The sequence below is a fragment of the Furipterus horrens genome, unplaced genomic scaffold, assembly GCF_987537825.1.
Source record: "Furipterus horrens unplaced genomic scaffold, mFurHor1.1.pri manual_scaffold_12, whole genome shotgun sequence".
NCBI lineage: Eukaryota > Metazoa > Chordata > Mammalia > Chiroptera > Furipteridae > Furipterus > Furipterus horrens.
The window spans coordinates 96,868,740-96,929,687 of record NW_028327182.1 but is presented as its reverse complement, the minus strand read 5'-3'; the positions used below and the strand labels follow the sequence as shown (position 1 = coordinate 96,929,687).

The 60,948-nt window shown below is 53.3% G+C and overlaps 5 protein-coding genes and 2 long non-coding RNA genes across 11 annotated transcripts; 1 reads left to right on the top strand and 6 right to left on the bottom strand.

The window, feature by feature from the left end:
• Positions 1-6,379: 6,379 nt before the first annotated feature.
• LOC149996642 (defensin alpha 5-like) lies at positions 6,380-22,692 on the bottom strand. Of its 4 annotated transcripts, none has more exons than XM_090258465.1 (2): positions 22,340-22,637; positions 6,380-6,635 (listed from the first exon to the last, which is right to left on the bottom strand). In XM_090258465.1, the coding sequence occupies exons 1-2, from the start codon at positions 22,575-22,577 to the stop codon at positions 6,499-6,501; spliced, it is 375 nt and encodes a 124-aa protein (XP_090114591.1). In that variant the 5' UTR covers positions 22,578-22,637; the 3' UTR covers positions 6,380-6,498. The 4 variants fall into 4 exon arrangements, 3 of the variants coding, with proteins under 3 accessions (XP_090114591.1, XP_090114590.1, XP_090114592.1); XM_090258464.1 differs by lacking the exon at positions 22,340-22,637 and adding an exon at positions 6,970-7,300; XM_090258466.1 differs by lacking the exon at positions 22,340-22,637 and adding an exon at positions 7,021-7,299.
• Positions 22,693-25,732: 3,040 nt separating this feature from the next.
• Positions 25,733-26,621, bottom strand: LOC149996641 (alpha-defensin 1-like). Its single transcript, XM_090258436.1, has 2 exons — positions 26,371-26,621; positions 25,733-25,980 (listed from the first exon to the last, which is right to left on the bottom strand). Exons 1-2 carry the CDS (start codon positions 26,564-26,566, stop codon positions 25,835-25,837), a joined length of 342 nt encoding a protein of 113 aa, XP_090114562.1. The 5' UTR covers positions 26,567-26,621; the 3' UTR covers positions 25,733-25,834.
• Positions 26,622-30,548: 3,927 nt separating this feature from the next.
• Positions 30,549-31,442, bottom strand: LOC149996640 (uncharacterized). The gene is made up of 2 exons (XR_016507426.1): positions 31,174-31,442; positions 30,549-30,786 (listed from the first exon to the last, which is right to left on the bottom strand). It is a non-coding gene; the product is annotated as an uncharacterized LOC149996640 (long non-coding RNA).
• Positions 31,443-33,372: 1,930 nt separating this feature from the next.
• LOC149996639 (alpha-defensin 1-like) lies at positions 33,373-34,249 on the bottom strand. Its single transcript, XM_090258435.1, has 2 exons — positions 33,994-34,249; positions 33,373-33,603 (listed from the first exon to the last, which is right to left on the bottom strand). Exons 1-2 carry the CDS (start codon positions 34,187-34,189, stop codon positions 33,488-33,490), a joined length of 312 nt encoding a protein of 103 aa, XP_090114561.1. The 5' UTR covers positions 34,190-34,249; the 3' UTR covers positions 33,373-33,487.
• A 3,028-nt stretch (positions 34,250-37,277) lies between these two features.
• On the bottom strand, positions 37,278-38,169 carry LOC149996638 (alpha-defensin 1-like). Its single transcript, XM_090258450.1, has 2 exons — positions 37,896-38,169; positions 37,278-37,505 (listed from the first exon to the last, which is right to left on the bottom strand). The coding sequence occupies exons 1-2, from the start codon at positions 38,113-38,115 to the stop codon at positions 37,393-37,395; spliced, it is 333 nt and encodes a 110-aa protein (XP_090114576.1). The 5' UTR covers positions 38,116-38,169; the 3' UTR covers positions 37,278-37,392.
• Positions 38,170-41,216: 3,047 nt separating this feature from the next.
• Positions 41,217-42,087, bottom strand: LOC149996637 (alpha-defensin 1-like). The gene is made up of 2 exons (XM_090258425.1): positions 41,836-42,087; positions 41,217-41,444 (listed from the first exon to the last, which is right to left on the bottom strand). The coding sequence occupies exons 1-2, from the start codon at positions 42,029-42,031 to the stop codon at positions 41,332-41,334; spliced, it is 309 nt and encodes a 102-aa protein (XP_090114551.1). The 5' UTR covers positions 42,032-42,087; the 3' UTR covers positions 41,217-41,331.
• A 10,883-nt stretch (positions 42,088-52,970) lies between these two features.
• On the top strand, positions 52,971-55,099 carry LOC149996636 (uncharacterized). Of its 2 annotated transcripts, none has more exons than XR_016507442.1 (3): positions 52,971-53,004; positions 53,492-53,583; positions 54,922-55,099. It is a non-coding gene; the product is annotated as an uncharacterized LOC149996636 (long non-coding RNA). The 2 variants fall into 2 exon arrangements; XR_016507441.1 differs by having other exon boundaries at positions 52,971-53,018.
• The last annotated feature ends 5,849 nt before the right edge of the window (positions 55,100-60,948 follow it).

The following is a 60,948-nucleotide window of genomic DNA, read 5'->3' as shown; positions in this document are numbered from 1 at the left end:
CTGGGCATGAACACAGGACTGCAGAATTGAAAACTTGAAGTCCCCAGGCCAGTCACAGTAAGAACAGAATCACTTCCTCGTCCTGAACCTCCATGGTGCTGATAATTGCAGCAGCTGGGTTTCGTGTGTCCGTGTTGCAGACTCCCTATCTTCCCCTTCCTCCTCCCCCTTTCATCAGGACTTTTCTTTCAGGAAATAGCGCAGATCAAACAAAACACTTTGAAGTCTCTCATTGCCGAGAGGGCAGCGCCTTTCCTGGGTCCGTCCCTTCCCCGGGACGGGGCATGTGGGTTAGAGACACACATGCCATCATCGATGGGTCTGATAACGAGCTCAGTGTCTGTGCTAACCCTTCAGCTGAAGCATTAGGAAACAACCAGGCTCGGTCCTGAGGATTGGTCAGGTCACGTAAACAGTCGTCTCTCGGTGACGCAGGTGGCCCCCAGAGTCAGGCCTTGGGTGTTTCGTAAGAGGCCTCTGTCTCTCTGGAAACAAAAGAGACACAGTGGTTAATGACTGGAGCAGACTATAGTCCCGTTCCTGAGTTCTGCAGCCAGGCAGGCAAAGAAAGTTCTAGATGCCCGGCTCATAGCGCCCTCTGGAGCAGGGACGGCAGCCGGGGCGCTGCGGTGGGTCCCCTGGTGTGCCCTCGGAGTGCCTCCGTTTTCCCTGCAGCGGGGCCTGGAGATCGTCCATGGATGAGTCACGCTGCGGCTTCTCTGAAGTTTCCAACAAGCCGTCCCACGTTAGCTTGTACAGCTTTGGAAAAAGGCCGTTTAGTTCTCTGCGACTGCAGGTCCCAGGACGGAGTGAAACGGGAAACGTCGCTTTGGAGGGTCATCGTCAGACCCTGGGGGGAAATTAGGAGAATCCAGGACCCGGTCCAGGTCAGGCAGGAGCAAAACCCCCAGGAGACAATGAAGAGCCCTAGAATCTACCACGCACACAGGTGCACTCATCTCACTGAAGCGTAACTTTCCTCTCTAAGAGAACTCTCACGTTTCACAAAAAATAGCCCAAGGAAGCCTGATTTGCAGAGGAAGTCTAGTTTCAATAAATGGGCATGGGACTCACACAGGAGCAGCGAGAACAGTGAGAACCCAGCCAGGCTCTCTCACGTCCACTTTGTTCGAATTGTTCGCAAGGAATCTCCGGACTAAACTTTCCAAAGGCCTCCCGAGGCCAGAAAAACCAAGGCCAGGACTCGCCGCAGACCTGGCCGGCAACAGTCACTCCGTGTGGTTTTGGCTGAGTTCCTCTTTTTCTGAGGGGCCGCTTTGCATCGGGTTGTCAGGGTCCGGCAACTCTTCGGTAAACGCTCAGCATCTTGTACACAGCTCTCCGCTCCTCCGGGAGCGCCACCTTCCCACGAGGGTCTGCTCTTGAAACACCTCAGGCCTCCACCAGAAAGGCTCTCAGGGGCATCCGGGTAGCAGGAGCTCTTAGCCTGAAGGCCGTGGGGAAATGTACTATAGAATTAGAGGAAAGCCAGAGATAGTGAGTAGTCCTCTGTGCTTTGTACCTGGCTGCCATCCTGGGGACCTTAAGAGGGCAAAGAGCCCGTGTCAATGATAAATGGCCCTGAAGGCTGCCACAGCCAGACAAAAAGACAAAGAGGCCTTCGTTCTGCAGAAGCCCCAGGAAGTGCGTTTAAATCGGTGCCGCGCTGATGAAATCCACAGCTCACCTTGTGGGGGGCCGGGGGGGACCACAGGTTTGTAGAATTCATGTCTGTGTCAATAGGTTCTAAGTTGTCCATAAATGTGAGTGTAAATTTTGGCAGTTAAACTGGGGTCTCACCCCAGGGAGCACTGGGGACACAGGGACGGGCCAGCGGCTTGGGTGGTCGGCACATCAGTGGACTGGAAGTCGCTCCTGCAGGGGAACATTTATTTTGAGTTTTGGCCAGAGCAGGAAGTATCACCATTTTAGCAGCCCGTGGCCAAGACAGGATCTTCCAGGGGGCAGAAAATGCTCTTTACGCCAAAGGGAAGACCTCGGAGGTTTCAGAAGGGCGGGTGGAGGTGACTTCTCTCGATTCGCGTTCATTCTTTACCTCATCGAGCACCTTTCTGTTCTGGCTGCAGAAACTCGCTGATCACAGGAACCTTAGGGCGCACAGCAGGGGAGACGGCTGCCCCGCAGTCTCCCCACCGTGAACGTGAGAAGCCGCGTTCTGGGCTGGCACAGAGCGGCCAGTGACGCCCGCAAAGCCCTTCCTGCGGGAACCCCGCTGTGCCTGCCCTCTGGGAGGTTCCGAGTTGTTACTGAGTGCGTCCTGCTGGGACAGCGCTTGACAAACCAGCGTCCGAGACTCCTTGCCGAGGACGTTGGCTCTCACTTCTCACGCTGAGTTAGCGTGGTGGTTTTCAGCTGGGGTCTACGGGGCCTCCCAGGGGACACGTGGCCAGTTCTGGGGACATAGTGGTCACAACTTCCGGGGGTGTTCCCGGCAGCCCGTGCCTAGAGGCCAGGTCTCAGCACTGCTGAGCCCAGACCGGCCCCCGTGACAAAGGACCACCGGGCCCGAGGTCTCCACAGTGCTGAGGCGGAGAAGCCCTGGGCGAGAATATCTTTTCTGGTGAGAATCACATCATTTCCGTTCCCGTGCGCTGGGCTGGTTCTCATCGGGGTGACGGGGGTGGGGGGCCGCTGTGCGTGGACTGCTTTCCTCTGGCTCATTCGGCAAACAGTCACCGAGCCCTCGCGTGCGCCGGGCTGCGCTGCGGCTGGGCGTCCTGCCCTGGGACGGCTGGTACCTGCAGGGGGGGGCGGGGGCGGTGCACGCGGTCTGCCTGCCGCCGAGTAAGATACGGGCCCAGGGGGGTGAGGTGCACAATGTTCCCTGTAAGTTCAACTTCACAGCCAGGTGACATACCAGCCCCACAGCGAGTAACGTGGAGGGAGGCGGTCCGTGCCACTAGGGCCCCGTGTGGCTTTTCCATTTCAGCCAACATGCACTATGTGACTCTTAAAGGGTCAGATGCAACGTTCCATTATTGGGAAGCATGTTCTTTCAACTGGCTGTGCGGGGCCCCTGCGCCACCGGCCCGAGCCGGACTTTGTCATTGTGGGGAGCCCGTGTGGGGTCTGGGAAGCCGTAGTGATGTGGGGGCCCGGACTCTGGGGAGACCGGGAGGGTTCTATGATCTGGGCTGAGTCATGCAAGGCACACTGCTTCAGCCCCTCCCCCCCCGTTCCAGTCCAGCCCAGTGACGCCCAATATTTGATGGTCCTTGTTCCAGGGTCCATGTTCGGGGACCCATGTTTGATGGTCCATGTTCCGTGGTCCATGTTTAGGGACTCATGTTTGATGCCTGGGTTTAATGATCCATGTTCAGGGACCCATGTTTGACGCCTGGGTTTAATGGTCCATGTTTGGGGACCCATGTTCAATGCCTGGGTTCAATGGTCCATGTTCAGGGACTCATGTTTGATGGTCCATGTTCCGTGGTCCATGTTCGGGGACCCATGTTTTTGGCGTGGGGCCAGGCATTCAATATACTCAAGATGTGGTGGTGCGTCTCCTGCCTCATACTCCCGGGCCCACAAGCCTGAGGGCAGTTGGAAAGTTCAGCTCAGCAGAGACAGTGTCTGCTGGATGGCAGAAAAGTGAAATGAGATTATGGTTCAAAGTTTTCTTGTCATAGAAGGAAAAAGACCAGGCAGCCGGCCTGGGAAACTTCCAAGAAAGCGTGTTTAATGAAGAAATAGCCTCGAGTTCTGGAATCATGTACACAGTGTATGTGGTTCTTACCTCAGACCCATCAGAGAAAAGCGCGGACTTGACACTGCTTTTCGGAGTGAATAGAGCTGTATTTTAAGAATTAAGCCACCTTGTGTCTTAGCGGAGACTGTCAGGGCGCCCCTTTTCAGCTCTTCGAGATGTAAGTAATGTTGTTCTCTCTGAAGTGGCAGAAACCTGTTTGTCCTTCCCACCGGAAGGACACGTCACCTGCCCTGTAGGACCATTCGCCCCGTCCCGCTGGTGGCGCGGCTATGAAAGCCTTCCGCGGGCCGCTTGTTTTCATGATCCCAGGATCTTAATGATGACCGCGAATCGCCGCTGGTGACCGCCTGTGAATGACAGAGGCCAGCGACGGGGAGGGTCTGCCTAAAGCCTTCGGTCCACACCCGCTTGACTTTCCCGTGGCTTGTGAAACAGATCTGGTCACCATGTTGGAAAACGTCTGATGGGCCGGCCAGAGTGGCTCATTTTCCTGGGGTGGACGGCGGGTTGAGTGACAGTAAGACTCTCAGGCAGAAAGTCATGAGAACAAAGGGCGAAAGGAAAGCTAAATGCTCAGAACAGAGTTGTCCGGGATGAGCTGCACGTGGTCGCAAAGCCGTCTCTGCGCAGCCCGGGATGGAGGGACAGCCTTTGGGTTTTAAGTTCCTTCAGGTCAGATCTGTGCATCGGAAATGCAGGTCCAGAGTCGAAGGCTTTCATGGAAAGGGAATTAAAAAAAAATAGGTTTCAGTTTATTTTTTAAAAAAAGATCTTGTTTATTTTTAGAGAGAGGGGAAGGGAGGGAGAAAGAGAAGGAGAGAACCATCCATGTGTGGTTGCCTCTCATGCCCCAACCGGGGACCTGGCCTGCAATCCAGGCCTGCGCCCTGACTGGGAATCGAACCGGCGGCCTTTCGGTTTGCGGGCCGGTGCTCAGTCCACTGAGCCACACCAGCCGGGGCTGGAAGGGGAACGTGAACTGCTGTGTCACTTGTGGTGGGGCCGGAGGAAGGGCTGAAGGCAAAACCTAAACGTACAGACTCAGTTTGTCCCTTGGCGTGAGAGCTGCTGGGTTTGCTGACAGGCTTGCTCGCTTCCCACACTTTCCCCCGTCAGCCCTGGAGACCGTCCTGCACGTGCTGTGGAGACAAAGCCCAAAGGCAGTCTGGACGTGGGGTTCCCCCGTCTGCGGCACCCCCCTCCATCCAGTTTACACCCACTAACCAGCAGAAAGAAGACGCTCCCTCTGGAGGGAGATGGTGGCCAGTCCAGGCCAGTCCCAGGCCTTAATTCCGGCTAACACCTTCTGTGGACCCCAACTGAGGGAGGACAGAGACCCCAAACAGGACAGCGAGCGGGGGGCTGACTGTGTCCGATGCCTGCAAACATGCCTCCCAGGGACCTCGAGGGCGGAGATTCCCTTCCTTGTCTTCTGTGTTATGTTTGTGGAAATGTTATGTTTGTTGAAGCTAATAAAACTAAGACAAATTATTTATATGCCTTTAAAAAACAATGGACGGGCTCGCCCGTGCGTGTACACACACACACTCGCACATTAAATGTTTCTCACCAGGGAGCGCTCAGGGAGCATTGCCATGAAGGATGTGGCTGTCACCGGAGGGTGGTGGGCTGAGATGGGGTCCTGTTGCCAAGGAGATGGGAGAGTGCTGCCCGGTCCATGTGGTAGCACCTTTGGGCTCCGGTTTTCCTAAGGACTTGCAGTCCCTCGTTTTCTCTTTAGTGGGGTCGGAGGTCAAAAGCCCAGAACCCCTGGCATGGTGTGTGGAAGGGACAAGTTCCCCAGCAAGCCAGCTGTCACCAACCAGACGGGGCCTGGGCGCAGGCTGAGACCCGCTCTCGCCCTCTGGTGGCGGGACAGAGACCGCCCGCCCTCGTCCACCAGCCGGCTGGACTGGGTGGCCTTGTTTTCCGGACCTGAAGACCTCCAGTGCCTTTACTGACACGAAAACCCACGACGTGGCGGAGTGCCGGCTCCTCTCCCAGGGCTGATGGTCCGACTCAGCCTCCAGCAATACAGGGCGAGGTGGGGACGATGCCCAACACACAGGACGCTCGGAGCCTCCGGTCAGACTGACGGCTGTAGGGGGCACCCAGGCCCCAGTCGACCCGAGACTGCGCTTGGGAGTCCGACGAAATGTCACAGAAAGGCCAGCCGTTGCTTGGGGGCCGTGACCAATGAGGGCGCCGCTGGCCCAGGCACCGGGCGCGCGTGAGGGCGCAGACTTGGGTCCAGGCCGAGCTACAACATGGAGGAAGCAGAGCACGTACGGGGTGTGCCGTGTGAGCTTTTGACTCGCGCTGAGGCTGAGTGCAGGGTCATGCCTTGCAACGGTCACATGTGGGAGTCTGTGTTTTGAGGTCAGACTTGGGTTGTTACTTTGGCATCAGAAGAGTCCTAACACGTCAAACATCAGAGGAGCTCCAGTGCGGAGAACTGGCATTTGGGACGTAAAAGGAAACAGGACAAGGTACAAGAATCAAGGGTGCCTTTCCCTGGGCCTTCGGGGGGAAATGAACGCTTTTCTGTGTCCTTGACCTTCCACGGCTACAGGGTGCAGGACAGAACTCTCTAGACAAGGGGACCACTCAGATACGAAAACGCGAAGGGAAAAAGAGCCAGACGCTGAGTTTAATGCTTGTGGTTTATTGTGGGGAGAGAAGGAAGGAAAGGCTCAGGCCCAGAGACTGAAGGCTTCTCCGGGCCTTCGGTGGAACCTGCCAGCACGCTGGGCCTCGGTCCCCAGAGCTCAGCGGCAGCACAGCTTGTACCGACGGCCATAGACCTTACACCTCCCAGAGGGACGCTCAAAAACCTTGCTGAAGATGGTAAGTCTGCACTTGACTCGGCAGTAGCAGGCCTCTCTCGTAGTTCCTCCCTGAGGGCCTGCGGAGGGAAGCACAGGCTCAGCCTCAGGGGGCAGGGGACAGGGAAGAGGCGCAGCCACGGAGACCTTCTGAGAGGGGACGTGTCTACTCACCACAGACAGCACCTGCCTGGCCAAGGTGAAGGGATTCAGGGTCTGTCACAGATCACAGGGAAGCTCACTGGCTCTGTGTGGTCATGCAGGATCGGGACTTTTCTCTCATTCGGGGCTACCACATACTGGGTTGTACCTGTCACCTGCCCTACGATCCTGCTGTTCAACTTGGGGCACCTTCTCCTCACACCACCTATCCACACCTGCAGTTCTCAGCCCAGACTCTGCATCCCCTCCTACCGGCCCCTGTAATGTGCTTCTGACCCAACAGCACGTTGGCTGGTGTCCCACCTGCAACCCCTCGAGCGAGGCGTCCCTCTCTTGTGAAGGTGATGGCCACATCCTGGACCTCGTCCCCGGGCTCGTCCTGGTCCTCGTCCCCGGGCTCGTCCTGGTCCTCGGCCGCAGGCACGTCCTGGGCGGGCACCTGGCCCGCCGTCCCCTGCAGGGCCTGAGCGCGGACCTGGAAGGCCAGGAGCAGAAGGGCAGCGAGGAGAGCGAGGGTCCGCATGGCTGAGGTCGCCGAGGGTCAGCATGGGCCGGAGGCAGACGCAGTGAGGGGAGGGCAGGGGCAGCCGCACTTATAGGTCGGGGGGGAGGGGGGGGAGGCGCAGGGACTCAGGGCCCGTGGGAGGGAGGCTGTGCCTTAGGCTGGCGCGGGGCCACGGCCGGCGGCCCTCAAAGCCCCTTTGATGCCCCTGTCCTGCCCCTCGTCACAGCACGTGTGTGTGCTGAGCGCCGTCCCTGCTGTCAGGCCGATGGTGACGATAAGGGCCTGGCGTGGTGTCTGCTTCCCACCTGCTCCGTGTTTACCTCTGAGGGTCACAGGGGACAGGGACCAGCTCTCAGTGAGCACGTCGGGGACAAAGGCCTCCTGGTGCTGACGCTGTGAGCCCTGCTCCACTGCGGGCCCGGCCCTGGGACCTGACCTTCCCTGGAGTGAGGCCCACCCGGAGGTTTGGGGCCATCACTGCCCCGTGAGGCAGCTTTTCAGGTCCTGGGTGGTGGCTCCTGGGGGGAGGGACCGTGACCTGGGCTCAGGTGAAGTGGGACAGAGGGAAGGAGCCGGTCAGATCCAGCGAAGGGCAGACTCATTTCAGGACGTGCGTGTGACATGCACGTCACACACAGCGCTCACCGGGGACCTGTGTCCTTTTGGACAAACAGCGAACACGGAAGTCCCTGCAGCGCCTTCTTAAACTTCTCATCTCTAAAAGAAAGAAATTAATTCATGCCCAGAGGAAAAATTCAAAATGTAGAAGAGAGAAGAGTGAAGATAACAGTCTCCTCGTTACCGCAAGCCCCACCCTCTCAGCAGGAGCCATGTCGGTCCCTGTGTCCCGTGTTTGGTCACTCGGCCCGGGGATCACCTCTAACACTGTCACCCCAAGAGCTGCAAAGTGCTTCCCTGTTTTTGTGAACCAGGGCTTTACTTGTCTTCATTTAACTAATATTTATTGCTCATTATTTTTGTTACCATTTATTTTTTCTAAACATTTGCAGTTAAAAGCATAATGTCAATGAATATTTTTTAGCTACGTCATGTTGCTTATATCTGAGTGTTTTTTTAGATAAATTTCTAGAAGTAGATTATGCAGATGAAGAACACATCTTACCCGCTAGCAGACATTAGTTATTGTCCACTGCAGAGGCTGACCCCACATCACTCACCAAAACACGTGAGCCCCGCGGCTGCCCCCGCACAGTGGAAGGTGGTTAAAAGGCTCTGATCCCCCAATTCCTCACCCCTTCTTCCTCCTTAGAATCCAGGCAGCAATTAACTTTATTCTGGTAACATGTGCTGTCCCAGACTCCCTTGCAGCTGAGAGTGGCCAATAAAAGGAGTTCGGATAGAACCTCAGAGGGCATCATATTTAAATAATTATATCAGTCACTGCTATTGGGTCACATCTGCCCTCTGCTATTGTGTTACATTGTTCTCGCTATTTCTGCTCGAAAGGCACTGCTGTGTGTTGACCGTGAGGAGGACAGTGACTTGATGTGGACGGTGGGGCAGGAAGGTGCAGATGCCCGTCCCTGAGGTCCAGGCTGAGCCACGTCCCCCTCCTCCCGGCTGCCCGCGTCCAGAGTGTTGGGACGTGGGAAAACCACGTTCCCCACTTTCTACAGCCACTGGTGGCTGGGGCCCTGGGGTCCTGGTGGTGGCTGACAGCATCTGTCCCCAGACTGTGAGGAGTGGCTCTTCCTCACCTGACAGGTGACACCTGCAGCCCCGGGGGAGTCCTGCCTGTGTTTCCCTCATGAGCCGGGGACACCGTGTCTTCATCGCTAGGACGTGCTTCCATTTATTCTCTCTGGGTGACCTTTCTATTTGGCGTTTGTTTGGGGAGTGAAAGAGCTGGCTGATTTATCTCCATTGATTAATTAGTAAGTTTAATTTTGAATTCATGAAATGAGCTCCTTGTCCCAAGTGCTGCAAATCAATTCTAGAGTTGGTAGTTTCTCTCTCTCTCTCTTTTTTTTTTTTCTCTTGTCTGCTTTGAATCTCTGGAGCCTTATGTAAATTTTAAAACTTTTCTGGTAATTTCTGGGTAGTGTGTCTGTCCCACTGAAGTTTGTAAGGCTCCGTCTTCCATGTGTTACGGCTTTTGTGTCCTGGGTGGTGCAGCGGAGTGGGGCCCAAGGAGAACGGTGGGAAAGGGTAAGTGAAACTGCTTCTCACTCTCAGCCTGTTCAGGGTGAAACGTTCTCGACAGGGGGGTGGCCACAGGGGAACATAAATTCAAAGGCACTCTCAGTCCAGCACAGTCTCAGGGCAGCACGCAGGGTCGTGGCCGTAAGGATGTCGGTGGCCACTTTGGACGTGGGACAGGGAGGGCAGAGAGATGCTTGTCTTCTGGACATAAGGCTCCTGTGCATCTCATGATTCCCAGAAGCCCACCTTTGAGCTCAGGATGAAGGGCCTCTTGTTGCTGTTATTAAAACATTTTCCTTAGTAGAATATTATTAAAGTTAGTATGGGTTTCCTATAATGAGTAGACTCAAGTTCTTTAAAGAGAAACTTGAGACCAAATCTTTCACTGGACATGGGTGGTATCTCCCTTTGGGGTTGAAAGGGGGACCTCTTATTGCGCTGGTCACTGGGCATGACCACCTACATGACCAGCTTCTGGACTCCCCTTTCCTCTGGTCATGATTTGAGACCACTGGTCAGTGTGTTCTGTGTTGGATGTGGTTCTTCCTTTTCTCTGTTGGTGACACAGTGAAGCATTAGTTCACACTATCTTGTCGATACGGCCAGGAAACCTATGTATGTGACGAAACCCCCACTCATCATGACAAAATATCCACACACAGGAATGCCCACCCATATCTTAAAATCAAAGAACAAGGAACATAGTTCATTGGATCCACCATTCTTGCTAGCAGCGAACATGTGGACACCCCATAGAAACTTACCTCTCCTGAGCTTTATTATGAACAGGTTGGACTTTGCAGGTGGAAATCGTCTTAGTGAAGAATTACGGTCACTTCTGCTGGCTGGTTGCTGCCGTGCGATGTTCACACTGAGCGTCCCTGAGAGGCAAAGCCGGTCACCCTAGTGGAGACCGTTCGGGACACAGTTCCCTATGCAGCAAACCACACAAGGGAGCCCTAGGGAATGGGGGAAGAAACCAAACGCCGCGTTCAATGCTTGAGGTTTATTTTGGAACAGAAAGAACAAAAGGAACGAGTACAAACTATCACTGCTTTCCGGGTCCTCCGTGGAGTCTCGCAGGTCCTCAGGCTCAGCGGCAGCAAAGCTTGTACCGGCGGCTGAAGAGCTTGCAGACCCCGGAGGCGCTCTCGAGCACCTTGTTGACCGCGTTGCGGGGGCAGCTGCGTTTGCGGCGGCAGTGGCATCGCTTTATTACGGCCACGGCCACCTGACCTACTGCGGAGGGAAGCGCAGGCACGGGCTCAGGGGGGACAGGGACAGGTAGAGGGACAGGAAGAGGCGCAGCGGCCTCAAGACTCAAGAGACCTTCTGAGAGGCAATGTGTCCACTCACCACGGACGACACCTGCCTGGTTAGCGTGCGGGGACCCAGGGTCTGTCATAGATCACAGGGAACCCAGCTGGCTCTGTGCGCTCACGTGAGACCGTGCCTTTCTCTGACCCTCGTCTAGGACACACGTTTATACCCTGTGCCTTGTCCCACATAGGCTCCTGAATTTGGGGTCGATTTCTTCAGCCCGCCTCACCTCACCCTCCATTTGGAGCCCAGACTCCACGTCCCTCTAACAAGCCCCTGTAATGGGCCCCAGACCACAATAGCACAGTGGCTGGTGTCTCACCTGTAATCCCTCGAGCGAGGCGTCCCTCTCCTGTGAAGGTGATGGCCACGTCCTGGTCCTCGTCCCCGGGCTCATCCTGGTCCTCAATTCCGGGTTGGTCCTCGGCCGCAGGCAGGTCCTGGTCCTCGGCCGCAGGCACGTCCTGGGCGGGCACCTGGCCAGCCGTCCCCTGCAGGGCCTGAGCGCGGACCTGGAAGGCCAAGAGCAGAAGGGCAGCGAGGAGAGCGAGGGTCCGCATGGCTGAGGTCGCCGGGGGTCAGCGTGGGCGGCAGGCAGACGCAGTGAGGGGAGGGCAGAGGCAGCCGCACTTATAGGTCGGGGGGGGGGGGTAGGCGCAGGGACTCAGGGCCCGTGAGAGGGAGGCTGTGCCTTAGGCTGGCGCGGGGCCACGGCCGGCGGCCCTCAAAGCCCCTTTGATGTCCCTGTCCTGCCCCTCGTCACAGCACGTGTGCGTGCCCTGAGCGCCGTCCCTGCTGTCAGGCCGATGGTGATGATAAGGGCCTGGCGTGGTGTCTGCTCCCCACCTGCTCTGTGTTTACCTCTGAGGGTCACAGGGGACAGGGACCAGCTCTCAGTGAGCACGTCAGGGACAAAGGCCTCCTGGTGCTGACGCTGTGAGCCCTGCTCACCTGCGGGCCCGGCCCTGGGACCTGACCTTCCCTGGAGTGAGGCCCACCCTGAGGTTTGGGGCCATCACTGCCCCGTGAGGCAGCTTTTCAGGTCCTGGGTGGTGGCTCCTGGGGGGCAGGGGCCGTGACCTGGGCTCCGGTGAAGTGGGACAGATGGAAGGAGCCAGTCAGATCCAGCGAAGGGCAGACTCATTTCAGGACGTGCGTGTGACGTGTGCACACCATACACAGCGCTCACCAGGGACCTGTGTCCTTTTGGAGAAACAGCGAACACGAAGTCCCTGCAGCACCTCCTGAGACTTCTCATCTTTTAAATAAAGAAATTAATTTATGCACCAAAGAAAACATTCAAAATGTAGAAGAGAGAAGAGTGACAGTAACGGTCTTCCTTCTGCCCTGCCCCCACCCTCTCAGCAGGAGCCACGTCGGTCCCGTGTCCCGTGTTCGCCTTGCTCGGCCCGGGCTCCAGCCTGAGCGTGATCACACCAACACATACAAAGTGCTTCCCTGTCTTTATAGTGTCTCCTATCCCAGTGCTTTTTATGTCCTCATTTAACTAATTTTTATTTCTCATTAAGTTTTTACAGTTTTTTTTCTGAATGTTTGCAGTTGAGAGCATAATGGCAGTGAGTACCCTTTCACCTACCCCGTCTTGCTTATCTGAGTGTTTTTCAGATAAATGTCTAGAAGCAGATTCCGGTGTTGAAGACAATGCCTTACCCGCTAGCAGACATTAGTTATTGTCCACTGCAGAGGCTGTCCCCACATCACTCACCAAAACACGTGAGCCCCGCGGCTGCCCACGCACAGTGGAAGGTGGTTAACAGGCTCTGATCCCCCAATTTCGTCGTCCTTTCTTCCTGTGTGGGACCGGGGCAGCAATGTGCTTTGTTAAAGAGAACGAAGATAAAACTTGACCTCTGATACTCTCTTTCAGCTGAGAGCGGCAATTAAAGAGAGTTCTGAGCAATCCTATGTACGCCCAGGGAAGGACCCAATATTAGGTAATAGAATGCATCAGTGTTAGGGCTTCACGTCTGCGCTCTGCTATTGTTCCATATTGTTCCCCTATTTCTGCCCGGAGGACGGGACTAGGTGGCAACGTGGCTTGTTGTGTTTTGACCGTGAGGAGGACAGTGACTTGGTGTGGACGGTGGGGCAGGCAGGTGCAGATGCCCGTCCCTGAGGTCCAGGCTGAGCCACGTCCCCCTCCTCCCGGCTGCCCGCGTCCAGAGAGTTGTCACATGGGAAAACCACGTTCCCCACTTTCTACAGCCACTGGTGGCCGGGGCCCTGGGGTCCTGGTGGTGGCTGACAGCATCTGTCCCCAGACTGTGAGGTGTGGCTCTTTCCCACCTGACAGGTGACAGCTGCAGCCGCAGGGGAGTCCTGCCTGTGTTTCCCTCATGAGCCAGGGACACCGTGTCTTCATTGCTAAGATGTTCCTGTTAAATTTATAAATTCAGGAAGTTAGCTTTTGTCCCATGTAGTGCAAACTATTTGAAGACTCTGTCACTTTTTTTGACTTTTTCTCTTACCTACGCTGAAACTTTGAAGTTTTATGTAGCTTTTAAACCTTTTTTTGGCAATTTCTGCATTTGCGCCTTTCCCACTCAAGTTTGTAAGGTTCCGTCTTCCATGTGTTACGGCTTTTGTGTCCTGGGTGGCGCAGCGGAGTGGGGCCCAAGGAGAACGGTGGGAAAGGGTAAGTGAAAGTCCTTCTCACTCACAGCCTGTTCAGGGTGAAACGTTCTCGAGAGAGAGGTGACCAAGGGGAACATAAATTCAAAGGCACTTTCGGAACGGCAGAGTCTCAGGGCAGCACGCAGGGTCGTGGCCGTAAGGATCCTATGGCCACCGTGGACGTGGGGCAGGGAGGGCAGAGAGATGCTTGTCTCCGGAAGTGAGGCGCCTGCCCATCTCATGGTTCCCAGCCGCCCACTCGTGAGCTCAGGGTGCCGGGCCTCTCGTTGGCATTATTAATTAGATTGTGTTTTAAAAATGTATGTAAAAATTTTATTTATTTCCATCATCATTTATCCCCTTATCCCCTCCCCCACAGTCACCACACATTGTCCACGTCCCTGAGTCCTTCTTCCCTTCTGCTCCATCCCCGCCCCCGCAGCCCCCTCCAGAGCTGCCATCCTGCCTGTCTGTGAGTCTGTCTCTCTTTTGTGTGTTAGCTCGCTTTGTCCATTAGATTCCACACGTGAGTGAGATCACATGGCATTTGTCCTTCTCCGACTGACGTATTTCACCGAGCACAGTGTTCTCCGTGGCCATCCATGCTGTTGCCGAGGCCAAAATCTTTCTTCTTTACGGCCAAGTACTGTTCCGTTGTGTAAACGTCCCCGAGCTGTTTTATCCGCCCCTGTATTGACGGACGCTCGGGCTGCTTCCAGGTATTGGTGACCATAACTAATGCTGCAGTGAACAGAGGGGGGCTTATGTTCTTTCGAATTACTGTTTGGAGTGTCTTTGGATATATTCCCAGAAGTGGAGTGGCTGGGTCAAAAGGCAGGTCCATATTTAATTTTTTGAGGTATCTCCACACTGCTTCCCACAGCGGCTGCCCCAGTCTGCCTTCCCACCAGCAGGGCACTAGGGTCCCCTCTCTCCGCATCCTCGCCAGCACGTGTTGTTTGTTCATTTATTGATGATGGCCATTCTGACAGGTGTGAGGTGGTACCTCATTGTGGTTTTAATTTGCATCTCACTGCTGATTAGTGATGTGGAGCATCTTTTCATATGTGTGTTGGCCCTCTGCATGTCCTCTTTGGAGAACTGACTATTCAGATCCTTTTCCCATTTTAACTGGATTTTTTTTTTTTTTTTTTGGTGTTGAGCTTTATAAGTTCTTTATAAATTTTGGATACTAACCTCTTATCGGGTGTTATCAGTAAATATGTTCTCCCATTCAGTGGGTTGTCTTTGTATTTTGCTGATGGTCTCCTTTACTGTGCAAAACATTTCTATTATGATGTAGTCCCGTTTGTTTATTTTTTCTTTTGTTTCCTTTGCCTGAGGAGATGTACCAGAAAAAAATACCACTATGAGAAGCGCCCAAGACTTTATGCCTATGTTTTCTTCTACGATTTTTAAGGTTTCAAGTTTAAATTTTAAGGCTTTACTCCATTTAAGAATGAGGTCTAGTTTCTTTTTTTTGCACACATCTGTCCAATTTCCCCCAAACCATTATTGAATAGACTATCTTCAGCTCATTGTGTGTTTTTGCCTCCTTCTGCAAATATTAATTGACTGTAAAGGTGTGGGTTTATTCACTCCATTGGTCTGCATGTCTGTTTCTATGCCAGGACTATGCTGTTTTGATTACTATGGTCTGTAGTATAGTTTGATATTTAGTAGTGTGATTCCTCCAACTTTATTCTTCTTTCTCACGATTGCTGTTGCTATTCAGGGCCTTTTCTGATTCCATATAAATTTAAGGAATATTTATTCTAGTTTTGTGAGCTATGCCCTTGGTATCTTGACAGGAATTGCATTGAGTCTGTAGGTTGCTCTGAGCTGTATGGCCATTCTAATGACGTTCATGCTTTCTGTCTATGAGGGTGGTATGTGCGTCCACTTATGTGCATCTTGTTCAGTTTCCTTCTTCAGTGTCTTAAATATAAACAAGATTCACAACCTTTAGCCAGACTCATCAAGGTAAGAAGCGAGAGGATCCAGATAAATAAAATCAGAAGTGAAAAAGCCCCGGCTGGTGTGGCTCAGGGAACTAAGTGCCACCTGTGAACTGGAAGGTCGCTGGTGGGATTCCCGGCCAGGGCACAGGCCTGGGTTGTGGGTAGGTCCCCAGCAGGGGCGCGTGAGAGGCAACCAGCGAATGTATCTCTCGCACACCAACGTTTCTTTCCTTTTCTCCCTTCCTTCCCATTCTCGAAAAATCAATAAATAAAATAATTTAAAAAATCAGAAGTGAAAAAGGAGAAGTAACAACTGATACCAAAGACATACAAAGGATTGTAAGAAACTATTATCAACAACTATATACGCCAACAGACGGGGCAATCTGGACAAAATGGTACATCCCTAGAAACGTACAATCTTCCAAAACTAAATCAGGAAGAATCAGAGAATCTGAATAGGCAGATTATAGCTAGTGAAATCGAAGCAGTAATCAAAAAACTCTCAACAAACAAAAGCCCTGGACCAGACAGCTTCACAGGTGAATTTTACCAAATATTCAGAGAAGAACTAACAGCCATCCTTCTCAAATTCTTCCCGAGAAGTCAAGAGGAGGGAAGACTCCCAAGCTCATTTTATGAGGCCAGCATTATCCTAATTCCAAAAGCAGATAGGGACACTACAAAAAAAAAAAAAAAAAAAAGAAAAAAAAGAAAGAAATTATAGGCCAAGATCTGTGATGAACATAGATGCTAAAATCCTGAACAAAATATAAAAAAATAATATCCAGCAATACATTAAAAAGATCATACACCATGATCAAATGGGATTTATTCCAAGGATGCAAAGTTGATACAATATCTGCAAAACAACATACTTGGTACATACACCACATAAGCCAAATGACACACAAAACCACATGGTCATGTCAATAGATGTAGAAAAAGCACTTGGTAAAATCCAGCACCCATTCATGATAAAAACTCTCAGCAGAGTGGGAATAGCAGGGACACACCTCCATGTAATAAGGGCCAGATATGACAAGCCACAGCCAACATCATACTAAACAAACAAAAACTACAAGCGTTCCCCATAAGATCAGGAATAAGGCAGGGATGTCTGCTTTCCCCTCTCTTATTCAGCATAGACTGGAAGTCCTAGCCACAGCAATCAGACACGGAGAAAGTGATAAAATGCATCCAATTAAGAAAGGAAGCAGTAAAACTGTCATTATTTGCAGATGACCTGATACTGTAAGTAGAGAACCCTAAAGATTCCACCCCAAAACTACTAGAACTGATATATGAACTGAGTAAGGCGTAAGATACAAAATAAATATCCAGAAACCACCAGTTGCACTTTAATACGCCGATAAAGAACTGTCTAAAAGGCAAACTAAGAAAACAATCCCATTCACAATTGCTTCAACAATAATAAGATACCTAGGAATAAATTTAACCAAGGATGTAAAAGACCTGTACAGTACTAGGCAAAACATTATTTATTGATAGAATTTTATTAAAATTCGTAGTGGTTTATTATAACTAGTAGAGTCAACCTTTTTAAAGTGAGAGGAAGAGTTGAGAACAACTTGTTTTTGTTGGACACTGGACTAATCAATCTTTTGGGGTCCAAATGGGGACCCTATTATTACTGGTCACTGGGCATGACCCCCTACACTAAACAGCTTCTGGACTGCCTTTTGCTCTAGTCATTATTTGAGACCACCGGTGCTGGACAGAATACAGCCGTCCCTCTCTATGTTGCGGTTCATTTATCGCGGCCTCACTGTGTTGTGGGATTTTTAAAAATATTCTATTTAATTATTTATCGCGGATTTTTCACTATATCGCAGGATTTTGTGGTGCTGTGTACGTATGTTGTTAAAGTTACGTAGGTTAAGAGTGTAGAATATGTTTAAGAACATCAGTAGTGTTTATAAAAGTGTGGAAAAGGTTAATAAGGGGGGAAAGGTTAATAAGGGACCGGGAACAGTTTATAAGTGCATGGGAAGGGTTTGTAAAGCCTTAAATATATATAAACACTAAAATAAATGTAAGGTTCCTACTTCACGGATTTTCACGTATCGCAGGGGGTCTAGAACGTAACACCCGCGATAAGCGAGGGGATCCCGTATGCCGTGTTGATGGTGCAGAGAAGCATTAGTTTACTTTATCCTTGTGATACAGCGAGGAGAATATATAACGCTGCTTATCATGAGAAAATAGCCATGTATATCAATGTCCACTCATATCTTAAAATCGAAGAGCAGGTAACAGACCATTGGGTTACATCTTCCCAACTATCAACGAAACATTCTGGACCCTCCATAGACACTGTTCTCTTTGGGGTTTCATTGCGAAGGGATTGATTTTGTAGGTTAAAATTGTCTTATGTAAGAATCACGCTCATTTTTGCTGGTCTGCTGTCGCCGCGTGACGCCCAAGGCGTGTGAAGTTGATGTGATTTTCAGCACTGACATCTCCATAACGGTGATCCAGACAAATAAGCCTGGTGACACGAAAGGAAAACATGCCAACGATGAGCTTGAAGCCTAGTGTTTATTAGGAGAGAGAAAGAAGGAAAGGCCCAGGCGCCCGGCCGCGGCCCTCGGGCTCAGCGGCAGCAGCGGCTGTAGACGCGGCCGTTGACCTTGCACTTGCCCGCCGGGCGCTCCAGGAACCTGCAGTAGAAGCCACGCCCACACCGGCAGCGGCCGGTCCTCTGCGGTCCTGAAGGCGGAGAGGACAGTCAGCCCCAGGGCGGAGGGGACAGCGGAGGGGCACCGCGGCCTCACGGAGACCTTCTGAGAGCGGACGGGTCTGCTCAGCCCGGACCACACCTGCCCGGCCAGGGTGAAGGGACTCGGGGTCTGCCATGAGTCGTCAGACACCGCACTGGCTCTGAGTGGCCATGCAGGAGCGTGACTGTCTGTGACCCTCGTCTAGGACACGCGTGCTTATACCCTGTGCCTTGCCCCAAACCTAATCTGAACTTGGGGCGCTTTCCTCTCAGCCCACCTCACCTCACCCTCCATTTTGAGCCCCAACTCCATGTCCTCTCTAACGAGCCCCTGTACATGTGCTTCTGACCCGATAGCACGTTGGCTGGGGTCTCACCTGCAGCCTCTCGGGCGAAGCGTCTCTGTCCTGAGAAGAGGATGGCCACGTCCTGGTCCTCGTCCCTGGGCTCGTCCTGGTCCTCGTCCCCAGGCAGGTCCTGGTCCTCGTCCCCAGGCAGGGCCTGGGCGGGCACCTGGCCAGCCGTCCCCTGCAGGGCCTGAGCGCGGACCTGGAAGGCCAAGAGCAGAAGGGCAGCGAGGAGAGCGAGGGTCCGCATGGCTGAGGTCGCCGGGGGTCAGCGTGGGCGGGAGGCAGACGCAGTGAGGGGAGGGCAGAGGCAGCTGCACTTATAGGTCGGGGGGTGGGAGGGAGGCACAGGGACTCAGGGCCCGTGGGAGGGAGGCTGTGCCTTAGGCTGGCGCGGGGCCACGGCTGTTGTCACTCTGTGCATCTAGCTCCTCGTGTCCTGCCCCTTCGTCCCAGCACTTGTATGTGGTCTCAGCGTCCTCGCTTGTTTCAGGTTGATGGTGATGATAAGGAGCCGGGTATGTTTTCTTTTTCCCCAGTGTTCAGGTATTTACCATTTAATATTCATAAAATCAATGAACCAAGCTCCCAGTGAGCACATCAGGGGACAAAGCCCTCTTGGGGCTGCGGGCCCGGCCCTGGGACCTGACCTTCCCTGAGTGAGGCCCACCCTGAGGTTCGGGGGCATCATTGCCCCGTGAGGCAGCTTTTCAGGTCCCTGGTGGTGGCTCCTGGGGGGCAGGGGCCGTGACCTGGGCTCTGGTGAAGTGGGACAGAGGGAAGGAGCCGGTCAGATCCAGCGAAGGGCAGACTCATTTCAGGACGTGCGTGTGACGTGTGCACATCACGCACAGCGCTCACCAGGGACCTGTGTCCTTTTGGAGAAACAACGAACACAGAAGTTTCTTCAGCGCCTTCTGAGACTTCTCATCTCTAAGAAAAGGTCATGCCCAGAGGCTTGAATTCAAATGTTGAAGAGTGAAAAATAACTGCCTCCCCTCTCAGCAGGAGCCACGTCGGTCCCCGTGTCCCGTGTTTGGTCACTCGGCCCAGGGATCAGCTCCAACACTGTCACCCCAACAGCTACAAAGTGCTTCCCTGTCTTACAGTTTCTACCATCCCAGGGCTTTACTTGTCTTTACTTAACCACTTGTTATTGCTCACCGAGTTCTTCAAATTTGGTTATTTCTAAGTGCTTATAGCTACCGCAGAAAGGCAATGCTTAGCCTATTACATCATCTCAATGATTTGGGACTTTCATTCACATAAATTTCTAGATGTAGATTTTGGGGACAAAGAACACGTCCTATACATTTAACTGACATTAATTTGTTGACCTCTGTAGAGGTTGTTCCCACATCACTCACGAAAATGTATGAGCCCAGCTCATCTTACGCGCGGTGGAAGGTGTTTAAGACTCGATGGTTTTCTAAGTTTGTCATCGTTCCTTCCTGCCTGGGATCTGGGCAGCCGTGTGCTTGGTCAAGAACACACGTGCTCTCTCTGACTCTCTTGCAGCTGCGAGAGGCAAATAAGCCGAGTTCCAATACCATGGAGCCCCTGGGAAGGGCACCGTATTTAAATAATTATATCAGTCACTGCTATTGGGTCACATCTGCCCTCTGCTATTGTGTTACATTGTTCTCGCTATTTCTGCTTGGAGGACGGGAGCAGCTGAAAGGCGCTGCTGTGTTTTGGCTGTGACTCGGTGTGGACGGTGGGGCAGGCAGGTGCAGATGCCCGTCCCTGAGGTCCAGGCTGAGCCAAGTCCCCCTCCTCCCGGCTGCCCGCGTCCAGAGTGTTGGGACGTGGGAAAACCACGTTCCCCACTTTCTACAGCCACTGGTGTCTGGGGCCCTGGGGTCCTGGTGGTGGCTGACAGCATCTGTCCCCAGACTGTGAGGTGTGGCTCTTGCCCACCTGACAGGTGACAGCTGCAGCCCCGGGGGAGTCCTGCCTGTTTCCCTCATGAGCCAGGACACCGTGTCTTCACCGCTAGGACGTGCTTCCATTTATTCTCTCTGGGTGACCTTTCCGTTTGTCGTTTGTTTGGGGAATGAAAGAGCTGGCTGATTTATTTCTACTGATTAGTAAGATTAATTTTAAATTCAGGAAGTTAGCTTCTTGTGCCAAGTGCTGCAAATTATTTCCAGATTTTGTCATCTCTCTTTTAACTTGCCCTTTTCTTTACCCAGGTACTTTGGATTTTTATGTAATTAACTTTTTTTTTTTTTTCTAATTTCTGAGTTTTGTGTCTTTTCCCCGGAAGTTTGTGGAAGTTCCTGCCTCAGTACCTTGGTGGCGGAAGCCGAGACTCTCAGGGGGACTGACAGTTAGCGTCACATGAAACTGTTTCTCACCCTCAGTCTCGTCAGGGAAAAGTGTCTCAAAATAAAGGTGGCCACAGGGGAAGTGAAATTTCACGAGTGCTGTCGATACGATACAGATTCAGGGTAGAGTACAAGGAATGGCTGCGAGGGTGTCGGTGGCCACCTTGGACAGAGGACGGGGGGCAGAGAGAGGCTCGTCTCCGGAAGTAAGGCTCCCGTGCGTCTCACGGTTCCCAGCCGCCGACCCGTGAGCTCGGGGTGCAGGGCCTCGCACTGGCATTGTTATAAACATGCTGTTTCTGGCGAGAATGGTAATAAGTGAGTGTGGCTTTATTGGAACTGTAATAGTAAGCTCCGTTTCTTTAAAGACAGATGTTTAGACCAAATCTTTCCTTGGTCATTAGAGTAATCTACTTTTAGGGTCCGAAGGGGGCCATTGACTTCACTTTGGGCATGACTACCCAGAGCGGCCGGCTTCTGGCCTCCCCTTTCTGGGGCCGTTGTTTGAGACCACTGGTGCTAAACAGAATATCTTGTTTTGGGACTAGTTCTTCCTCTCCTGCTGGTAGCACACTGAAGCTTTAGTTCTCTCTAAGTTTTCCACGCAGCCAGGAAAGGTACGTGTGTGACTAAAATGGCTGGTTTTTCATGAGAAAATATCTAAACACATCAAGGCCCTTCTACTGAAAATTCAATAGATGTACCCTAGTCCATGGGACCCTCCTTTCCTGGTGTCACCAACACATTTTGGATACTGCAGGGAAACCTCTCTCTGTTGAGTTTCATTGTGAACGGATTACACTTCGTAGGTTGAAGTTCTCTTGAAAAGAGTGACGTTCATGTCTGCTGGTTTGCTGTCGCCGTGTGATGCTCAAATGTTGCATCACTGAGACGCCAAGTCTGGTCACCACAGTGCAGACCCTTCAGGGCAGAGCTCTTTGCACGGGCGAACCACACCAATAAGCCTGATGGAAAAAGTAAAGTTACGCAGGGAGTTTCTTGCTCGAAGTTTATTGCGGAGTGAGAGAGAAGAAAAGGTCTGGGTCCAGAGACGATAGCTCCTCCGGGCCTCCAGTGGAATCTGGCAGAGTCTGGGTCTCGGTCCCCAGAACTCAGTGACAGCAGAGCTTGTACCGACGGCCGGAGGTGCTGCAGCTCCCAGAGGGACGCTCAAGAAAATGGCAGAAAGAGGCAGGACGACACCTGCAGTTTTTTATTCTCTGAGGGCCTGGGAGGGGGGAGCGCAGTGTCAGGCTCAGCGGGCAGGGGACAGGAAGGGGCACAGCCAGCCCCAAGGAGACCTTCTGAGAGGGGACGTGTCTACTCACTGTAGACAACACCTGCCTGGTTAGGGTGAAGGGATTCAGTGCCTGTCACGGGTCACAAGACATCGTCCTGGCTGTGTGGTCATGCAGGATCATGACTTTCTCTGAATCTAGTCTATCATTAACTGGGTTACTTCCGGTGCCAAGCCCTGTGACCCCCCGCCCCCTTCACTGAGGGTCCATCCTTCTCAGGCCGCCTCACCTCACCCTCCATTTGGAGCCCGGACTCCACGCCCTCTAACAAGCCGCTGTAATGGGCCCCAGACCCCAATAGGACGTTGGCTGGTGTCCCACCTGCAACCCCTCGAGCGAGGCGTCCCTCTCCTGTGAAGGTGATGGCCACGTCCTGGTCCTCGTCCCCGGGCTCATCCTGGTCCTCAGTCCCGGGTTGGTCCTCGTCCCCAGGCAGGTCCTGGTCCTCGGCCGCAGGCACGTCCTGGGCGGGCACCTGGTCCGCCGTCCCCTGCAGGGCCTGAGCGCGGACCTGGAAGGCCAAGAGCAGAAGGGCAGCGAGGAGAGCGAGGGTCCGCATGGCTGAGGTCGCCGGGGGTCAGCGTGGGCCGGAGGCAGACGCAGTGAGGGGAGGGCAGAGGCAGCCGCACTTATAGGTCGGGTCGGGGGGGGGGGGAGAGGCGCAGGGACTCAGGGCCCGTGGGAGGGAGGCTGTGCCTTAGGCTGGCGCGGGGCCACGGCCGGCGGCCCTCAAAGCCCCTTTGATGCCCCTGTCCTGCCCCTCGTCACAGCACGTGTGCGTGTGCTGAGCGCCATCCCTGCTGTCAGGCTGACGGTGACGATAAGGGCCTGGCGTGGTGTCTGCTCCCCACCTGCTCCGTGTTTACCTCTGAGGGTCACAGGGGACAGGGACCAGCTCTCAGTGAGCACGTCAGGGACAAAGGCCTCCTGGTGCTGACGCTGTGAGCCTTGCTCCCCTGCGGGCCCAGCCCTGGGACCTGACCTTCCCTGGAGTGAGGCCCACCCGGAGGTTTGGGGGCATCATTGCCCCGTGAGGCAGCTTTTCAGGTCCTGGGTGGTGGCTCCTGGGGGGAGGGGCTGTGACCTGGGCTCCGGTGAAGTGGGACAGAGGGAAGGAGCCGGTCAGATCCAGCGAAGGGCAGACTCATTTCAGGACGTGTGTGTGACGTGTGCACATCACGCACAGCGCTCCCCGGGGACCTGTGTCCTTTTGGAGAAACAGCGAACACGGAAGTCCCTGCAGTGCCTTCTTAAACTTCTCATCTCTAAAAGAAAGAAATTAATTCATGCCCAAAGGAAAAAATTCAAAATGTAGAAGAGAGAAGAGTGAAGATAACAGTGTCCTCATTACCGCCAGCCCCACCCTCTCAGCAGGAGCCACGTCGGTCCCCGTGTCCCGTGTTTGATCACTCGGCCCGGGCTGCAGATCCAACAATGTCACCCCAAGAGCTGCAAAGTGCTTCCCTATTTTTGTGAACCAGGGCTTTACATGTCTTCATTTAACTAATATTTATTGCTCATTATTTTTGTTACCATTTGTTTTTTTCTAAACATTTGCAGTTAAAAGCATAATGTCAATGAATATTTTTTAGCTACATCATGTTGCTTATATCTGAGCGTTTTTTAGGTAAATTTCTAGAAGTAGATTATGCAGATGAAGAACACATCTTACCCGCTAGCAGACGTTAGTTATTGTCCACTGCAGAGGCTGTCCCCACATCACTCACCAAAACCCGTGAGCCCCGCGGCTGCCCCCGCACAGTGGAAGGTGGTTAAAAGGCTCTGATCCCCCAATTCCTCACCCCTTCTTCCTCCTTAGGATCCAGGCGGCAATTGACTTTGTTCTGGTAACACGTGCTGTCCCAGACTCCCTTGCAGCTGAGAGTGGCCAATAAAAGGAGTTCGGATAGAACCCGGGAAGGACATCATATTTAAATAATTATATCAGTCACTGCTATTGGGTCACATCTGCCCTCTGCTAGTGCCTTACATTTATTTCTTTATTTCTAATAGGAGGACGGGAGCAGTGGAAATATACTGCTGTGTGTTGACCGTGAGGAGGACGGTGACTCAATGTGGACGGTGGGGCAGGCAGGTGCAGATGCCTGTCCCTGAGGTCCAGGCTGAGCCATGTCCCCCTCCTCCCGGCTGCCCGCGTCCAGAGAGTTGTCACATGGGAAAACCACGTTCCCCACTTTCTACAGCCACTGGTGGCCGGGGCCCTGGGGTCCTGGTGGTGGCTGACAGCATCTGTCCCCAGACTGTGAGGAGTGGCCCTTCCCCATCTGACAGGTGACAGCTGCAGCCCCAGGGGGGTCCTGCCTGTTTCCCTCATGAGCCAGGACACCGTGTCTTCATCGCTAGGACGTGCTTCCATTTATTCTCTCTGGGTGACCTTTCCGTTTGGCGTTTGTTTGGGGAGTGAAAGATCTGGCTGATTTATTTCTACTGATTAGTAAGATTAATTTTGAATTCATGAAATGAGCTCCTTGTCCCAAGTGCTGCAAACCAATTCTAGAGTTGGTAGTTTCTCTCTCTCTCTTTTTTTTTTTTTCTCTTGTCTGCTTTGAATCTCTGGAGCCTTATGTAATTTTTAAAACTTTTCTGGTAATTTCTGGGTAGTGTGTCTGTCCCACTGAAGTTTGTAAGGCTCCGTCTTCCATGTGTTACGGCTTTTGTGTCCTGGGTGGCGCAGCGGAGTGGGGCCCAAGGAGAACGGTGGGAAAGGGTAAGTGAAACTGTTTCTCACTCTCAGCCTGTTCAGGGTGAAACGTTCTTGACAGGGGGGTGGCCACAGGGGAACATAAATTCAAAGGCACTCTCAGTCCAGCACAGTCTCAGGGTAGCACGCAGGGTCGTGGCTGTAAGGATGTCGGTGGCCACTTTGGACGTGGGACAGGGAGGGCAGAGGGATGCTTGTCTTCTGGACATAAGGCTCCTGTGCATCTCATGATTCCCAGCAGCCCACCTTTGAGCTCAGGATGAAGGGCCTCTTGTTGCTGTTATTAAAACATATTTCTTAGTAGAATATTATTAAAGTTAGTATGGGTTTCTTATAATGAGTAGACTCAATTTCTTTAAAGAGAAACTTGAGACCAAATCTCTCATTGGACATGGGTGGTATCTCCCTTTGGGGGGTGAAAGGGGGACCTCTTATTGCGCTGGTCACTGGGCATGACCACCTACATGACCTGCTTCTAGACTCTCATATTCTCTGGTCATGATGTGAGACCACTGGTCAGCGTGTTCTGTGTTGGGTGTGGTTCTTCCTTTTCTCTGTTGGTGACATAGTGAAGCATTAGTTCACACTATCTTGTCGATACGGCCAGGAAACCTATGTATGTGACGAAACCCCCACTCATCATGACAAAATATCCACACACAGGAATGCCCACCCATATCTTAAAATCAAAGAACAAAGAACATAGTCTATTGGATCCGCCTTTCCTGACAGCAGCCACCATTTGAACACCCCATTGAAACTTCCCTCTTTTGAGTGTCATTATGAACGGGTTGGACTTTGCTGGTAGAAATCGTCTTAGTGAAGAATTACGGTCACTTCTGCTGGCTGGTTGCTGCCGTGTGACGTTCACACTGAGCGTCCCTGAGAAGCAAAGCCGGTCACCCTAGTGGAGACCGTTCGGGACACAGTTCCCTATGTAGCAAACCACACAAGGGAGCCCTAGGGAATGGGGGAAGAAACCAAACGCCGCGTTCAATGCTTGAAGTTTATTTTGGAACAGAAAGAACAAAAGGAACGAGTACAAACTATCACTGCTTTCCGGGTCTTCCGTGGAGTCTCGCAGGTCCTCAGGCTCAGCGGCAGCAAAGCTTGTACCGGCGGCTGAAGAGCTTGCAGACCCCGGAGACGCTCTCGAGCACCTTGTTGACCGCATTGCGGCGACACTTGCGTTTGCGGCGGCAGTGGCATCGCTTTATTACGGCCGCGGCCACCTGGGATCCTGCAGAGGGAAGTGCAGGGTCGGGCTCAGGGGGACGGGGACAGGAAGAGGCACAGCGGCCTCAAGACTCAAGAGACCTTCTGAGAGGGGATTTGTCCAACACCACGGACAACACCTGCCTGGTTAGCGTGCGGGGACCCAGGGTCTGTCATAGATCACAGGGAACCCTGCTGGCTCTGTGCGCTCATGTGAGACCGTGCCTTTCTCTGACCCTCGTCTACGACACACGTTTATACCCTGTGCCTTGTCCCACGTAGCCTCCTGAATTTGGGGTCGATTTCTTCACCCCGCCTCACCTCACCCTCCATTTGGAGCCCAGACTCCACGTCCCCTCTAACAAGCCCCTGTAATGGGCCCCAGACTCCAACAGCACGTTGGCTGGTGTCTCACCTGTAACTTGTCGAGCGAGGCGTCCCTCTCCTGTGAAGGTGATGGCCACGTCCTGGTCCTCGTCCCCGGGCAGGTCCTGGTCCTCGGCCGCAGGCACGTCCTGGGCGGGCACCTGGTCCGCCGTCCCCTGCAGGGCCTGAGTGCGGACCTGGAAGGCCAAGAGCAGAAGGGCAGCGAGGAGAGTGAGGGTCCGCATGGCTGAGGTCGCCGGGGGTCAGCGTGGGCGGCAGGCAGACGCAGTGAGGGGAGGGCAGAGGCAGCCGCACTTATAGGTCGGGGGTGGGGGGGAGGCGCAGGGACTCAGGGCCCGTGAGAGGGAGGCTGTGCCTTAGGCTGGCGCGGGGCCACGGCCGGCGGCCCTCAAAGCCCCTTTGATGCCCCTGTCCTGCCCCTCGTCACAGCACGTGTGCGTGCCCTTAGCGCCGTCCCTGCTGTCAGGCCGATGGTGACGATAAGGGCCTGGCGTGGTCTCTGCTCCCCACCTGCTCCGTGTTTACCTCTGAGGGTCACAGGGGACAGGGACCAGCTCTCAGTGAGCACGTCGGGGACAAAGGCCTCCTGGTGCTGACGCTGTGAGCCCTGCTCACCTGCGGGCCCGGCCCTGGGACCTGACCTTCCCTGGAGGAGACCCACCCGGAGGTTCGGGGGCATCACTGCCCCGTGAGGCAGCTTTTCAGGTCCTGGGTGGTGGCTCCTGGGGGGAGGGACCGTGACCTGGGCTCAGGTGAAGTGGGACAGAGGGAAGGAGCCGGTCAGATCCAGCGAAGGGCAGACTCATTTCAGGACGTGCGTGTGACGTGTGCACATCACGCACAGCGCTCACCAGGGACCTGTGTCCTTTGGAGAAACAGCGAACACGGAAGTCCCTGCAGCGCCGTCTGAAAGTTCTCATCTTTTACAATAAGTACAGTTTAATTTTGCACAAAGCACAGAATTCAACATGTAGAAGAGAGCAGAGTGACAGTAACGGTCTTCCTCCTGCCCTGCCCCCACCCTTTCTGGAGGAACCACCTTGGTCCCCGTGTCCCGTGTTTGCCTCACTCCGCCCGGCTTTAACTTGAACATGATCATATGAACACATGGGGAATCTGTTCTCTATTTTTATAGCATCATAGTATCCTTGTGTTTTTATATGTTATCATTTAACTATTTGGTATTGCTCATGGAATTCTTAACTTTTGGTTACCTCTTTTTTCTTTCAGTGTTTTATTGGCTGTGCCATTACAATCTCCCAGATTTCCTCCCTCTTTCCCTCCTACCCGGCAGCCCCCTCGTCAGTCCCTGCCCTGTTGTTCATGTCCGTGCGTCACGCAGGGGTGTTCTTTGACTTTTCCTTTCTTTCAACCGTCCTTAACCTCCGCCCCCACTTTGACAGCTGTCAGTCTGAATCAGGCTTCTATGCCTCTGGTTTTATTTTGGCCGTTGGTTCATTTTGTTCATTAGAGTCCACTTATAAGGTTGATCATATTGTGTTTGGCTTTTATTAACCAACTCTTTCACTTAGCATAATCTGCTCCACTTCCATCCATGTTGTCAGGAAAGGTAAGAGTTCCTTCTTTTTTACTGCTGCGTAGTATTCCATTGTGTCAATGTACCGCAGCTGTTTTATCCACTCATCTACTGATGGACACTTAGGATGTTCCCAAATCTTGGCGATTGTAGGTAATGCTGCTATGACCATAGGGGTGCATATATTCCTTTGAATTGGTGCTTTGAATTCCTTTGATTATATTCCCAGAAGTGGAATCACTGAATCAAAAGGCAGTTCCATTTTAAATTTTCTGAAGGAACTCTATACTCCTTTCCAGAGTGCTTGCACCAATTTGTATTTCTACCCAAAGGGTTCCCTTTCCTCTACACCCTCGCCAGCACTTGATGTTTGTTGATTTATTGATGATAGCCAATTTGGCAGGTGTGAGTGGTATCTCATTGTGGTTTTAATTAGCATCTTGGTGATGATTAGTGACGCTGAGCATCTTTTCATAGGTCTTTTGGCCCTCTGCATGTCCTCTTTGGAGAAGCGTCTGCTCAGGTCCTTTTCCCTTTATTAAATACATTGTTTGTTTTTCTGGTGTTGAGCTTTATAAGTTCTTTATAAATTTTTGATATTAACCTTTTATCGGGGGTCATTGGCATATATATTCTCCCATTCAGTGGGTTGTCTTTGTATTTTGTTGATGGTTTCCTTTGCTGCGCAAACACTTTTTATTTTGCTGTATTCCCATTTGTTACTTTTTCTTTTGTTTCCCTTACCAAAGGAGATGTACCAGAAAAAACATTACTTGAGAAATGTCCGAGATTTTACTGCCTATGATTTCTTCTAAGGTTCTGATGATTTTGAGTCTAACACTTAAGCCTTTAATCCATCTTGAATTTATTCTTACGTGTGGCATAAAAATGTGGTCTAGTTTCATTTTTTTGCATGTGTCTGTCCAATTTTCCCATCACCATTTATCGAATAGACTATCTTTAGTCCATTTTATGTTTTTGTCTCCTTTGTCCAATGTTGACTATAAAGGTGTGGGTTTATTTCTGGACTCTCTATTCTGTCCCATTAATCTTTATGTCTGTTTTTATGCCAGTACCAGACTGTGTTGATTACTATGGTCTTGTATTGTAGAGTGATATTAGTTAGTTTGATTCCTCTAAATTTGTTCTTCTTTCTTAAGATTGCTGTTGCTCTTTGGGGCCTTTCGTGGTTCCATATAAATTTATAGAATATTTGCTCCAGTTCTGTGAACTATGTCATTGGTATCGTGATAGAAATTGCATGGAATCTGTAGATTTTTTTTGGTGGTATGGACATTGTAATGATGTTAGTTCTTCCTATTCATGAGCAGAGTATATGCTTCTACATATTTTTACTTTCTTCAATTTCTTTATTTAGTGTCTTAAAGATAAAGAAGGTTGATGAACCTTTTACCAGACTCATCAAGAAAAAATGGAGGACCCAAATAAATAAAATCAGCAATGAAAGAGAGAATACGTAACAACTGATACCCCAGAAATACAAAGGATTGTAAGAAAATACTATCCATAACTATATACGCCAACAGATTGGGCAATCTGGATGAAATGGATACTTCCCTAGAAACATATAATCTTTCTAAACCAAATCAGGAAGAATCAGAGAATCTGAATAGGCATATTATAGCTAGTGAAATTAAAGCAGTAATCAAAAAACTCTCAACAAACAAAAGCCCTGGACCAGATGGATTCACAGTTGAATTTTAACAAATATTCAGAGAAGAACTAACACCTATCCTTTTCGAACTATTCCAAAGAAGTCAAGAGGAGGGAAGACTCCCAAGCTCATTTTATGAGGCCAGCATTATCCTAATTCCAAAAGCAGATAGAGACACTACAAAGAAAGAAAATTATAGGCCAATATCCCATTCAGAATTGCTTCAAAAAGAATAAAATACCTAGAAATGAATTTAACCAAGGATGTAAAACCTATGCTAGGTAAAACATATTATTTCCTGCTAGAATTTTATTAAAATTAGTAGTGGTTTATTATAACTAGTATATTCGGTCTCTTTAAAGACAGAAGTAGAGTTCAGAACAGCTCATTTTTATTAGACATTGGGCTAATTGAGTTTTGGGGGTCAAAATGGGGACCATAGTTTTACTGGTCACTGGGCATGACCCCCTAACTAAACAGCTTCTGGACTCCCCTTTCGTCATTATTCGAGACCACCGGTGCTGGACAGAATATTCTTGTTTAAGGGGTAGTTCCCACTTTCTCCATGTTGGCAGCTCAGTGAAGCATTAGTTCACTGTATTGTTCATACAGCTAGGAAAACCTACAGGCAACTCTAATGCCTGCTTATCAATGAAAAAAATATCCATGTATATTAATGCCCACTCATATCTTAAAATCAGAAAGCAAATAACATGGCCCCGGGACCCACTTTTCCTGGCATGAACAATGCATTCTCGACAGTCCTTAGAGGCTTCCCTCTTGAGTTGCATGGTGAGTGCATTGAACTTGCAGGTTAAAGTTGTCCTAGTTGAGAATTATGTTCACTTTTGCTGGTTGGTTGGTGTTCTGTGATGCTCACATGTTACATCCCTGAGATGCAAAGGCCAGTACCTTAGTGTAGACCATTCAGGACAGAATTCACTACACATGGGAAGCAACAGATAGACGTTAAGGGAAAAAATTACCCAGACAATGAGCTCAATGCTTGTCCTTTATTTAGGAGCTAGAAAGAAGAAAAGGCACAGGTGCAAAGACTAAACACTTGTCCTGGTCTTCAGTGAATCCTGGAGAGCTTCAGCTCTCAGCCCACAAAGCTCAGCGACAGCAACGTATGTATCTACGGCCAGAGATTGAACACCTTCCAGAGGGACGTTCTTCAGGGCGGCAGACGAGTCCCCGTCGGCACCTGCAGATTCTTATATTTGGAAAGCCTGGGGAGGGAAGGGTCAGGCTCAGGGGGGCAGGGGGCAGGGAGGAGAGACACAGCTGACCTTAAGGAGGTGTCCTGAGAGGAGACATGTCCTATTCACCATAGACAACACCTGCCTGGTTAGGGTGAAGGGATTCAGGCTCTGTCATAAATTACCAGAAATCTTATGGGCTCTGTGTGGTCATGCAGGATCATGATTTTCCCTGATTCTAGTCTCTGATGAACATGCTTATATCCTGTGCCTTCCTCACAAGCTCCTCCCAAACTCGGGTACCTACCCTTCTCCCAACTTCATCCACACACTCTATTTTGACCCAGACTCGATACCCCCTCTTAAAGCCCCTGTAATGGGCCCCAGACCTCAATAGGACGTTGGGTGGTGTCTCACCTGCAACCCCTCGAGCGAGGCGTCCCTCTCCTGTGAAGGTGATGGCCACGTCCTGGTCCTCGTCCCCAGGCAGGTCCTGGTCCTCGGCCGCAGGCACGTCTTGGGCGGGCACCTGGCCCGCCGTCCCCTGCAGGGCCTGAGCGCGGACCTGGAAGGCCAAGAGCAGAAGGGCAGCGAGGAGAACGAGGGTCCGCATGGCTGAGGTCGCCGGGGGTCAGCGTGGGCGGGAGGCAGACGCAGTGAGGGGAGGGCAGAGGCAGCCGCACTTATAGGTCGGGGGGGGGGTGGGGGTGGGGGCGGAGGCGCAGGGACTCAGGGCCCGTGAGAGGGAGGCTGTGCCTTAGGCTGGCGCGGGGCCACTGCCGGCGGCCCTCAAAGCCCCTTTGATGCCCCTGTCCTGCCCCTCGTCACAGCACGTGTGCGTGCCCTGAGCGCCGTCCCTGCTGTCAGGCCGATGGTGACGATAAGGGCCTGGCGTGGTCTCTGCTCCCCACCTGCTCCGTGTTTACCTCTGAGGGTCACAGGGGACAGGGACCAGCTCTCAGTGGGCACGTCGGGTTGGAGGACAGGAGCACTGGAAATATGCTGCTGTGTGTTGACCGTGAGGAGGACAGTGACTCGGTGTGGACGGTGGGGCAGGAAGGTGCAGATGCCCGTCCCTGAGGTCCAGACTGAGCCACGTCCCCCTCTACCCGGCGGCCCGCGTCCAGAGAGTTGTCACCTGGGAAAACCACGTTCCCCACTTTCTACAGCCACTGGTGGCTGGGGCCCTGGGGTCCTGGTGGTGGCTGACAGCATCTGTCCCCAGACTGTGAGGTGTGGCCCTTCCTCACCTGACAGGTGACAGCTGCAGCCCCGGGGGGGTCCTGCCTGTGTTTCCCTCATGAGCCAGGACACCGTGTCTTCATCACTAGTACGTGCTTCCATTTATTCTCTCTGGGTGACCTTTCCGTTTGGCGTTTGTTTGGGGAGTGAAAGAGCTGGCTGATTTATTTCTACTGATTAGTAAGATTAATTTTAAATTCATGAAATGAGCTCCTTGTCCCGAGTGCTGCAAATCATTTCTAGAGTTGGTAGTTTCTGTTTCGGCTCTTTTCCTTGTTTACACAGATATTTTGGGTTTTTATGTGGCTTAAATTTGTTTTTGGTAATTTCTGAGTTTTGTTTGTAAACATTAGTGCTTTTGTATCTTGGTGGTGGAGTGGAGAGTCTCAGGGAGATTGACAGTAAAGGTTAAAATAAAACTCATTGTCATTCATTGTCTTTTCAGGAAAAATTTTTTGAAATAGACGTGGCCACAGGGTGAAGACCAAATTGAAGGTGTATGAGCACAACACAGTTTCTGGGCAGAACACGAGGTTGTGGCCGTAAGGGTGCTGCGGCCACTTTAAGACATTGAACGGGAGGGCGGAGAGATGCTTGTCTTCTGGACGTAAGGCTCCTGCACATCTCGACTGATCCCCAGCTGCCCACCTGTGAGCTCACGATGAAGGGCCTGTCATGGGCATTATTAAGAACATATCATTTCTTCCTAGAATTCTATTTAAGTTTGTACCGGTTTATTATACCCAGTAGACTTGGTCTCTTTAATGAGAGAGAGTGGAGACCAAACCTTTCACTGGACATGGGTGGTATCTCCCTTTGGGGCTGAAAGGGGGACCATTTATTGCGCTGGTCACTGGGCATGAGCACCTACATGACCAGCTTCTGGACTCCCCTTTCCTCTGGTCATGATGTGAGACCACTGGTCAGTGTGTTCTGTGTTGGGTGTGGTTCTTCCTTTTCTCTGTTGGTGACACAGTGAAGCATTAGTTCACCCCATCTTGTCGATACGGCCAGGAAACCCCCGCTTATCATGACAAAATATCCACAGGCAGGAATGCCCACCCATATCTTAAAATCAAGGAACAAAGAACATAGTCTATCGGATCCGCCTTTCCTGGCAGCAGCCAGCGTTTGGACACCCCATAGAAACGTCCCTCTTTTGAGTGTCATTATGAACGGGTTGGCTTCTGTAGTGAAAACTGTCTTAATTAACAATCCTGTTCCTTTCTCCTGGTTTGTTGTTGCCACGTGGTGCTAAGATTGTGGGACGCAAGGGCCAGTGACCTTGGCATAGACCGTTCATGACCGAATTCTCAATACACGGGAACCACACAATTAGTCTTATGGAACGGAAACAAAAATCAAAACCATATGTTTAATGCTTGAAGTTTATTTCGGAGCTAGAAAGAAGAAAAGGAACAGGTACAGAGACCGAAGGCTTCCCGGGTCTTCAGTGAAACCTCTGGCGCGCTGGCTCTCGGTCCGCAGCTCAGGGGCAGCACAGGTTGAACATACTAAAGGCACCACAGGTCCCAATCTTACGCTCAGAGGACTTGCAGCCGAACCGGCGTCGGCACATGCACTTATGTATCATCGGTGGAAAGACTGTGGAGGGAAGGGGAGGGTCAGGCTCAGGGGAAGGGGACAGGGAAGAGGCACAGCCGGCCCCAAGGAGACCTTCTGAGAGGGGACGTGTCTGCTCACCGTAGACAACACCTGCCTTTTTAGGGTGAAGGGATTCAGGGTCTGTCACAGATCACAGGACATCTTACTGGCTCTCGGTGGTCATGTAAGATCATGACTTGCTCTGATCCTAGCCTAGGACGCACATGCTTATACCCTGTGCCTTGCCCCAAACATCCTCCTGATCTTGGGGCCCCTACTCCTCACCCCACCTCATCCACAGACTCTATTTAGAGCCCAGACTCCACACACCCTCTAAGAAGCCCCTGCAATGGGCCCCAGAGCCCGATAGCACGTTGGCTGGTGTCTCACATGGAATCTCTCGAGTGAGGCGGTTCCCTCCCATGAAGGTGATGGACATGCCCTCGTCCTCGTCCCCGGGCTCGTCCTGGTCCTCGGCCGCAGGCACGTCCTGGGCGGGCACCTGGTCCGCCGTCCCCTGCAGGGCCTGAGCGCGGACCTGGAAGGCCAGGAGCAGAAGGGCAGCGAGGAGAGCGAGGGTCCGCATGGCTGAGGTCGCCGGGGGTCAGCGTGGGCGGGAGGCAGACGCAGTGAGGGGAGGGCAGAGGCAGCCGCACTTATAGGTCGGGGGGGGGGGAGGCGCAGGGACTCAGGGCCCGTGGGAGGGAGGCTGTGCCTTAGGCTGGCGCGGGGCCACGGCCGGCGGCCCTCAAAGCCCCTTTGATGCCCCTGTCCTGGCCCTCGTCACAGCACGTGTGCGTGCCCTGAGCGCCGTCCCTGCTGTCAGGCCGATGGTGACGATAAGGGCCTGGCGTGGTCTCTGCTCCCCACCTGCTCCGTGTTTACCTCTGAGGGTCACAGGGGACAGGGACCAGCTCTCAGTGAGCACATCGGGGACAAAGGCCTCCTGGTGCTGATGCTATGAGCCCTGCTCACCTGCGGGCCCGGCCCTGGGACCTGACCTTCCCTGGAGGAGACCCACTCGGAGGTTCGGGGCCAACACTGCCCCGTGAGGCAGCTTTTCAGGTCCTGGGTGGTGGCTCCTGGGGGGAGGGACCGTGACCTGGGCTCAGGTGAAGTGGGACAGAGGGAAGGAGCCGGTCAGATCCAGCGAAGGGCAGACTCATTTCAGGACGTGCGTGTGACGTGTGCACATCACGCACAGCGCTCACCAGGGACCTGTGTCCTTTGGAGAAACAGCGAACACGGAAGTCCCTGCAGCGCCGTCTGAAAGTTCTCATCTTTAAAATAAAGAAATTAATTCATGCCCAAAGGAAAAATTTCAAAATGTAGAAGAGAGAAGAGTGAAGATAACAGTGTCCTCATTACCGCCAGCCCCCACCCTCTCAGCAGGAGCCACGTCGGTCCCCGTGTCCCGTGTTTGGTCACTGGGCCCGGGGATCACCTCTAACACTGTCACCCCAACAGCTGCAAAGTGCTTCCCTGTCTTACAGTTTCTACCATCCAGGGCTTTACTTGTCTTCATTTAACTTTTTCTTATGGATGAGGTCATTAAGCTATTACCATTTCTTTATTTCTGAATTTCTGCGGTTACAAGAATAATGGCAAAATGTATCTTCTTACCTATATCATCTTGGTTATTTGTGACTGTCTTTTGGATCAATTTCTGGACGTAGATTTTGTGGGTGAAGAACACACCTTATACATGTAAAAGGCATTAATTTATTTTCCCCCGCTGAGGTCATCCCCCAAATGTAGGAGCCCAAGTGCGTCCCGCGCATGGCAGATGGTGTGGAAAAGGCCCTGCGATTTTTTTTGATGCTTGTCATCCTTTCTTCCTGTCTGGGATCCGGGCAGCGATGCGCTTTCTTAAAATGACACTTGCTGTCTCAGGCTCTCTTGCAGCCGACAGTGGCTAAGAAACAGAGTTCCGATAAAGTGCAAGCCTGGGAAGGGCACCACATTACAATAATAAAATAAATTACTGTTGCTCACGTGTGTGCCATGGTATTATTTTATGTACTTCTCAGTTTCCACTTGGAGGACGGGAGCAGCTGAAAGGCGCTGCTGTGTTTTGACTGTGACTCGGTGTGGACGGTGGGGCAGGAAGGCGCAGATGCCCGTCCCTGAGCCAAGTCCCCCTCCTCCCGGCTGCCCGCGTCCAGAGTGTTGGGACGTGGGAAAACCACGTTCCCCACTTTCTACAGCCACTCGTGTCTGGGGCCCTGGGGTCCTGGTGGTGGCTGACAGCATCTGTCCCCAGACTGTGAGGAGTGGCTCTTCCCCACCTGACAGGTGACAGCTGCAGCCCCAGGGGAGTCCTGCCTGTGTTTCCCTTATGAGCCGGGGACACCGTGTCTTTACCGCTAGGACGTGCTTCCATTTATTCTCTCTGGGTAACCTTTCCGTTTGGCGTTTGTTTGGGGAGTGAAAGAGCTGGCTGATTTATTTCTACTGATTAGTAAGATTAATTTTAAATTCATGAAATGAGCTCCTTGTCCCGAGTGCTGCAAATCATTTCTAGAGTTGGTAGTTTCTGTTTCGGCTCTTTTCCTTGTTTACACAGATATTTTGGGTTTTTATGTAGCTTAAATTTGTTTTTGGTAATTTCTGAGTTTTGTTTGTAAACATTAGTGCTTTTGTATCTTGGTGGTGGAGTGGAGAGTCTCAGGGAGATTGACAGTAAAGGTTAAAATAAAACTCATTGTCATTCATTGTCTTTTTAGGAAAAATTTTTTTGAAATAGACGTGGCCACAGGGTGAAGACCATATTGAAGGTGTATGAGCACAACACAGTTTCTGGGCAGAACACGAGGTTGTGGCCGTAAGGGTGCTGCGGCCACTTTAAGACATTGAACGGGAGGGCAGAGGGATGCTTGTCTTCTGGACATAAGGCTCCTGCGCATCTCGGCTGATCCCCAGCTGCCCACCTGTGAGCTCACGATGAAGGGCCTGTCATGGGCATTATTAAGAACATATCATTTCTTCCTAGAATTCTATTTAAGTTTGTACTGGTTTATTATAACCAGTAGACTTGGTCTCTTTAATGAGAGAGAGTGGAGACCAAACCTTTCACTGGACATGGGTGGTATCTCCCTGTGGGACTGAAAGGGGGACCATTTATTGCGCTGGTCCCTGGGCATGAGCACCTACATGACCAGCTTCTGGACTTCCCTTTCTTCTGGTCATGATGTGAGACCACTGGTCAGCGTGTTCTGTGTTGGATGTGGTTCTTCCTTTTCTCTGTTGGTGACACAGTGAAGCATTAGTTCACCCCATCTTGTCGATACAGCCAGGAAACCTATGTATGTGATGAAAACCCCACTCATCATGACAAAATATCCACAGGCAGGAATGCCCACCCATATCTTAAAATCAAGGAACAAAGAACATAGTCTATCGGATCCGCCCTTCCTGGCAGCAGCCAGCGTTTGGACACCCCATAGAAACGTCCCTCTTTTGAGTGTCATTATGAACGGGTTGGCTTCTGTAGTGAAAATTGTCTTAATTAACAATCCTGTTCCTTTCTCCTGGTTTGTTGTTGCCACGTGGTGCTAAGATTGTGGGACGCAAGGGCCGGTGACCTTGGCATAGACCGTTCATGACCGAATTCTCAATACACGGGAACCACACAATTAGTCTTATGGAACGGAAACAAAAATCAAAACCATATGTTTAATGCTTGAAGTTTATTTCGGAGCTAGAAAGAAGAAAAGGAACAGGCACAGAGACTGAAGGCTTCCTGGGTCTTCAGTGAAACCTCTGGCGCGCTGGCCCTCGGCCCGCAGCTCAGCGGCAGCACAGCTTGAAGAGACCCAAGGTGCCGCAGCTCCCGGCCTTGTACTCAGAGGACTTGCAGCCGAACCGGCGTCTGCACTTGCACTTGTGTATCGCTGGGAAGACTGTGGAGGGAAGGGGCGGGTCAGGCTCGGGGGGAGGGGACAGGGAAGAGGCACAGCCGGCCCCAAGGAGACCTTCTGAGAGGGGACGTGTCTGCTCACCGTAGACAACACCTGCCTGGTTAGGGTGAAGGGATTCGGGGTCTGTGACAGATCACAGGACATCTTACTGGCTCTCGGTGGTCATGTAAGATCATGACTTGCTCTGATCCTAGCCTAGGACGCACATGCTTATACCCTGTGCCTTGCCCCAAACATCCTCCTGATCTTGGGGCCCCTACTCCTCACCCCACCTCATCCACACACTCTATTTAGAGCCCAGACTCCACACGCCCTCTAACAAGCCCCTGCAATGGGCCCCAGAGCCCGATAGCACGTTGGCTGGTGTCTCACATGGAATCTGTCGAGCGAGGCGGTTCCCTCCCAGGAAGGTGATGGACATGCCCTCGTCCTCATCCCCGGGCTCGTCCTGGTCCTCGGCCGCAGGCAGGTCCTGGTCCTCGGCCGCAGGCACGTCCTGGGCGGGCACCTGGTCAGCCGTCCCCTGCAGGGCCTGAGCGCGGACCTGGAAGGCCAAGAGCAGAAGGGCAGCGAGGAGAGCGAGGGTCCGCATGGCTGAGGTCGCCGGGGGTCAGCGTGGGCGGGAGGCAGACGCAGTGAGGGGAGGGCAGAGGCAGCCGCACTTATAGGTTGTGGGGGGGGGGGGAGGCGCAGGGACTCAGGGCCCGTGGGAGGGAGGCTGTGCCTTAGGCTGGCGCGGGGCCACGGCCGGCGGCCCTCAAAGCCCCTTTGATGCCCCTGTCCTGCCCCTTGTCACAGCACGTGTGCATGCCCTGAGCGCCGTCCCTGCTGTCAGGCTGACGGTGACGATAAGGGCCTGGCGTGGTCTCTGCTCCCCACCTGCTCCGTGTTTACCTCTGAGGGTCACAGGGGACAGGGACCAGCTCTCAGTGAGCACGTCGGGGACAAAGGCCTCCTGGTGCTGACGCTGTGAGCCCTGCTCACCTGCGGGCCCGGCCCTGGGACCTGACCTTCCCTGGAGTGAGGCCCACCCTGAGGTTCGGGGCCATCACTGCCCCGTGAGGCAGCTTTTTAGGTCCTGGGTGGTGGCTCCTGGGGGCAGGGACCGTGACCTGGGCTCAGGTGAAGTCTGACAGAGGGAAGGAGCCGGTCAGATCCAGCGAAGGGCAGACTCATTTCAGGACGTGCGTGTGACGTGTGCACATCACGCACAGCGCTCACCAGGGACCTGTGTCCTTTGGAGAAACAGCGAACACGGAAGTCCCTGCAGCGCCATCTGAAAGTTCTCATCTTTAAAATAAAGAAATTAATTCATGCCCAAAGGAAAAATTTCAAAATGTAGAACAGAGAAGAGTGAAGATAACAGTGTCCTCATTACCGCCAGCCCCACCCTCTCAGCAGGAGCCACGTCGGTCCCCGTGTCCCGTGTTTGGTCACTCGGCCCGGGCTGCAGCTCCAACACTGTCAACCCAACAGCCGCAAAGTGCTTCCCTGTCTTACAGTTTCTACCATCCAGGGCTTTACTTGTCTTCATTTGACTTTTTCTTGTGGATGAGGTCATTAAGCTATTACCATTTCTTTATTTCTGAATTTCTGCGGTTACAAGCATAATGGCAAAGTGTATCTTCTTACCTATATCATCTTGGTTATTTGTGACTGTCTTTTGGATTAATTTCTGGACGTAGATTTTGTGGGTGAAGAACACACCTTATACATGTAAAAGGCATTAATTTATTGTCCCCCACTGAGGTCATCCCCCAAAAGTAAGAGCCCAAGTGCGTCCCACGCATGGTGGATGGTGTGGAAAAGGCCCTGCGATTTTTTTCGATGCTTGTCATCCTTTCTTCCTATCTGGGATCCGGGCAGCGATGCACTTTCTTAAAATGACACTAGCTGTCTCAGGCTCTCTTGCAGCCGACAGTGGCTAAGAAACAGAGTTCCGATAAAGTGCAAGCCTGGGAAGGGCACCACGCTACAATAATAAAATAAATTACTGTTGCTCACGTGTGTGCCATGGTATTATTTTATGTACTTCTCAGTTCCCACTTGGAGGACGGGAGCAGCTGAAAGGCGCTGCTGTGTTTTGACTGTGACTCGGTGTGGACGGTGGGGCAGGAAGGCACAGATGCCCGTCCCTGAGGTCCAGGCTGAGCCAAGTCCACCTCCTCCCGGCTGCCCGCGTCCAGAGTGTTGGGACGTGGGAAAACCACGTTCCCCACTTTCTACAGCCTCTCGTGTCTGGGGCCCTGGGGTCCTGGTGGTAGCTGACAGCATCTGTCCCCAGACTGTGAGGTGTGGCTCTTGCCCACCTGACAGGTGACAGCTGCAGCCCCGGGGGGGTCCTGCCTGTGTTTCCCTCATGAGCCGGGGACACCGTGTCTTCATCGCTAGGACGTGCTTCCATTTATTCTCTCTGGGTGACCTTTCCGTTTGGCGTTTGTTTGGGGAATGAAAGATCTGACTGATTTATTTCTACTGATTAGTAAGATTAATTTTAAATTCATGAAATGAGCTCCTTGTCCCAAGTGCTGCAAATCATTTCTAGAGTTGGTAGTTTCTGTTTTGGCTCTTTTCCTTGTTTACACAGATATTTTGGGTTTTTATGTATGTAGCTTAAATTTGTTTTTGGTGATTTCTGAGTTTGGTTTGTAAACATTAGTGCTTTTGTATCTTGGTGGTGGAGTGGAGCGTCTCAGGGAGCTTGAGAGTAAAGGTTAAAATAAAACTCATTGTCATGCATTGTCTTTTCAGGAAAAATTTTTTGAAATAGACGTGGCCACAGGGTGAAGACCATATTGAAGGTGTATCAGCACAACACAGTTTCTGGGCAGAACACGAGGTTGTGGCCGTAAGGGTGCTGCGGCCACTTTAAGACATTGAACGGGAGGGCGGAGGGATGCATGTCTTCTGGAAATAAGGCTCCTGCGCATCTCGGCTGATCCCCAGCAGCCCACCTGTGAGCTCATGATGAAGGGCCTGTCATGGGCATTATTAAGAACATATCATTTCTTCCTAGAATTCTATTTAAGTTTGTACTGGTTTATTATAACCAGTAGACTTGGTCTCTTTAATGAGAGAGAGTGGAGACCAAACCTTTCACTGGACATGGGTGGTATCTCCCTTTGGGGGTGAAAGGGGGACCATTTATTGCGCTGGTCCCTGGGCATGAGCACCTACATGACCAGCTTCTGGACTCCCCTTTCCTCTGGTCATGATGTGAGACCACTGGTCAGTGTGTTCTGTGTTGGATGTGGTTCTTCCTTTTCTCTGTTGGTGACACAGTGAAGCATTAGTTCACCCCATCTTGTCGATACGGCCAGGAAACATATATATGTGACAAAACCCCCACTCATCATGACAAAATATCCACACATAGGAATGCCCACCCATATCTTAAAATCAAAGAGCAAGTAGACCATTGGATCCGCCTTTCCTGGCAGCAGCCAACATTTGGACACCCCATAGAAACGTCCCTCTTTTGAGTGTCATTATGAACGGGTTGGCTTCTGTGGTGAAAATTGTCTTAATTAACAATCCTGTTCCTTTCTCCTGGTTTACTGTTGCCACGTGGTGCTAAGATTGTGGGACGCAAGGGCCGGTGACCTTGGCATAGACCATTCATGACCGAATTTTCTATACACGGGAACCACACAATTAGTCTTATGGAACGGAAACAAAAATCAAAACCATATGTTTAATGCTTGAAGTTTATTTCGGAGCTAGAAAGAAGAAAAGGAACAGGCACAGAGACTGAAGGCTTCCCGGGTCTTCGGTGAAACCTCTGGCGCGCTGGCCCTCGGCCCGCAGCTCAGCGGCAGCACAGCTTGAAGAGACCCAAGGTGCCGCAGCTCCCGGCCTTGTACTCAGAGGACTTGCAGCCGAACCGGCGTCTGCACTTGCACTTGTGTATCCCTGGGAAGACTGTGGAGGGAAGGGGCGGGTCAGGCTCGGGGGGGAGGGGACAGGGAAGAGGCACAGCCGGCCCCAAGGAGACCTTCTGAGAGGGGACGTGTCTGCTCACCGTAGACAACACCTGCCTGGTTAGGGTGAAGGGATTCGGGGTCTGTGACAGATCACAGGACATCTTACTGGCTCTCTGTGGTCATGTAAGATCATGACTTGCTCTGATCCTAGCCTAGGACGCACATGCTTATACCCTGTGCCTTGCCCCAAACATCCTCCTGATCTTGGGGCCCCTACTCCTCACCCCACCTCATCCACACACTCTATTTAGAGCCCAGACTCCACACGCCCTCTAAGAAGCCCCTGCAATGGGCCCCAGAGCCCGATAGCACGTTGGCTGGTGTCTCACATGGAATCTGTCGAGCGAGGCGGTTCCCTCCCAGGAAGGTGATGGACATGCCCTCGTCCTCATCCCCGGGCTCGTCCTGGTCCTCGGCCGCAGGTACATCCTGGGCGGGCACCTGTTCCGCCGTCCCCTGCAGGGCCTGAGCGCGGACCTGGAAGGCCAGGAGCAGAAGGGCAGCGAGGAGAGCGAGGGTCCGCATGGCTGAGGTCACCGGGGGTCAGCGTGGGCCGGAGGCAGACGCAGTGAGGAGAGGGCAGAGGCAGCCTGTATTTATGGGAAGGCTGGAGGAAAGAAGGCGGTGCACTCTGGGTGTGAACAGTAGGTGGGGGGGCTGTCCCAGCCCAACCTGTGCCCGGAGTGTCTTTGATGTTCTGACCTGGGTGTCGTCCCCTGATCCCGCCTCTGTTTGCTTGGTGCTCAGGCTTGCTCTCACAGGTGGTGACGGAGACCTTTCGGCACGTGGCCGCCTTCCCCGTCTGCCGTCTGCCTGCATGTTTACCTGTGAGAGTGTGCACATGTGGCAGAGTGCACCCATGACCTCAGAGATGCTTGTAGAACCGGGGCTCACAGGCTTGTGGTCAGATGGGCAAGAACAGTTCCACGCGGCTCTGGGTTCCAGATGGCATTTTTGACGCTTTGGAGGAGCCGCTTGAATGCACCATTCTCTACTGAACTGTTTTATGATTTGCATTTGTAGGGACAAAGGATCAGTGTTTGGATATTCACGAACTCAGGAAATTTCATCTGCGTGAATCTGTCTTGAAAAATATTGCTCAAACCCTTACTGCAACAAATTTAAAAAATGATTTAAACAAGGCTGTGTAAAAAAAAAAAGAAAAAAACATGTGAGCAAAAGACAGTTGGAAAAAAAAGTTTGTAAAACTTATTTATATTCTTTTAATTAATTTTTCATTAATGGTTTTTAATTAATTGTCATTAATTTTTCATTAATGGTTTTTAATTAATTGTCATTAATTTTTCATGAATGGTCAAGGCTATACAATATAAGGCTGTTTTTAAGAAAATATTATTAAAGGAAGTAAAGGAAAAAAATCTAGGAGTTGCCATTTGGAATAAAAATTTCCCATAAGTTCAACAAAACATCGGAATGGATCAAGAAGGAAAAGAGGTCGTGGACAGACACTCACTCTTCGTGTTCATAAAGAAACACGCGTGCAGCTGTGTGTTCACGAGACGCAGGGTTCACCGTCTGAGGGTACATCTGTGGAACCCTGAACAAAGCGGGACCTTTGTCCTTAAGTCAGAAAGACTAAGTCAGGGATCATAACTAACAGGAAATGCTGGCTAGTCCCCTCTCTGCCCCTCTCCCTGGGTGGGGGTTTCCCAGGGGTGGGGACCCTCTGCCTTGGCCTCTGTGCCTTGTGTGTGCGTCTGGGAACTCCCCTTTCCGTCCCCCGATTTCTTCATCTTCTTTGCCTTGTTGTGAAGCCACCATGACTGACCCCATGTCACATGCTTGGAGCGATGTCCGGCCCGCGGCAAAACCTCCATCAGCGTCACTGTCATTCTTCATTATTTTCAGGACGATGATCCTGAAAGCGCTCGGGAGAATGCGGGGCGCGACATGAGCGCTGCAGGCGGGCGGGCAGGGACACCCGCGGGCGTGAGGCGGCCAAGGTGGCCATGCAGGGGACCGAGTCTGCGATGGTGGCCGCGGCGACGCCCGATCTCCTGGTTCTGCACCGTCTCCACCGCCCCGCTGACCACCGCTCCTCGCCACGCGTCCCCGAGCCTTGCCCCGGGAGCCCCGCCGCGTTCAGGCCGCACATCTAGCGTCTTCCTCGGCATCTGTATTCTGTCGTGCGCGTGACCCCCCTGCGTCCCGTTTCCTGGAGAAACTCTCATCTACACTCTCTCTTCATCCCTGTTGGGCCCGAAATGACTTGGGAGAGTGGAACATTTGGAAAGAGAAGTAATGCTCTAAAGGGGTACCATCCAGGCCCCGGCGTGACAGGCACAGCCTGGCTTTGCCCGGGAACCAGACACACGCGGAGCCCGTTTGCCTGCCCCTAGCCTGGGCCACTCGGCCAGCTCACCGCTCCGCCTGAAAGACCAGCGTCCCGGCCGCTGAGCACCGTAGCCCTCGACTTCTCTCTGCGAGAACTATTTCTAGAAAATTCTACTGACATCATGGAAGACAACTGTGGCTTTCTAACGTGTTTGTAAATAATAATTTAGGACACAGTGTCGTTTCTTTTGCCTCTTCTTTTGCTGTAGCGGGTCATCTGTGACCGAGTATCTGCTTGACTTCAATCCTGCTGTTCTCCACAATAAATCCCGAGGAGACATTTTCCTGGCCCCTCATGCTGAGTCTGATCCAGCTTCTGCTCTCTTGGGGGCCAGGACAGACAAAACAGAGGCTTCCAACAGGTGGACTCCGCTGAGAGGGGCATGAATCCCCTGACGTGATGGAAGCACTTAACTTAGGAATGAGCTTGACCATGCCCGGACATGTGGTGCAGGGGACCTAGCCTGGAGATAAGACGGGATGTCTTAGGAGATCAGCAGGTGTGGTTGGGGACAGGAGGTTCCGTACTGCAGGGTGCCTGGATCGTTGCTGGCAACATGAGTCCGGCAGATGGGCAGCAGGGAGAGCCAGACGGCCTGTCATAGTGATGAGCAGGCGTCTGAGTGAGGCCACCGGAGCTGAGAATCATCAAAGGCTTGAGCCATCAAACTCCACCCAAAGCCACACGCACACACACACACACACACACACACACACACATATGTCATATCTGGGGGCAGAGCCTTCGCCCGAAGCTCATCTGGTCCGACTCTGCATTTCTCAGGTTCCCACCTGCCAAGAGCTGGGGCGTCCGCCGTCCCCAGAGACCCCCGGGCTCTTGCTGTCCATCGGGGGCTGCCCTCCGGGAGGCCGGCCATTCCAGGCACTTGCGGCCTCCTGGCTGCCTTTGACTCCGGACCTCTCAGAGGAAGGGCCGGCCAGCTTCTAGCCCCGCAGCCGCCTGGGCTGGGCCGGGGGGGGGGCTTCTGCTCTTTACGGATCAAAGCTCCGCACTGTGGGCTTCAGGAGGGCAGGCCCGGCTGCGCCACAGACTAGCCATACGATCGGTAGGAGGTGATTACCCACAGCCTCAGTTTCTCTGTGGGCTAGGGCATTGGGTTGGTCTCCCCAGGGGCCCCTGGGGGCCAGAGACACCGGTTCCGTGGCCTGTGCACGTGAGGCTCAGCAGCTTCAGCTCCGGAGATGACCTGGTTTATTGGACAAGTCTGGAGCCCGAGTTTCGGGGGTGCGCGTGTGCGCGTGTGCATGTGCGTGTGTCCTGTGTACATGGGCACAAGTGTGTGTGTTTTTATGCAGTGTATTGTGTGTGCGTGTCTGTGTAGCATATGCGTGTGTATGGGGGCCTTGAACACTACAGATGATGGACAAGAAGAGACGAGGAAGTGGGCCCTGAGCGGCCTCGTGCTGCTGGTTAAGATCTCTTTGCTCTGCTCTGATAGGGCCTGTAAGGGGACACTTCCCTCCTCTGGGCGACCCCATGTGGCTCATGCCCCCGCCCCCCCCCCCCCAAGCCCAGCTGGGTACCCTCTGTGCCTCGACCTTCCCCTTCAGGCGGGACCCACCTGCTCTCGCAGCCCCGCCTCCAGGTGCTGGGTGACCCAGCGTCCCTCTGAAGCCCTGTCTCCAGGGATGCCCGGCACGAGATGCAGGGCAAGGCCCAGCCGGAAGCCTGGGAGGAGCACTGCTCTCCGTGAGCCCCGTGCCTCATCTCCCTCTGCCGCCAAGATGAAGCTCCCACTGCCACCTCCGTGTGTCTGTGCGCTCCCTCTCCTCGTCTCTTCCTTAGTTTTTCTCGTCCCCACCCTACTTCTTGTGGGGCACGCCCGGTTTGCATTGTGGCCATTTTCTCAGGGTGGTCCACGCGGTATTGTCTACCTTCTGATGCGCCAGGGGTGGAAGGAAAAGGGACTGGAGGACCCTGATGTCTTTTTTTTAATTTATTTTTATTTTTATTTTTAAAGATTTCATTTACTTATTTTTAGAGAGAGGGGAAGGGGGGGAGAAAGAGAGGGAGAGAAGCATCCATGTGTGGTTGCCTCTTGCACGCCCCTAACTGGGGACCCGGCCCGCAGCCCAGGCGTGTGCCCTGACAGGGAATTGAATTGGCAACTTTTTGGTTTGCAGGCCGGCGCTCAATCCACTGAGGCACACGAGCCAGGGCCTGATGTCTTCTTTAAAAAAAAACAAACAACAATTTATTTATTTAGGAAGGGGAAAGGAGGGTGAAAGAGAGGGAGAGAATCATCAATGAGAGATGATGCCTCTTGCACACACCCCCAACCAGGGACCAAACCTGCAACCCAGGCTTGTGCCCTGACCGGGAATCGAACCAGCAACCTTTTGATTTGTAAGACTATGCTCAACCCACTGGGCCACACCAGTCAGGGCCGGGACCCTGATGCGTTGTCTGAGTGACAAAGCTGTGAGCAATAGGAAGCGCGTCGTCAGCTGTCTCTGACATGGATGCGAATCCAGAGTGTGGTGGCAGTGGGCAGAGAGGACACCGCGGCGCCTGGCGGGGCCCTGAACGTCCTCTTGGGGGCCACCACTCCCACGCACGCGCACGGTGAGAAGCAAACGGTGTTTGTGACGACCTCACGCGTGCGTGCGCGCTTAGAAGTCAGTAGGAGAGGGTGCACAGGAGAATGAAAAAATGGCTATGGCGCACGAACAGGTAAGAGACAAAATAAGCAATGCACATTTAAAAAAGCCTCAGAAATAATTTCGAAGTGATATATTAAAGCAAACAGGAAATACTATTATTCCCTTACATAATTTTCAAAGATTAAGACAATTGACAGTCGCCGGTACTGATGAGAATACCGGCAGTTGAATGATACTTGCGCCCCTTGTCACTAGGACGATAAAGGGGCCCGCCGTCTCTGCAGGGGGCAGCTGGGCCCCCGTTACGACCTGTTGACATCTCCCTTCTAGGAATTGGTCAAAAGTATAGTTACATAAATTTCTAAAGATATATGAATAGTCATAAAAAATACATAAGGCAAGTATATCTGAAGAGATATTTAAGAATTCCGAAGATAACATTTAAGTGGAAAAAAAAAACATGCAATGGAGCTGCCTGTGAAGTATGATTCTATACTTTAAATTTAGAATAAATAGTTACAAACTTTTATCTGTAAAGAAGTAGAACTGAAATACTCTGAATTGTGGCTATAATTGAAGAGTTGGGTTATTTTTAACCTGTTGTCTTTTATATTTCTTCATTATCTGGAATTTTCCAATGCGTAAATAGTATCGGAAAAATAATAGACTTAAGTGTAGGCAAGTGAGGACATTCGAATTCTACGGATAATCAGGTAAGCTCCCCACTAGTGTCTACCCACGGCGAGCCCCTTCTCCCTCGACCGTGGCTTCTCTAGGGAGGTCCCAACGGCCCCGCCGCCATCCTGGGCTTTCTGGCCGGGAGCCCTGGCTTTTCAATCAAGCTGCCTCGGAACCTTTTCTGATGAGCCTCCTCCCCCGAGAGGGACCGACCTGCCCCCCTGTGACAGCCTGACTCAGGGCCCCCCACTCCCTGCGGAGGCCTCTGCTGCCCTGACAGCGTCTCCGCGTGCCGTGGGCATGCCAGGGCCGCCAGGCGAGGGCTCCCGGCGACAAGGGCTCCCCCGTGACGACAGGAGAACACGGTCTCGGTCAGGGACACGCCAGCCTCCGTCCTCGTCCCTGGGCAGCGACAGGTGCCTCTGACAGAGCGCCTCAGGCCCCTGACGCTGTCCCCCGATCCTTCCCCGGGTCCCCGGAGCCTCCCCGGGGAACAGCGAGGCCCCCCCCGTCTTCCCGGCTGCTCTCTGTACCGTCTGCCAGGTGCTGCCCGGGAAATACCAGCCCCGGTGCTCTCGCCATCGCCTTGGGTTCCTTCCCCTCGGTCAGCCAGAGCCGTGGCTCGGCTGCCCTGGGGTCCCCTCTGCACCCCGCTTTACTTGGGTGTGTTCCTGTCATCACGAGTCTTGTTGGGTAGGAGTCTTCTACTCGCTCCCCTTTCCCGCGAGTGAACTGTGTGGTCTGAGAACCAGGGCGGTTGAATCACCCGGTTAGCACAACCCGGTGTGGACACAAAGGTCCCGTGGGCCCTGGCGGGAGACCTCCTGCCACTCAGTGCACAGGACGACCGAGAGTTTAGAGGGGCGGCGCTTCTGTCTCTCGGGACTGAAAGTTGGGATGGGTTTTGTGTGGTAGGGAGGCGGGGCATTGGTGAGGGAGGCGGGGCATTGGTGAGGGAGGCGGGGCATTGGTGAGGGAGGCGGGGCAATTGGTGAGGGAGGCGGGGCAATTGGTGAGGGAGGTGGGGCAATTGGTGAGGGAGGGGGGCAATTGGTGAGGCAGGTGGGGCAATTGGTGAGGGAGGCGGGGCATTGGTGAGGGAGGCGGGGCAATTGGTGAGGGAGGCGCGGCAATTGGTGAGGGAGGCGGGGCATTGGTGAGGCAGGTGGGGCAATTGGTGAGGGAGGCGGGGCATTGGTGAGGGAGGCGGGGCAATGGTTACTGATAGAGCGCTCCCCGCCCTTCAGTTAATGCCCGTGGTTCCCGTGGCAGGAAGGACAATTGGGCCAGAGGTTGTATCACCAACGATGACAACTTAAGGCAGGACGAGAGGGTGATGGGAAGAGAGGGCGGAGTCTGGGACACCAGCCCGCTTGCCCTCGGTGCTCGGCTGGGAAAGGCAGGGGGGTGCCCCGGTGGTGAGCCCCCCGGCTGTGCTCAGGGACATCGCTGTCACACACACGTGTCTTCCTGATGCAGGAGCACCAGGGCACTCAGTTCTGAGAGGCCCTGCTGCCTTCGGGGTGGAGTCTGCCTGAAGTGGGGACACCGGGCTGTGAGTCCTTCCGCGGGCCTGCCGAGCTTTCGCCGTCTGCTGCCGAGTGCGGGGCGCTGAGGAAGGAGCCCAGGGACGGAGGCCGGGGCCGCACGGCTCCCCATGTCAGACAGGAGCAAACAACACCCACGTCCTGTGCCGTTGAGTGCTTGTCACTGGGATGGACCACAGGAGCAGCTGTGCTCCGTGAAGGGGAAGTCAGTGGGAGGGAAATAACTGTAAGAACAAGTTTATGTTACGCTTTGCATGTCGCAAAGCATGTCCACGCACATGACACTGTCATCCTTAGAACCTCTCTGGTCCATCCACCCCCCTTCCCAGAGGGAGAGACCAACACTCGGCTGGATTCCACAACCCCCCCGGGACGATGCAGCCATAAAAGGCGCGTGATCTAAGGCCTCGGTCTGTTCCAGAACTCTCTGTCTGCGCGGAGAAGAAGTTAGGGTTCCCTTCGCCGTCCCGGGCGTGTGGACGTGCAGGGATTTGTGCAGCGGGCCAGGCGTGAGGGCGGGCGCGGTGCTGGGCCCGGGGCTGCTCTGGGCCCGTGGGGGGGGGGGGGGGAACGCGCTCTGCGGCAGCCCGAGGCCGGGGGGTGGGGGCGCACCCGTAGGCAGGTGACCGCCAAAGGAATCGCAGCCGCAGGTCAGCAGGCTCACGTTACGAAGCTGGAGTCCCGGGCTGGGTGTCACTGTTCTGTGTCTCCCTTGTGCACTCTTCCTGTCCAGGCATGCCACCCGCTGAGTGGCCTCTCCACTGCGTCACTGTCCTGCCTCCGGGACGGGCCAGCCTAGGGGTCAGCATTGCTTTCTGCGAGTTAACCACGCACGTTGGGGGAGGGGAGGGAGGTGGCAGAACGCGGTCCAAGGCGCCCGGGAAGGTGGGAGACAAGGGGAAAAGATGTTATGCTTCCGTGCTTCCACACCCTGAAGCACCCACGGGAAGGAAGGGCGCCCGGCTGGCGTTGTCACGAGGAGCGATGACGGCCAGCTGTGGGACGGGGTCCCTGCCAGTGAGCAGCTAAGGGAGGTTCAGTGTAGGTTTGCAGGGGAGCAGGGGGCTAGTCCGTCCTGACACGGACCACAGAGGTCAGCTTCTCCACGTTCCTCATCGACACTGTCATCCTCTGGAATCTGTGCGCAGGGGTGAGCGCAGGGTCTGGGCGTTCCTGGCGTCCGGGCCGAGAGCCCACAGTGGGCCCTGTCCTCGGGCAGAGCAGTCTACCGCCAACGCCAGGGGAATTTAGGAACCAACAAGTAATTTTAAAGTAACCCATCTTCTTATCTGTGTTTCTTCACCGTGAGGTACCAGCCTTCTGGGCTTTCCCACGCGACCCTCCCAGCACTCGCAGATTTGCTGACAGCTCTCTCTTCCAAAGTCCCCGGAAAACCCCAACTCCAGCCCCAAGCCTCTGAGTCTTCTTTTTCCTCCCTTATCTTCTTGATCCCGGCGGGGGGTGCTGGCTGGCCACAGCAGAGCAGATCTCAGAGGGGAGGGGGAGGAGCCCTGGTGGTCAGGGGTGAAGGCAGAGGAGAGGTGGGAACCCCGGGCGCAAACGTTGTAGGGGCTTGCGGTCCCAGCTCAGACGCTCCTAGTCCCAGTGACTCAGTAGCGTGACATGCGACTCTGACTTGACTGCCTGTGTTGCTGGACTAGAGAAAATTCACCAATCATGTCAACTCCCATTCATGCATTTTCCTCAACAAATTATTTATGGAGCAGTGAATGCAACAGAAAAAAAAAAACAAACCTTTTACTTCATAGTGCAGACCTTCTAATGGAGGACAAAAACAATAGAAATAAATAATATTTATTTATTTATTTTCAATAACTTATTTATTTGTTTGTCTGTTTGTTTTATTTTTAGAGAGAGGGAAAGGAGAAAGAGAGGGAGAAAAACATCACTCTGTGGCTGCCTCTCACGCGCCCCCAACTGGGGACCTGACGTGCAACCTGGTCATGTGCCCTGACTGGGAATCGAACCAGCGACACTTGGCTCGCAGGCCGACGCTCAATCCACTGAGCCACAGCAGCCGGGGCAGAAATAAATAATATTTAATACATTAAATGCAAAATACATTAAGTGCAAAAAGCAAAAAGCAATATATACGGGCGACGTATTATAGAATCGTACACCTGAAGCTTAGATAATCTTATTAACCAGCGTGACCCCAAGACATTTAATAAAATTTTAAGAATTTGGAGAGAACCTGCTGGGGAAGAGGGCTGTGCAGCGTTGGGCAGCCTGGGACGGGAGTCCAGGGAAGGCCCCATAGGGCCAGCACAAGCGGTAACGTTGACTTTCAGACCCCAACTCCGTCTGTGTGGGGTTCGTGGGTAGTTATTCAGAGCCTCCAGCTCTGTCCCCCGTGAGCGTCCCTGGGACTTGTCAGGGCCATTACGACGAGAGCCGGATCCCGGGGCACGGAGGCCCGAGGCCTTCAGATCCCATCTGCCCGTGTTAGACGCGGCTCCCGCCCCTCCCACCTTTCAAGCGCACTGACCTCACTGCCTGGAAGCTTGCGCAATCCTCTCCAGCTCGGATTCCTGCTGTAATTGCTGTAGATGTTTTTCATCTCGGAGGCCATTGTTTTAAATATGTCACTAAAGCCCTGTTCCCGGAACTCCAGTTTCGTGTTCCCTGTATTTCTGGATTTTCTGGATTCTGGGACCTGCTGGAGTCCACTGACATTCTGAGCCGCTCAGAAAGATCTACAAAAAAAATTCTCTAATCTGTCACAGGTGACACAGGGGTCACCTCCACTGCCATCAGACACCCCCGTGGAAAGACTAGCTTGCCATCACTTGGGGACAGAAGCCCAGCAGCCTGTGCGCTGAGCTCTCGCGCTCCAGTGAGACTCTGTTCACAGGGGTTCACCCCTTTTAGTTATGCCAAACCCACCTGGGTACCTGTGGGACTCCACTTAGCGATACCAGAAGCAAGAGGACGCGCAAAGACGTTTCTTTCCTCCCAAGAACCGAAGTCACTAGTGCCTGGGGCACGGGACAGGCAGGACACCGAGGAACAGTTATGGGAACGTGCCTCCCACCAGAGGAAAGCTCCGGTTCTGCCCAGGGCGTGCCCATGGAAACGTGCACCCAGAAAACAATGGCACGGGGGTGGGGGGAGACTTCCCCGGGGTGCCAGATAATTCGCGGGTTCTGCAGGGGCCTGTTCAGGGGCCTGATACTTTTTTCTTTCCCTGGACCAATGCCACACATTTTAAGCCTCAGCATTATGGTCAATTAGAATAACAACCAGGAGCGGAAGTCACGATTGTTGCTCTTCATAGAATCTTGTTTATTCCTGCGCACTTCCCCTGTACGGTAAAGGTTGAAATCAGCTAGTTGCTATCACAGAAGCCTGTATTTTGAACCTCATATTTCTAAGTTCTCACTAATCTATGGAATGTTATTAGCCAATGGACTATTCTTTTAAAATGTAAAATGATAGGCACTGAATTCTAGCAGGCCATCGCCGTGTACAGAGACCAGCATGGTGTTCCGTGGGAGAGAAGAACTCCTACGTTCCAGGTTCCTGAATCTAATTCGGGTTTCACCACGTGTGGACTTGATCACCGTGCTGAGTGGCCGTAGTCTTATTTCCCTTCTGCGTGCGTGTAGGGATAATAGGAGGACCTGTGTAAAATAAGACTAAGCTGCCTCTGGCTGTGGGAAGGCCAGAGTAATCACCTCCATGTGTTCTTCTTGGTTGGTCCTGCTTGATTATAGCAACGTAAGCGTGGTAACCAACTATTACCTAGAAATTGCATCAGCCGCTTCTGAAGCGGCTTGTAATAGACAAGTTCATGGTTCCCTCAGAATGAAGGGCATCATTTTTCACGGGAGCCCAAGATTTTCCAGGTGAGGAAAAACAGAAATATCACCCCCCAGCTCCCTGAGATTGTAAGTTAGGGTCATCTAGCCACCCCCGGTGACAGAGGACAGAGACAGCAGGTGAAGCCCCTGCCTGAAGACCAGGCCTGATTTGGGAAGAAGACTTGTTTTCCAGCTTCACCTCCCGGGGCTCAGTTCAGTACCCGCATCGGGGCCAAGGACAAGAGGCTTTATCAGCCATGAGACAGCTCTGTGATCTGGAGGGGCCTGGAGCCAGCAAGGTCAGCCTGGAATGGAAGGCGAATTTCACTGGTCAGACCGGGCAGGACCGGTCCCCAGGAGGAGCACGTGACGCAGTGACGCGGCCACCGCTGTGTATATAAGGGTTTCGGGAGCGTTCCAGAGGTCTGAGGACAGAACGGAGCCTTGGGAGGTGGCAGAGCCTTGGGAGGTGAGTCCTAAGAGGTAGGTGGCAGCTTCCGTCCTCCTGGGCTTCCCTCTACGAAGCGCTGGCGGAGAACGGAACGTTCTATCGTGACCGTGGGTGCGCGCCCGAGTGCGAACAGCGGGCGATAATACCAGTTACGGAGAGTAAACGGGAAAAGAGGTCACCTAAAGTCTTCTCGGCTTCTTTTTCATGGCGAACAGGGAGTGTCCACCGGTCGTCGTCACCCTTATTTTTACGGTCAGTGTCACTGCTGCCCTTCCCAGGGTCTCTGGGTTGACGAAAGAAACCCGTCCAGCCCTGCCTGCCCCGAGGGCTGCTCACCATTGTTCTTTGTCGCACGGCGTTGACCGTTCGGTGTGGAGTTTAACCAGCACTCGTCCCCCCGGGACATTCGCTTCCAGCTAGTCGCGCCGATCAGCCCTGTCAGAGGAAGCGTGGGACGAGTCTTCGTTCCCCAACACTAATAAGCGATTTCTTTTCTCCTTTCCAGGAGCGTCAGAAGAGGTCTCCACGGAACCGGCCCCATGAAGCTGCTTTACCTTCTCATGTTCGTGGTGCTCTTCATGTCCCAGGTGGCGCCAGGTGAGCCCCCCTCCTCTCTCAGTGCTCCCCTCTCCCGGGGACCTCGGTTCCCTGGGGCCCGGCTGGGCCTGCCCGTGCCAGGACGGCGAGACGAGGGAGACTTCTCGAGTCTGGGTTAGCCCCTGAGCGTGGAGAAGCCACACGGATCGGTGGGCAGGACCTGGAAAAGCTGGCCTGTGTTCCTGTCTGACTGGTGACACCCAGACCAACGCACCCGCCTCGCGTGAAGCTCCCACCTACGGGTGGCGCTTGCTAGTGTACCCCTGGCCTCGCTCCACAGGTGTTGTGTTTCATGAGTGGCTGTAGGAGCAGGAAAAGACGAAGCGTAGAGGTTTTGTAGAAGGTGGCAATCCATACGCTCAGAACCGCGGCATTTGGAAGAGACGCAGAGGTATATTCTGCTCACCGTGTCACGGAAGTGCCAAGTGCTGCAGCACAGCTCAGGCTTTTACACTTGGACTTGAGGGAGAAAAGGTGGCTCGTATGGGTGAGCCCCACGGGGTCAGGCAGGGCACCGAGGGGGTCCGACCTGTCATCCTGCGACGGTGACACCTGCCTGCCGTCCCGGCTTTGTGCTCACCCCCCGTAGTCCTTGTCACCCTCCGTCTGCCCTCCTCTAATATTCCACGTTAATACACATCCTGGCTTTGCGTCAGGTAAGGGTTATTTCTTCCTCCCTTTTAGAACCCTCACTCGCCTCAGCTGGCACCCCTGAGTATGCTGGGTCTTTCCCTTTAGAGGCCTGAATCTCAGCTCTTTAATTTTATTTTTAAGATATACCGTTAAATCCTGATGGCACGGGTTCTAAGCTGGGGAATGTGGGTACACTTCAGAGGGCTGCTGACATTCCTCAAGAACTTTGGGGCACATCGTGTGTGTTTACATGTGTGAATAGACATGTATGTAGCTCCTCCTTCCCCAAGCGAGGGGCTGCGGTGTCCTCCTAGTCTCTGTGGGATTCTCTCCCAGGAAGATAAAAACAGAAAATCTCAGTGTCTGCTTCTAAAGGACTTTCTCTGACAACCCTTCAGTGCCAGATGTCTGCAGGGACACGCAGGGTCTGTGACGTATCAACCCCAGGGGGACATGGGAAGGGTCTCATCCCAGCCTCCAAGGACCAGCACAAGCATTTCTGTCCGTGACCAGCTCTCGGAGACTGGCATGGTCCTCCCATTTAATGACAAGAAGGGACGAGGTGGGGACAAGGCGGTGCCTGGGGCAGAATTCTCTCCTGAGCAGTGACGTGTGGGGCTTCCTGGCTGGACTGAAGTACTTCTCCCCCTGCACGGGGAGCTTGGGCCTTTCTTCCCCAAACAAGCATTTCTGTTCTTTCTACAGGTTACAGACATGGCCCCATGTACCGTTTCTGTGACTTGGGCACAAGCGTGTGCCTCAGGCGGAAGAGGAACTGCAGTGCACGCATGCCCGGCTTGTGCCCGGGAAGAAGCTTCTGCTGCCGAAGAACGAAGTGAACCCGAGAATTCACGTCTAACATACTGACCATACATGAAATAAACTGAAGCATTCATGTTTGACGTGTCTGCTCTGAGTTAATGTTTCAGTCACCGAGTCACTTGCTTTGCTACTACCTGCTCCGGGCTGGGAACTGCAGTGGGGGCTGGGCTGTGGGTTCGTCTCTCCGAAGGTGTGCCCAGACACGGAACTCCTCTCCAAGTTGGGGGGATCAAGAATGTCTTCCCAGCGAATATGGGCTGGACCTTAAAACATGAGTGAAGCAGCAGCCAGGGAAAGGGCAGGAAGCCTAAGAACTAAGTAGGAAGGGCCCCAGGTCACACACGACTGCCTTCACCTTAGGCGTACGGCCCACGGGCGGAGGGCTTTAGACGCTCAAGAAAATGTCCCTTTATTGTTTAAGGGACAGGGACACGCTGAGGAATTTTCAAGGCCCTTCAGGATTTGATGCAAGAACTGAAGGGTAAATGCTTGAGGTGAGAGGGCAGGAGTTGAGACGTGGCCAGAGACAGGACTTGGAGGTTAGTGACTTGAAAGATACTGGGGAGGAGAAGCCCGAGGGGCTGGTCCTCGGGGGTGGAAACTGAGGAGGAGGAGGTTGCGGCTGAGCCTGACGCGCTGGGCGACGGGGAGTTCGGGAGCGAGGTGCTGGCCCGGAGTTTAGAGGAGAGATCACGAACGGGGATGGTGACGTGTGACATTAGGAGCAGAAGCTCCCCAGGCCAGGCTTCCGGCAGGGACTGAGGCGCATCAGAGGAGAAGGAAAGAGAAGGTGGGGAGGCCAAGGAGGCCGGCAGGTTGGGACGCAGCCCAGAGGAGCTCACCTGCCGCCATTCCGGGAAACCGCCCTCCTATGCCCATTCCAGCAACGCCTCCCAAAGGTCTCTGGGCTTAAAGCTCCCCTCACACCCGTGCCAACCCTGATGTCTATAGAGCAACGGCCACATCTAACAATAACTAATCAGGTTTATTGGACTTAGTGAATCAGTAATTAATTAATCAGGCTTCTTAGAGTAATACGTTATCCAGGCCATTAAATATTGCCGTTTGGTCTTTGGGGGTGTAACCTCCTCAGTGACATCCACGGTGGGATTTCCCTGTCACCCCCAGAATACAGAGGACACGCACAGAACTTTTCACACATCTGGGGCTCCCCTCACTAATGAATGCTTAGTGCCTTTGTCTGTGAAGGGAATGTCCCCGGGGGGGCTGGCAGGGGTCTGTCAGAACATACCTCTGTGGTCATATGTCATAGATCAACCCCAACATTCCTCCCGGTTTCAGATATCCTGACACCTCAACTTTCTTTAACGTGTCCCTGACTTGGCGTTGAAGGCGACCAAGCGTCTCTCCAAGGCGCTCCTGGCAGCTGAGCTACGTTCCCTCAGCCGGAACCACTGACGGCATACGCCTGCACTGCGGCCTATTCCGACACTCTCAGGGTGAAGTAGAACACGTATTATTGGGTCACCGTTTGCACAGCCTCGCAGTTCTTCTGATGCGCACAGTGCGTCTTCACGGCGAGGCCTCCCGCTGCCTTTCGGGTCGTTGTCCTGCTCCGTCCAGAAGCGCTGACGCACCGACAAGGTATGCCTTCGGAGACAGCCCGGAGGGTCGCCCCCAGGCGAGGTCACTGCGCGCCTTGGATAAGAGGAGGCCCACACCCTTCTCTGGAGGAGGGGAGGCTTCTATCAACAAGGGAGGCTAAGATCTGGGAGTTCAAGGGGTTGTAACGATCAGAATGGACCCAAAGGCCCCCGTCCCAGCCGCAGGTCCCCCCCTCCGTGATGAGACGTGGGAAGGCCACACATTTCCCGTGGCGGGGCCATCAGCAGCCTCCCCGAGCCAGTGACGTCCATGCTGCAGACACACAGCCCGTCGCTGTAAGAGCTAAGACCTTCTGTGACGGCCGCAGGAGAAGCCGTCTGTCTGCCCCACGCTGCTCGGCCAGGGGGGCCCGGAGTGGGCGCCGGGGCCGAGGGCTGAGCGGAGGGAGGAAGCTGGTGATCTCACCTCTGCTTCCCACATTTTCACTTAATTCATGGTTTCAGCTCACGGCCTCAGGGGCCCCTTAGCCCCGCCCAGGGCCCCAAATCCACCACCTCTTCCCAAGAAGTAAACTCCCCCGTGTGGCTGAGGTGGGGAGGGAGCGGAACAAGCCCAGGGAGGGGGTGTCGGGGCCCCTTCTCCGGGCTCAGACTTCGCTCACTTCCACACGCTCGGGCCCGCCGGGCTCCACACCCGCTGGGCTCCGGTGCCCCGTCACGCTGGGGCCTGAGCTCGTCCTGGCTCCTTCACGGGACCCGCTGCCCCCTCCGCAGGCACCGGGGCTTCTTTTCTCTGTCTGGCCGCACCGGTACACCCACTTTCTGTCACACTGAAAGAAGCTTCTAAATGTTGAAATGGTTGTTGATTTACAAAAAGAAGTTGTAACTCGTACGGAGAGTTTTCTCTCTCACGAACATCTTACGTTACCAAGTGTTAGGAGCCCTGTCCACAAAGTATCCAGCCACACACTGTGATAAACAGACACTTACTGAGGAAGATACAAGACACAAGAAACACTGTACACAGGACAAGGACGCCTCGGTCCCCTTCAGAGCAGGCACCTTGGGGCCTCACATGGCTCTCATGGTCCCCATCAGCTGCCCCAGTGTGTTTTCCTGAATCTCATTGACGGTCCGAAATCTCTTCCCGTTCAAAGGCGATTTGAGTTTCGGGAAAAGCCGGAAGGCTCGGGGTGCCCCATCTGGGCTGGAGGGGTTTTTTAAAAGAACCTCGCTGCTTGGAATTCGCCCTCGCAGGGGAAGAAAACAGTCACTACACCGTCCAGTCTCGGTTCTCTGTGCAACAGCTCGGCTCCAGGGGTTGGTGCCTACGGGCCAGCGGAAGCCTTTCTGCTCCTCGGGGACTCCCAGTCACCTTGTTTCCTGTCTCTTCAGTGGTGCTGGGTACCCAAGAGCCGCTAAGGGCTGGAAAAAGGAGAACATCTCTGTGGCTTTTCCACCTGCAACCCCCTCCCCCCACCCCCCACCTCTCAGTGCCCTTCTCCTCTGTCTGTAGGTTTACAGACGCCCGCAGCAGATGGCAGACGACTCGGGGAACAGCGTCCACGGCTGCAGGTGCAGAAACGCAGGCCCGGGACAGCAGAGGCCTCTCCGAGGTCAGTTCTCTCGTTAGTGGCGGGAGCACACCTCGAACTCCCAGGTTCCCTCTAGGTCACCGGCCTGCCCCTCGATGCGCGTGCTCTCGGAAGGAAGCGACACAGGCCCGCGTGGGCGGTGGAGCTTTTATTGGGAGCGGGGGGCGCGGGGCGGGGCGCGGGGTGCGGGGGGGCCTAGACCCTGCAGCAGTGCTTCCTGCGCGCCCCGCACTCGGCCGGCAGGATGACGCAGCCGGGCGTCTTCTGGTGTTTGCAGGTGCCCCCCGTGTCTTTACAGAGCTGGTTTTTCCTTCTCCTCCGGTGTCCTGCAAAGGCAGGGGCGGGGACAAAGAAAGCAGAACAGAAATAAAGGCGACGAATTCATGCTGCACCCCGGGAATCTGAAAATCAGGGTCCGCATGACCCCCTCCCCCATTTTTTTTAAGCGGTAGAAAAATAAACGAAGAAAAATATTGGATGATTTATGGAAACGGTGTGACGTCCACATTTCAGTGTCCGTAACCAATGTAACCCTATAGGCAGACAAGCGCGCCCCTGGCTTCCACGCTCTCAGGGGCTGCCCTCCGTGGGCAGCGCGGAGGCGGGGCCGTGACCGTGACCTGCGGCCCACAGAGCCCAGCAGGTGGCTGACACCTGCCCCTTCAGGCAAGCAGCTGGCCGGCCTCGGCCGCGCGTCTTCCCTTCACAGGTGAAGGAGCTTTAGATCAGAGATACACACCGCACGTTTGCCAATAAAGCTTCCTATGGTGCCCTCTTCTTTGACCAAAGGGCAAAATCCTGCGAGCAGGTCGCACAGGTGAGGCAGGAAGCGTGTGTGTGTGCGTGTGTGTAAGTGCGTTCCAGGTATGGCACGGGTCGTGGTCATACTCAAAAGTACTCCTTGTTTTATACTTAGTTTAATAAATAAATTTCCTTTCTGGGAAAATGTTAATCTATGACCATGACGAGGGACGGGCAACCTCGGGAAAACCCCTTTAACTCCCCCACGTCTCTCCTCCCTTGTTCGTCAGATGGAGCGCGCTGTGCGTGCTGCGCCTCTGCCAGCTACGATTTTAGCGGGCCGTGGCGTGTTTCAGTGCCCCTCGGATTAAGGGACACTCGGGCCCTCCCCGCTCCAGGCCCCGAGGGCAGCCACGCCAGCACCCCACCGGCCGGGTCGGCCTTTACCTGGCGCTGCCTGCGTAAGGCACAGGAGGAGGAGGAAGAGCAGCAGCAGGAGCCTCATGGCGGGAGGTGACTTCTTGGGGCGACAGGAAGTGCTGGCAGCGTCTGGTGGCGGCTCTTCCCTCCGCGCACATCGGTGGGGGCAGGCGACCTGGGGAAGGGTTTGGGACGATCCGCCAGAGAGGAGCAGTCAGTGTCCCTAAGGAAGGTGTTGATTCGGGGCGCGGGCGCGGCGCGACAACGTGTTGTCTGTAGACACGCGGGTACAGAGCCACGCTCTGGGGGACAGAAAGGGAGGCCTTTGTGGTGAAGCAGCGTGTTCTACGTGGTTCCCGCTTCTGCCTGTGACCGTGAGGTTTGGTGCTTTTCTGCGTGAGAACACAGTAACTAAACACCGAGTTGTCTCGGCCAGCCGGCCAGTTAGTCACGTTTATCGCGTGTGCTGCGCCCCTTCAGCGCCTCGTTTAGGAATAGGAAGGGCGTCTCCGTTTTCAGAAGGTAAGTAAGGAGGTGAGATTTTGCAAGTTTAAATAATCTCTCCTTTTTTACTCTTAGTCCCCCGCCCCCCCCCCCCTTTTTTTTGCTACCTATTTAAAAGAGAGTTGATCCATTCTAGACAAGTTCTTACCATGGTAAACTCTTGGGACCCAGAGTATTTGTTTTTCCTTTTTGTTAATTTTAAAAAATATAAATTTATTGGGGTGACATTGGTAAAATAAGATTCGTAAGTTCCAAGTGTACGATTCTGTACCAAATCGTCTGTATGTTACACTGTGTGCTCACCACCCAGAGGCGAGTCTCCCTTTGTCCCCGTATCTTCGACCCCCTTAAGCTTCTTCCGCCTCCTTCCAGCCCCGCTTCCCTCTGGTCACCACCACACTGTTGTCTGTCTCTACGAGTTTGTCCGTTTCTCTATGTTTTATATCCCACTTACGAGAGAAACGACATGGTTCTTGTCCTTTCCCACCTCACCCATTTCACTTAGCACACTAACTCTCCAGATCCATCCATGTAGTCCCAGGTGAGGGTGTTTTTTCCCAGGGTATTGTTTAATGCAGGCTTTATATCAACGCCTTATTGTGGGGCAACGCAGAAGAATACAAGGCAAGACATTGAAATTCTCCTCCATCTCTTTCCTCCCCATCTCGGTTTTACTTCATATTGTTTATATGTCTTTCTTTTTCACTATGTTGTGAATTTCTAAAATAACAAGTCTTGTTATCAACTCACCTCCTCTGCACCTTGAACAGCATGTCAGTCATGGAGAAAGTAGTCAAAGAGAAGTTTAAATGGATGAGCACTGGTATAGAAGAACCCACTCGTGGATGAACAGGTGAACAGGTGCATGGAGGAAATAAATGAGGGAGGGGAGGGACGGAAAGAAGGAAGGAGGAAGGAGGGGAGGAAGGAGGAGGGAAGGAAGGAAGGAGGGGAGGGAGAGAGGGAGGGAGGGAAGGAGGAAGAAGGGAGGAGACAGAGGGGGCCTGACTTTTCTATTTATCTAACAATGTCCACTAATATTGAGGAGTGGAAATACAGATTATGGCTGAGATACAGACATCAAA

Bases quoted from the DNA above. Each gene is read 5' to 3' on its own strand.
- LOC149996642 (XM_090258464.1), bottom strand. From the start codon at position 7,240: ATGCGGACCCTCGCTCTCCTCGCTGCCCTTCTGCTCCTGGCCTTCCAG. The intron at 6,636-6,969 runs GTAGGAGGGGAT...TTCCCTCCGCAG, and splicing joins GAAGCACATTACAGGGGCCG to GCCCTCAGGGAGGAACTACG.
- LOC149996641 (XM_090258436.1), bottom strand. From the start codon at position 26,566: ATGCGGACCCTCACTCTCCTCGCTGCCCTTCTGCTCTTGGCCTTCCAG. The intron at 25,981-26,370 runs GTGAGACACCAG...TTCCCTCTGCAG, and splicing joins CCTCGCTCGACAAGTTACAG to GATCCCAGGTGGCCGCGGCC.
- LOC149996639 (XM_090258435.1), bottom strand. From the start codon at position 34,189: ATGCGGACCCTCGCTCTCCTCGCTGCCCTTCTGCTCCTGGCCTTCCAG. The intron at 33,604-33,993 runs GTGAGACACCAG...TTCCCTCCACAG, and splicing joins CCTCACTCGAGAGATTCCAT to TCTTTCCACCGATGATACAT.
- LOC149996638 (XM_090258450.1), bottom strand. From the start codon at position 38,115: ATGCGGACCCTCGCTCTCCTCGCTGCCCTTCTGCTCTTGGCCTTCCAG. The intron at 37,506-37,895 runs GTGAGACACCAG...TTCCCTCCACAG, and splicing joins CCTCGCTCGACAGATTCCAT to TCTTCCCAGCGATACACAAG.
- LOC149996637 (XM_090258425.1), bottom strand. From the start codon at position 42,031: ATGCGGACCCTCGCTCTCCTCGCTGCCCTTCTGCTCCTGGCCTTCCAG. The intron at 41,445-41,835 runs GTGAGACACCAG...TTCCCTCCACAG, and splicing joins CCTCGCTCGACAGATTCCAT to TCTTCCCAGGGATACACAAG.